The sequence below is a fragment of the Pyrus communis genome, chromosome 3, assembly GCF_963583255.1.
Source record: "Pyrus communis chromosome 3, drPyrComm1.1, whole genome shotgun sequence".
NCBI classification, from domain to species: Eukaryota; Viridiplantae; Streptophyta; class Magnoliopsida; order Rosales; family Rosaceae; genus Pyrus; species Pyrus communis.
The window spans coordinates 1,868,995-1,940,228 of record NC_084805.1 but is presented as its reverse complement, the minus strand read 5'-3'; the positions used below and the strand labels follow the sequence as shown (position 1 = coordinate 1,940,228).

The 71,234-nt window shown below is 36.4% G+C and overlaps 9 protein-coding genes across 9 annotated transcripts; 4 read left to right on the top strand and 5 right to left on the bottom strand.

Moving 5' to 3' along the window:
• Window positions 1-13,797: 13,797 nt before the first annotated feature.
• On the bottom strand, window positions 13,798-14,295 carry LOC137727586 (uncharacterized). Its single transcript, XM_068466424.1, has one exon. The coding sequence runs from the start codon at window positions 14,293-14,295 to the stop codon at window positions 13,798-13,800; it is 498 nt and encodes a 165-aa protein (XP_068322525.1).
• A 3,922-nt stretch (window positions 14,296-18,217) lies between these two features.
• On the bottom strand, window positions 18,218-18,715 carry LOC137727585 (uncharacterized). Its single transcript, XM_068466423.1, has one exon. The coding sequence runs from the start codon at window positions 18,713-18,715 to the stop codon at window positions 18,218-18,220; it is 498 nt and encodes a 165-aa protein (XP_068322524.1).
• A 4,411-nt stretch (window positions 18,716-23,126) lies between these two features.
• Window positions 23,127-23,624, top strand: LOC137727584 (uncharacterized). The gene has a single exon (XM_068466422.1). It carries the CDS (start codon window positions 23,127-23,129, stop codon window positions 23,622-23,624), a length of 498 nt encoding a protein of 165 aa, XP_068322523.1.
• A 4,037-nt stretch (window positions 23,625-27,661) lies between these two features.
• On the bottom strand, window positions 27,662-36,182 carry LOC137729152 (sterol 3-beta-glucosyltransferase UGT80B1). The gene is made up of 15 exons (XM_068467998.1): window positions 35,320-36,182; window positions 35,134-35,241; window positions 34,279-34,421; window positions 33,622-33,864; window positions 33,272-33,383; window positions 32,562-32,732; window positions 31,884-31,947; window positions 31,174-31,231; window positions 30,889-31,066; window positions 30,672-30,802; window positions 29,696-29,798; window positions 29,280-29,356; window positions 29,094-29,141; window positions 28,812-28,961; window positions 27,662-28,201 (listed from the first exon to the last, which is right to left on the bottom strand). Exons 1-15 carry the CDS (start codon window positions 35,387-35,389, stop codon window positions 28,001-28,003), a joined length of 1,857 nt encoding a protein of 618 aa, XP_068324099.1. The 5' UTR covers window positions 35,390-36,182; the 3' UTR covers window positions 27,662-28,000.
• A 2,709-nt stretch (window positions 36,183-38,891) lies between these two features.
• Window positions 38,892-40,699, bottom strand: LOC137727475 (UPF0496 protein At1g20180-like). The gene is made up of 2 exons (XM_068466330.1): window positions 40,398-40,699; window positions 38,892-39,955 (listed from the first exon to the last, which is right to left on the bottom strand). The coding sequence occupies exons 1-2, from the start codon at window positions 40,435-40,437 to the stop codon at window positions 38,898-38,900; spliced, it is 1,098 nt and encodes a 365-aa protein (XP_068322431.1). The 5' UTR covers window positions 40,438-40,699; the 3' UTR covers window positions 38,892-38,897.
• A 3,546-nt stretch (window positions 40,700-44,245) lies between these two features.
• On the top strand, window positions 44,246-48,841 carry LOC137728680 (G-box-binding factor 4-like). The gene is made up of 4 exons (XM_068467413.1): window positions 44,246-45,183; window positions 45,287-45,358; window positions 46,751-46,780; window positions 48,192-48,841. Exons 1-4 carry the CDS (start codon window positions 44,446-44,448, stop codon window positions 48,270-48,272), a joined length of 921 nt encoding a protein of 306 aa, XP_068323514.1. The 5' UTR covers window positions 44,246-44,445; the 3' UTR covers window positions 48,273-48,841.
• A 4,764-nt stretch (window positions 48,842-53,605) lies between these two features.
• Window positions 53,606-55,219, top strand: LOC137727264 (uncharacterized). Its single transcript, XM_068466113.1, has 4 exons — window positions 53,606-53,836; window positions 53,927-54,042; window positions 54,207-54,629; window positions 55,096-55,219. The coding sequence occupies exons 1-4, from the start codon at window positions 53,707-53,709 to the stop codon at window positions 55,162-55,164; spliced, it is 738 nt and encodes a 245-aa protein (XP_068322214.1). The 5' UTR covers window positions 53,606-53,706; the 3' UTR covers window positions 55,165-55,219.
• Window positions 55,220-57,031: 1,812 nt separating this feature from the next.
• On the top strand, window positions 57,032-58,525 carry LOC137727581 (inactive protein RESTRICTED TEV MOVEMENT 2-like). The gene is made up of 2 exons (XM_068466421.1): window positions 57,032-57,179; window positions 57,264-58,525. Exons 1-2 carry the CDS (start codon window positions 57,032-57,034, stop codon window positions 58,523-58,525), a joined length of 1,410 nt encoding a protein of 469 aa, XP_068322522.1.
• A 3,699-nt stretch (window positions 58,526-62,224) lies between these two features.
• LOC137728899 (protein BYPASS1-LIKE-like) lies at window positions 62,225-63,868 on the bottom strand. The gene has a single exon (XM_068467691.1). It carries the CDS (start codon window positions 63,734-63,736, stop codon window positions 62,537-62,539), a length of 1,200 nt encoding a protein of 399 aa, XP_068323792.1. The 5' UTR covers window positions 63,737-63,868; the 3' UTR covers window positions 62,225-62,536.
• Window positions 63,869-71,234: the final 7,366 nt, after the last annotated feature.

Here is a 71,234-nt window from a genome sequence, read left to right as displayed (position 1 = left end):
TGAGTACACTACATAAGACTACTCCTGAGTTTGACAAAACTCCCCATGAATTTGATAAAGTCCCCGTGTTCGAAAAAAATCTTATAGCCCTTAAGCTTCATAATTGGGCTCATATCATGTTTTTTGATAACAAAACATTTGAGAGCTTTTAAGCGGAAGAAAATGTAGGATGCGGGAAACCCACACGAATCTTATATATAAAACCAATCGTCCAATGAATAGTGTTTTTTGGTGTGACAAGCTTCACCAAAGAAAAGGGGACAAAAATGGCTCTCATACAAAAAACTTCAAAAGCAACCCAAAATAATGCATCAAATGTCATAGATGTATTTTCGTCATTTAAATATTTTTTTAATAATAAATTTTTTTGTGTTTATTTTATTTTATTTTATTTATATAATTAGTACCTCGAAATAGATTGGTAATAATGTGATTCAATCACTTGTTCATTAAATATTATTTTCTTTATTTTTAAATTCGTTCAAAACATCTTAAAAGGTATGTAATGCCTTTTATAAAAAAGATTTTTCGCATGTAGATAATAATGTGATTAAATTAGTTGTCAAATGATTGGTTTTTTTTTTTTTTTTTGAACAAACGATATTATCTACAATAAGCTTGTGATTCAATCAGTTGTTTATTAAATATTATTTTCGCTATTCTTAATGTAAATTCAATAGAGACCGATTTTATTATGTGGATTCAGCTCCTTTAATTTGTTTATGAGGAGTTTCTTCTAGCATGATCTAAGATTATTCATTTACTTCAAATATTTGATTTTTCTTTTGTCAATTTATACATATAAATACATTTAAAATATGTAAATCGTGCAAAAATATGGATAATTGGGAGAATTTGCACCTTTTAAACTTGATATAGGTTATTGTAATAGGACATCTGGCACAAAACTGCATGTGTACTTGTTTATCATTCTTCTTAAACATTATCTTTCAGCAGATTTTACTCTGGTTTTCTACAACATTGTGAATACAAGATAATGTTAAATTGTGTTAACCTGAAAAGGTGTGTTATTACACCTCCTAACGAATGAGATAGTGCCGCGTCCGTTTGCAGTGGACCTTGACAAGACTAATTTTTTTATTTTTTTTAGTATTTGATTATGAATTTAAGAGAAAATTCACTTTTTTTCTCTTTTCAATATTGACACAAACACATGGAAAAATTACAAAGCGAAATATCGTTTTGACCCGTAAATTAGTAAACACAATGAACTTGTGCACGTATTGGAGAGGATGAACGTTATATTTTTGTAATAATATTTTTTTGGTTCCGAAAAAATTACCATTCCATATATTTTTTGGTCTAAAAATGTTACCATTGGCAATTTGGCATTGCATATATCTAGCTGGTTGCACCCTGAGAGAAGTACGAAACCCCTTTGAAATGAAAGTTGCAAATTACACTTGAAATCTCAAACTCAACCCCAATCTAAATGAACTAACAAGAACCCTTAAAAAAAAAAATTGCAATTAAACTTTTAAATCCCAAATACGATGTGACTAAAGAACCTAGGGGGTGGGCATAAAAACCAGAAAACTGTGAAACCGAACCGAACCCAACCGAGTGAAAAAAATCGTAAAAAACCATGTTGACCAAAAACGGTCAACCTTTGACTGAGAACCAGACTGAACCGCTTTGAACCGATTCTGGTTCGGTTTTGGGTTTTGGAAAACTGGTTCAAACCAAACCGAACCGTGAGGATATATTTATATGGGTTTTATTGCATATTAGGCCCAATCTTATTTACCCACTGTTTTGCCAAGTCCAAGTCTATCTTATTTTTCTTAAGCCCAAATCATTTCTATCACACTTATCTCATTCATTCAAAAGCCCAATCCATACAATTACATAAAATACCCTAGCTCTCAATCTCCATTTCTCATTATTGCTCCACACTCAAGGTCAACCGCACATTCCTCTCTCAGACTCTCACCTTCAACCTTTTCTCTCTCATTCATCAATTCTCGAATTTACACCCAGCCCTCGTCTTCTTGTCCTCTTCTTCCCATTTCTTTCATTGCCGACTCCACACCCACACTCTCTCCTTCTCATTGATTTTTGGTTGAAAAAATGGGTTTGATCTTGAAAGGAAGGATTTGTAAGAAATCGAATTGAAACCAGTGAAACCGAACCAAAACCGTTACACGCTGAACTACACAGTTTTAATGATTATTTTAGGTAGAACCGAACCACACCGGAACCCTCAAGAATAGCCAGTTCGGTTCCAGTTTGAGAGAGAAACTGAATCAAACCGGACTGTGCCCACCCCTAAAAGAACCTTCGACTTCCCCAATTTGCCCTTTCACTCTTCCCATTCTGCCCCTCTTGTTCATGTGGTTTTGTTCCTCTGTCTATTTGCCCTTTCCCCTTTTCGTTGTTCCCTTTTTGCCCTGTTGCTGCACAATGGTCACCTTATGGCTTGTCTCAACAATGTCGGTGATTCTTTGGAATTTCAAATCGACCTTGGAAGCGTCTGCAAGTTTGCATATCTTTGCGTTGATGGTTACTGCGGCTGGCGCTAAAAGAAGCATTCCAGTGGTGCTACTTGCCAAGATCGATGGCTAGTTGTAGGTTTTCCTTGGTCTGTACAAAGGTATGAGTCCAGAGCTTGAGGCACTCGATGTTTCTGGCAAGATCCTCCTTGGTTTTCTGAACTGCTTCCTGGGATCCTTTCACCAAATGCAGATCAGAGAGAGACTGAAATCTGTGTGCGCCACCACGCATCACCATCTTCGTAGCTGCCATTGTCAAGGTTAGAGAAAGAGGGGGCAGAGAGCAAAGAGAAAAAAGAGGGGAGAGAGAGAGTGTGTGTGTGTGTGTGTGTGTGGAGAAAAAGAGAGAGGAGAGGTCTGGGTTGGGTTTCTTGAGAGAGAATTTTGGACTTAATCTTTGTAGTGGGTGGCCGCGGCTTATATAGTCGTGTGTTCCAAAGGGGATTGGAGAGAAATAATGAGTCGGTTACCTTAGGTTGTTATTTCTGTTATTTTCTTGCAACCGAAACATTTTTGTTAAAGATTAATAAATTTGTTGCAATTACACTTTTAAATCCCAAATATGCTGTGACGATATACTTAAGGTTACTATAGCTGATTATTGTTACAATAATGGTTTGGATCCACTATTACTTGTTTTACTAAAGGAGGTGGTAGAACAAATTCTACCCATTTTTTTGAATATGAAGTTGGTATCAATTTATGTCAACATTCATTCATAAATTGTTCTGTGGCAGAACAGGAAACTATGAGTTCTTTGCAATCTAAAGTCAGCAAACATGTGGGGTATTAAGTCACAAGAAAATGGTTCTTGCTGTTTCGCACAGTGACCCCACCAGAGTAAGCAGCCCCGTATGCCTAATTATGCACTCTTCCTACGCTACTCATCACTGAAACGATTTTATGCTAATGATTAATCATACTCTTTGAGTGACACCAAGCAAAAGAGTCTGCTAGTATGTATCTTGATGGTTTGGTCTCTGACATTTGTTGATTTACGAATAATGAGGATATGTTTCCACAACATTTTGTGAAACTTCCTGCTGTAAAAGAGTTGAAAAAAAAAAAAAGTTGCAGAATTTACTGCTGATCATGCGCGCTATGGCATTCTTCAGTTTTATAGCTTGCTTCAAAGGCAAGTATGGCTCTAATGATTCTGATACCGCAAAACCCCTCTAAATGCATTAAACGAGAGTGAATCCATCTGTTTGAGGCTTTGGATGCTTTTGAAGATTTAGCTGCCTTTGTATGTTGAACAATAAACTGCCAAATAGTCCCAGAAAGAAGGGGTTCTAGGACATGGCCCTTCTTTCGAAGTACTTTCCTGATTTGAGAAGGAACATAAGGAGAAATTTTTTATTATCATCAGAACACGAGTGGTACCCCACATTACATCTCTAATTTTGCATCTTATCTTTGTTTCAAGTCTCTACTTTTTAACATGTTTCAATCAATTCTCCACTCTTTTTTATTTTTTATTTTTTATTTACAAGAAGTGATGGATTTATATGGCATTAAACATAACAAATCAATACAGATGTGCCAATTGGATACATTATTCTAGTGACCAAAAAATTGTTTGTGAACAAGCCCAAACAAACAACTTCAGTAAAACACCTAAAATAGTTACCACGTGTATAAAAAATACGTACACCACCCACACAAGTATGTCACAAAGATGATAGATGCAACAAATTCATATCGGCGACTACACCCGATCACTGACGAAAAGCAAGGACACACAAAGTCATCGCGGCAGAATAAGACCAACTAAAGTCATCGTTGGTAGATGAGACCACATATTTCATAACTCAAGGTCGAATACCACATCTAGCCATTGCTATTGCTCACTAAGCGAGACAACAAACTACCCTATGCCAAGTAAGGACTCATCAGTCAACTCATCAAATTATAGGGTTACAAAATTGCCCCTAATGACGAAAACGTTGACTTCCGTTGATTTTCACTCTATGACATGTAATAATTGTTCTTTTAATTTATTCACGTTGCACTTGTAGCTACGAACGCGTGAGTGCAAGCAGAATTGGATTCGGAACTAAAACGAAGTTCAAAATACCACATTTAGTTCATTTGTCCGTCAAAAAATTTATCGTTTCCAATTTGCCATAGTAGCCCCTCATGCAAAAGTTTTTTAGTCCCTTCAAGAATACCTTTTCAAGTACAAGAATAGCCTAAAGCAATTTTATCATTGAGTAACTCACGCATACCACCTTTAATAGTTTCCACTTAAAACATTTGCCCAAAGACCGGTTTCTCCCTGCATCAATCTCCAAAAGTTCATAACAAGAAGAGCCAAATACAAAACTCTAATGTTTTTCAAGCCAACCGCACCGAGAGACTTCGGAAGACAAACTTTTGTCCATTTAACCAAGTAATTTTAATTTAAGATTGAGTGGAGCACTAGACAAATTTCTTTTTTCACCTGTCAAGTTGATCACAAATGATAACCAGTAATTTCATTGTCTGCATGGCGTAAACTACATACCATCCAATCTTGCAAGGAGTTTCTTTGTCTTCAGTTTTGAACATGCAGAGTAGTTAGACATCTGAATTATCAATCTTTATTATTATCGCAACAAACACATGGATTACACTAAAAGCTAGTGAATTATACACTTGCAAACGGCTTATCCAAACACAAAGATAAGACATGAGTTTATTATTATTGCTATAAACACATGGATTACAGCGATATTCAAAAACCAAAAACAAGGAAAAAAGTAGTGATGAGATTCAATGCCACTTTCACGGGGAATACGATTGCATTAGCGCATGCAACAAGCCTTTTAAACCCATAGGTGATCCAAATGGGACGAGTGAAGTCTCGTGAGGGTTTCCAGAGACGTTACCCACAAACATCATGCATAGTGATCATCAACATTTAACTTGGGAGACGGAGTAGATATCCACCCCTCCAGCGTCAGGTGTTTTTTGGCTGAGGCGTAATTCAAATCTATTTTCAATGAACGGCCTGATTAAGAGGTCGCTTTGCAAGTGACGTAATCGGCAGCGCGTGATTAGGTTGTTGTTGTTAGGTGGTCCGACAGGCTCGACTTTGAACAATGTGCAAGCCCAATTGTCTTTGGTTTCGTTTCGGTCAGTAGCCGCGGCCAGGACCAATAGCCTGTTTTGGTCCACCCTTCTCAAGTAGTTGCCGTTATAGGAGCATTTGATATGCACGTAATTCTTGTCGGCGTAGTCCTCATTGTTTGGCTTCTCGGTGGTGAACTTTATGAACCGACTGTTTTCACTGTCCTCAGAAAACTGGACAATCTCATTGAGGTCGCTTTCTGCATCAAGTTGATAGCGCAAATATTTGTTGTTGATATCTGCTTTGAGCAGAAAGGGGCTTGGTAGTACAGGTGGAGCCATGATGTATAGTGTGGTTGGGATTGGGATGATCTCTCTTTTTCTTCTCTCTTGATGATTTAATTTGCTTGTTGTGAATGTGTTGCTCAGTTCAAACCTGCTATCCTATTTATAAGAAAATTAGCACAAGCTAGCTCAAGCTATGGTCTTTAATTAATATTAATTTCCTCACTCAGTTTCCCGTCTCTTTCATTGATATGAATATCGCTGATCTCATTGGTGTGACGCAAGATTTGTTAAAATAGCTGATCGGATTGATTTCTTTGTATGACTCTTCCGCCAATTCTGAAACATGTAGATGTGATTCCCATTATAAAATAATATATAAAATCCAAAACTCATATGAAATAAATAAAGACTTTTTATAGCACATAAAATAAGACTTTCTAACTTGTACAAGATTATAGTTACAAGATCGAATATATTGATGGGTGCGCATTTTCCATGAACATGTTTTCTTAATTTGAGCGACTGCCAGCTTTCATAAAGTACAATGGCTACGGGTAAAATGTCTCTGTGGTTATGATACATAGTAAAAGCATATCGCAAAGTCAGAACGGTCATTTTTCATGAAGTAAATATATATTTGTCGGTGTAGAGTCACTATGAAATTTTGTTTTGTAGCATGTGAGTTTCTATTATGATGGGACATATGACAAAAACTTCTATCTTGTTTAAAACAATGCATAAATTTTCGATTTTTTTATCACATTTCAGAACTATCAAAGGTTCACTCAATGGTTGTAAGCGCCACAGAGAAAAATGGTTAAGTAAATGTTACTAGAATTAAATAAAACTGCTTTCATACCATTTTACGAATAAGAAATTTTATAGAATATAGAATAAGTATTTTTTTAATAAAAAATTGGGATGTTATATTACACTAAAATATTAGTGGTAGACTTTGGATATGATCATACAAAAAGACTTCTACCATGTGGACAGATTTTTGTAGTCGCCAGGTAATTAAAAGTTTTGTAACAGGTAAATGATCGCTTGGTTTCATAAGACCTACATTTAGATGATTTGGTTGTTAAAGACTAATGTAACTTTATGTTGATATTTCTTGAGGGTGAAACACTTTTGAGAAACGTTTTGGGCCTCATTACAATTTTTTCACTTATTTTTTAGGTTTCGGTTTAAATATTTTACTATAAATACATTTGTGACTTAATAACTGGTAAAACCACTTCCATATGTATTATAATGATTTTCTTAGTGTCACGAAAAAATATTTTACGAAACTGCAAGATTTGCATTTTTTTTTTCCACAAAAAACGTGAATTAACTCATAGGTCTCTTTCGGTTTTGTAAATTTGTATAAAAATCTTCATTAAGTCCATTTGTTTTCACATTCGCCTTACTGTGAGGTACATAAAATTAATGTATAACTTTCCATCGATATTCCTGAGTATATACCCTTGTTAAGGCAAAGATTTGGGCCTCACTACAGTATTTTTCATTTATGCTTTAGGTGTCGGCTTTCACAAAGCACATGGCTCTAGGTGTGGATTCTTTTTTAACAATTAAAAGTTTTGTAACAAGTAATTGACTTGGTTTTATAAGACCTACATCTAGATGACTTTGTTTTTTAAACAAATATAAGACTTTATGTTGATATTTTTGACGGTGAAACACCGATTGACAAACGTCTTGGGCCGCATTACAATTTTTTTCATTTATTTTTTAGGTTTCAGCTTAAATATACTACTATAAGTACATATGTGGCTCAGTAATTGGTAAAACCATTTCCAACCATCTTGCAAATAGTTTCTTAATGTCATGGAAAATATTTTACAAAAATGAAACATCTATATTTTTCACAAAAAAATGAGGGTTAACACTCAAGGTTTTTTTATTGATTTTGCAAATTCATATGAAAATCATCATTAAGTCCATTTGTTTTCACATTCAGCTTATCGTGAGGCACTTCAAATTAATGTATAGCTTTCCGTCAATATTCTTGAGTATAGACCCTTGCTAAGGCAAATATTTGGGGATCCCTACAATAAATTTTTTTGATTTAATTTTAGGTTTGGGTTTAAATATACCATTCAAACTAAATTTGTGGCTCTTTCCAAATGCTTTATAAATATTCTCTTAATGTTAACGAAAAATATTTTGGGAAGATAAAATATTTGCATTTCTCACAAAAACATGGGTGCTCACTGTTTTAATCAGTTTTGAAATTTTATACAAAAATCATCATTAAATCAATTAGTTTTCACCTTTGCCTTACCACCATATTTCTAAAATTAATATAAGACTTTCAGCTTTTGTTCATTAGTGAGAATCTTATCAAGAAAGAGTAGCCATAAGAAACTCTTAACTTTGGAGGAATATGAAGTTTCTAGATGAGATTCCATCACCAATTAGGAAAACCACTAGAATTAATGGCCAACATGTAATATCCTACATCGCCCAGGGGAGTGATCCTTATATGTATATTCCCGTCCCTACCTAGCACGAGGCCTTTTGGGAGCTCACTGGCTTCGGGTTCCATGGGAACTCCGAAATTAAGGGAGTAGTGCGCGAGAGCACTTCTATGATGGGTGACCCACTGGGAAGTTCTCGTATGAGTCCATTTAACCAAGTAATTTTATTTTTAGATTGAGTGGAGCACTAGACGAAATGCTTATTTAACCTACCAAGTTGGTCACAAATGATAACCAGTAATTTCATTGTCTGCATGGCGTAAACTGCATACCAACCAATCCTACAACACTAGTAGAAAAAACCGCTTGCACGACGAACAATATTTCATCGCACAAGACGTACTTGAGCGATGGAAAAAACTTTTCGTCGCGCAAAATAGACATAATAGAAAAAAAAATTTACGCGACAAAAATATTCGTCGCATAAGAATACTTAGCGCGACGAATACTTGTTGTCATCACGTAAAGTCAGGAAGAAAACGCGGGGTAATTTTTTTTGGTGCGAAAAACTTGCACGACGAAAAGGGGACATTTGCACAACCAAGGATTCGTCGCACAAGTTCCTGTCAGTTTTGGTCATTCACTACAGGTGAATCATATGAATCAATACCACATTTAATATAGATGTTAGCACGACAAATCCTTCGTCGCGCAAAGGCCCTAACCTTCATATAAATATGCATGTCTGCTGTCCTTATTCTTCACAATTTTGTTCGTGCTGTGATGGAGGATAAAAACAAGGATGAGAAGGTGCACAATGCCAACCCACATGATTTGAGGGAACATTTTGAGTTCGCGCAAACAATTGTTGTAGCCATGGGGAATAATTGTCCCACTGCTGAGTGGCGTTCTTGGAAAGATGTGCCCATAAATGTGAAGAAAGTTGTGATGGATGAACTTTTAGTAAGTATATTGTTGATGGATCAATAATTAAGTTTGTGAAATTGTTAGTTATATGTTGGAATTAATTATTTGCATATATGTGTAACAGTGTAAGTATACTCTTGATGATGATACAAATGAACAGTTGATGAAGTTGATGGATGATGCGTTCGAGGAAGGTTACAATCGATGGCATTATAAAGTCTTACGGAATGGACCAGAACCATCGAAATAGTAGTTTTAAATTTATGCTTTGTGTGGCAATATTTAAATTTAAGGTTTTTTTTTTTTTTTTACAAGTTATGTATTTGGACTTAATTAGGTCTTAATTCCTGTTTGGTTTTTTTTTTATTTTTTATTGAGGCCTAATGTAAGCACCCTATCCTCGGTTTGTATATGTTTTCAATCTTCAACGAATATCGTACTTATGCTCAAAATAATTGTATGGGTTAAGGCATTAATTATTTATAGAATAAATATTTAAGGTATTAATTATATATAGAATAATATTTTAGGTATTAATTATTTATAAAATAAATATTTAAAGTATTAATTATTTTTAGAATAAATATTTAAGGTATTAAATATATTTTGAACATTTGTCGCTAAATATATTGTGCGACGCTACGTTCGTCGCTTAACATAACTTTGCGTGACGAACAACAACTGTTTGTCGCACAAAGCACGGTCAAATTGTGTTCAAACCTTCTCATTTATTGCGCATATAAGACGCGTTTTGTGCGACTAACATGGCTATTTGCGCAACAAATGGTTTTGTCGTGCAAAGGTATCCTAGTGCTATATAAACACAGTTTCAAAACCCTAGTTTTCAAATTTTTTGCGCAAAGGTATCCTAGTGCTATATAAGCTCAGTTTCAAAACCCTAGTTTTCAAATTTTTTTTTTTTCTGTTTCAAAAAGAATGGCCGATTCTGCAGAAGGTTCTGGTAAAAAGAAACTTGTAGTGCGATTAGAGAGGTATTGATGGAAGCAAGTGCCGTACTTTGAAGGTAAAAATATGGTTGAGGCGTACACCGAACTTAGGTGTGACATTGAGAATTTGGAGCGGAGGGATTGTTCTGTCGAGTTTGAATCTTGGAAAAAGGTCTATGAGGAGTTGAAGAAGTCCATGTTGATGGAGTTATCGGTAAGTTTGTAGTAAATAATGAACAATTATTTTTGTTAAAACGTAATATTTTTTTTAAATTACTAATTTATTGTTATTGGCATTAAGGTAGGTTCATTGGGATGTTGATGAAAGCAATAAGAAGCAGCAAATTTATGTGGATGGGCTTTTCAAGCAAATTTTCCTGCAGTGGAAGTTTGATGTGTTGTGGGCGAGGGAGGATTGAAGTTGAGGAGGGTTGGTTTTTTTTTTTTTTTTTTTTAAATAAGATTTTGTGGACTTTATATTTTATTTAATTAATAAATATATGTTATGTGGATGAGTATTAATATTTACATTAATTATAATTTCTATTTGGGATAGTAAATTAGTTTTGTTAATTAATTTAACGTTTAATTAGGTTTGAGTTTTTGATTTATAATAAAATCAAAATTTACAATACATACAAAATAAAACATAAAAACATAAAAATAAAAAATAAAAAAATGCATTGTGTGACGATACATGTTTTCGTTGCACAATTTGTTGAAAAGAATAAATTATAAAGTAAAGGAAATGAAATAAAAAATGGTAAACTTGCGCGACGAATGATTTTTTTTTGTCGCGGAAATGTTGCGCGATGAAAACTATGTTAGTCGCGCAAATAACATTTGTGTGATGAAGACATTGTTCGTCGCGCAAAATCATTCGTCCAAAAATGAACTTTTTAACCTAGATTCAGCCATGTGCAGAGGCAAACTGCAAAAAAAAATGCAAATTGTGCCTCTATACTCATCCCTTCGATTTTGCTGAATCCAGCATCCATCATTTCCATTTTCTCTCAATTTCATCATCTACTCCCTCCATCTTCTTCTCTAGGTTGATCAAGCTATCTTGGTGTGTCTAGTAAGCATTTTTTTTGTTTAGGGTAAATGTATTAATATAAATTCATACTAACGCCATTAATTTTGTTGTCTATGGGGATATTGTGTGTGATTAGCGCTTGGTGGAGAACGATTAAGAAGGTATTTTCTTCGTTTTATTTTTTTTAAATATCAAATTAATAAAATTATGTTGAACTTAGTTTGTTATGTTTATATTGTGTTGGGAAATTATAATTGTATTATGTTGTTAAATTTGTATATGACGTACAAATAGGTGTTGTGATGTACAAAGTTAATTGAAATTAACTTTGTACTTTTTATTTATTTTTAGTAAAACTTAGTTTCCCGTTCGAGGATTAGTTGGATTTCGCGCATGGATGCGAAAGCATGACTACGGTCCAATTAATTCTTGAATTGTCCCATTATTTGGATAGTTTGGGAATGCATAGTTATGGCGCGTAGTTTATGGTTCAAGGATTAGGTTTCGGTTGTGGAAATTTCAGTGTCATCTCTGTACGTTCTTCGAATGGCACTTTGGTATTTTATATCTACATTGTACACCTGAAGAACTGTACCGAGATGTTGCCCAAATTCATCCACATCGAAATCTAATTTGATATAGCCGTATATTACGTGACATGACTATACATTCTCGAATGGGATAGGGCCTTTACCGAAGGCATAAGGTGACACTATCATTTGTATGAAGTTGCAGTGATTGTTGTATTGTTATTGTGGTTCCAGGAATTATGGACAGGACGTGGATACAAAACCCGAATAGATGCACGGACGAATACTTGGATGGAACAGAGGATTTTATTGACTTTGCATGTACACACAACTCAAGTGCAACTAGAATCCGGTGTCCTTATAACAGGTGTAACAACACGTTAAATGAGACAATTAAAAATGTTCGATTTCATTTAGTAAGGAATGGAATAATTGAGACAAATAATACTTGGAACCATTATGGGGAACAATTAGACAATGTTTCACCTTCAAACGCCACAAGAATGGACGATGTTGAACTTATTGTGGATCCTAATGAACAAGTCGTGGATATTTTAAATGATGTTTTTCCATTTGCATCGACAAACACCAATCAGGAAGGGGAAGATGACGTGCCTACACCAATGGACATTGCATAGTTCAAACAATATGAAAAACTATTACAAAATGCCAACCAAGTGGTATACCTGGGGTGCAAGAGCTTTTTCGTTCTCATGACCATTGTGGAACTAATGCACGGAAAAAAAAAAGTACCGTATGCTGAACCAATGTTCGATTACTTTTTGGGGGTTTTCAAAAGAATGCTTCCGAAGGACAATTGTTTGCTGAAAGACCATAGACATGCACAAAAGGTGTTGAATGGTCTTGGATTGGGTTATGAAAAAATTCACGCTTGCAAAAACAATTGTATTTTATTTTACAAAGAGAATAAAGCATTAGATAAATGCCCTGTATGCAATGAGTCAAGCTTCAAAATGACATTTTAGAATAAAACGACTAAGATCCCACAAAAAGTCATGCATTATCTGCCCCTGAAACCTAGGTTGCAGCGATTGTATTTGTTGATGCATACTACCACAAACATTAGATGGCACAAGGAAAAACGGGTAGACGACGATGTGATGAGGCATCCTGCAGATGAGGAGGCATGGAAAGAGTTCGATCGAATGTTCCCCGAGTTTGCTGCTGATCCCCGGAATGTTAGATTGCGACTTGCCACTGACAGATTCAGTCTATTTAAGGTTCTAAACCAACACCACAACACTTGGTCGATTTTCGTATTCCAATATAGTTTGCCGCCTTGGAAATGCATGAAAAAATAATACATAATGATGACTCTTTTGATAACTGAGGATCCTCACAGGTCAATCGATGTTTGCTTAAGGTCGTTGGTTGATGAACTAAAAGATTTATGGACAAACGGTGTGCGCATGTAAGATAAGTCCATTGAGAAGATGTTCACTTTGCGGGTAGTAGTTATGTGGACTCTGAACCATTTTCCTACATATGCAATGATTTCTAGTGGAGCACTAAGGGTTATATGGCATGCCCTATATGCAAGGATGATGTAACATTTGGTTGGCACGCCAGAAAAGTTTGTTACCTTGATCATCGGAGATGGTTGCCATGGGACCACGAGTGGCGGAAAAAGGATAAAGAGCTCGACATCTGAATGTCGTAAACTGCATACCATCCAATCTTCTAAAGAGTTTCTTTGACTTGAGTTTTGAACATGCAGAGTAGTTAGACATCTGAATCATCAATCTTTATTATTATTGCAACAAACACACAGATTACATTAAAAGCTAGTGAATCATACACTTGCAAACGACTTATCCAAACACAAAGATAAGACATGAGTTTATTATTATTGCTATAAACACATGGATTAAAGAGAAATCCAAAAACCAAAAACAAGGAAAAAAGTAGTGATGAAAATCAATGCCATTTTCGCAGGGAACACAATTGCATTAGCGCATGCAACAAGCCTTTTAAACCCATAGGTGACCCAAATGGGACGAGTGAAGTCTCGTGAGGGTTTCCAGAGACGTAACCCACAAACATCATGCATAGTGATCATCAACATTTAACTTGGGAGACGGAGTAGATATCCACCCCTCCAGCGTCAGGTGTTTTTTGGCTGAGGCGTAATTCGAATCTGTTCTCAATGAACGGCCTGGTTAAGAGGTCGCTTTGCAAGTGGCGTAATCGGCAGCGCATGATTAGGTTGTTGTTGTCAGGTGGTCCGACAGGCTCGACTTTGAACAATGTGCAAGCCCAATTGTCTTTGGTTTCGTTTCGGTCAGTAGCCGCGACCAGGACCAATAGCCTGTTTTGGTCCACCCTTCTCAAGTAGTTGCCGTTGTAGGAGCATTTGATATGCACGTAATTCTTGTCAGCGTAGTCCTCATTGTTTGGCTTCTCGGTGGTGAACTTTATGAACCGGCTGTTTTCATTGTCTTCGGAAAACTGGACAATCTCATTGAGGTCGCTTTCTGCATCAAGTTGATATCGCAAGTATTTGTTGTTGATATCTGCTTTCAGCAGAAAGGGGCTAGGTAGTACAGGTGGAGCCATGATGTATAGTGTAGTTGGGATTGGGATGATCTCTCTTTTTTCTTCTCTCTTGATGATTTAATTTGCTTGCTGTGAATGTGTTGCTCAGTTCAAACCTGCTATCCTATTTATAAGAAATTAAGCACAAGCTAGCTCAAGTTATAGTCTTTAATTAATATTAATTTCCTCACTCAGTTTCCCGTCTCTTTCACTGATATGAATATGGCTGATCTCATTGGTGTGACGCGAGATTTGTTAAAATAGCTGATCGGATTGATTTTTTTGTATGACTCTTCTGCCAATTCTGAAACATTGATATGTGATTCCCATTATAAAATAATATATAAAATCCAAAACTCATATGAAATAAATAAAGACTTTTTATAGCACATAAATTTTCAATTTTGTTATCACATTTCAAAACTATCAAAGGTTAACTCAATGGTTGGAAGCACCAAAGATAAAAAATGGTTAAATAAAACTGCTTGCATACTATTTTACGAATAAGAAATTTTAAAGAATATAGAATAAGTATTTTTTTAATAAAAAAATTGGGCTGTGGTATTACACTAAAATATTAGTGGTAGACTTTGGATATGATCATAGAAAAAGACTTTCTATAGTAAATAAAATAAGACTTTCTAACTTGTACAAGATTATAGTTACAAGATCGAATACATTGATGGGTGCGCATTTTCCACGAACATCTTTTCTTAATTTGAGCAACTGTCAACTTTCATAGCGTACAATGGCTACAGGTAAAATGTTATGATAGATAGTAAAAGCATATCGCAAAGTTAGTGCGATCATTTTCATCAAGCAAATATATATTTGTCGGCGTAGAGTTGTTATGAAATTTTTTTTTTTTTTGTAGCATGTGAGTTTCTATTATGATGGTGCATATGACAAAAACTTCTATCTTGTTTAAAACAATGCATAAATTTTCAATATTGTTATCACATATCAGAACTATCAAAGGTTATAACTCAATGATTGTAAGCACCAAAGAGGAAAATGGATAAGTGAATGTTACTAGAATTAAATAAAACTGCTTGCATACTATTTTACGAATAAGAAAGTTTATAGAATATAGAATAAGTATTTTTTTAATTAAAAAATTGGGATGTTATACTACGCACTAAAGTATTAGTGGTAGACTTTGGATATGATCATAGAAAAAGACTTATACCATGTGGAAATATTTTTGTAGTCGCCGGGCAATTAAAAGTTTTGTAACACGTAAATGATCACTTGGTTTCATAAGACCTTCATTTAGATGACTTGGTTGTTAATGACTAATGTAAGACTTTCTGTTGATATCTCTTGAGGGTGAAACAGCTTTTGAGAAACGTTTTGAGCCTCATTACAACTTTTTCATTAATTTGTTAGGTTTCGGCTTAAATATTCTACTATAAATACATTTGTGGCTTAATAACTGGTAAAACCACTTCCATATGTATTATAATGATTTTCTTAATGTTGAGAAAAAATATTTTACGAAACTGAAAGATTTGCATTTTTTTTTTTTTTTCACAAAAAACGTGAGTTAACTCACGGTTCTTTGTCTGTTTTGTAAATTTGTATAAAAACCTTCAGTAAGTCCATTTATTTTCACATTTGCCTTACAATGAGGTACATAATATTAATGTATAACTTTCCATCAATATTCCTGAGTATAGACCCTTGTTAAGGCAAAGATTTGGGCCTCACCACAATATTTTTCATTTATGTTTTAGGTTTCGGCTTTCACAAAGCACACGACTGTAGGCGTGGAGTCTTTGTTAACAATTGTAAGGGTTGTGATTTTCACACACCCTAAACTACTTTTCCCACATCCCTTCATATTTTTTAATAATTAATTGGTATCCTACTATTTAATCTTCCATATATACCCCTCCCTATTTAATATTACCATCAAAAGGTAGGAAGGGTATATATAGAAGATTAAATAGTAGAATACCAATTAAGTATTAAAAAATAGAAAGGGGTGTGGGAAAAGTAGTTAAGGGTGTGTGAAAATCACAACCCTAAAAGTTTTGTAACAAGTAATTGACTTGGTTTTATAAGACCGACGTCTAGATTACTTGGTTTTTAAAACAAATATAAGACTTTCTGTTGATATTTTTTAAGGGTGAAACACCGTTTGAGAAACGTCTTGGACCTCATAAAAAAAATCACTTATTTTTTAGGTTTCGGCTTAAATATACTACTATAGGTACATTTGTGGCTCAATAAATGATAAAATCATTTCCAAACATCTTGTAAACAGTTTCTTAATGTCATGGAAAATATTTTATGAAAATGAAACATTTGTATTTTCCAAAAAAAATAAGGGTTAACACTCATAGTTTTTTTATTAATTTTGCAAATTCCTATGACAATCATCATTAAGTCCATTTGTTTTCACATTCGCTGTATCGTGAGGTACTTAAAATTAATTTATAGCTTTCCATCGATATTCTTGAGTATATAGACCCTCGCTAAGGCAAATATTTGGGCTCCCTACAATTAATTTTTTTTCATTTAATTTTATGTTTCGGTTTGAATGTACTGTTCAAACTAAACTTGTGACTCTTTTCAAATGCTTTATAAATATTCTCTTCATGCTAACGAAAATTTTTTTGGGAAGATAAAATATTTGCATTTCTCACAAAAACGTGGGTGCTCACTGTTTTTAGTCGGTTTTGAAATTTTGTACAAAAATCATCATTAAATCAATTAGTTTTCACCTTTGCCTTCCCACTATATTTCTAAAATTAATGTAAGACTTTCAACTTTTGTTCATTAGTGAGAATCTTATCACGAGAGAGCAACCATAAGAAACTCATAACTTTGGACGAATATGAAGTTTCCAATTGAGATTCCATCGCCAATTAGGAAAACCTCTAGAATTAATGACCAACATATAAGCATATTTAACAGAAAAATTACCATCAATTATTCCTGTCCATATACACTTAGCAGCCAAATCGTCAAAAGCAATCGGAATGCTAAGCATTTGTTCAACCACCACCTTTAGTAAAACAAGTAATAGTGGATCCAAACCATTGTTGTAACAATAATTAGCTACAGTAGTCTTAAGCATAACGTCGGAGAGCGGACAAGTAGCATGATGAAGCAAAATACCACATTTAGTTCATTTGTCCGTCAAAAAATTTATCGTTTCCAAGTCGCCATAGTAGCTCCTCATGCAAAAGTCTTTTAGTCCCTTCAAGAATACCTTTTCAAGTACAAGAATAGCCTAAAGCAATTTTATCATTTAGTAACTCACCCATATCACCTTTAATAGTTTGCACTTAAAACTTTTGCCCAAAGACCAGTTTCTCCCTGCATCAATCTCCAAAAGTTCTTAACAAGAAGAGCCAAATACAAAACTCTAATGTTTTTCAAGCCAACCGCACCAAGAGACTTCAGAAGACAAACTTGGGTCCATTTAACCAAGTAATTTCATTTTTAGATTGAGTGGAGCAATAAACGAAATTCTTATTTAACCTGTCAAGTTGATCACTAATGCTAACCGGTAATTTCCTTGTCTGCATGCCGTAAACTGCATACCATCCAATCTTGCAAGGACTTTCTTTGACTTGAGTTTTGAACATGCAAAGTAGTTAGATATCTGAATTATCAATCTTTATTATTATTGCACCAAACACACGGATTACACTAAAAGCTAGTGAATCATACACTTGCAAACAACTTATCCAAACGCAAAGATAAGACATGAGTTTATTATTATTTCTATAAACACATGGATTACAGGAAATTCAAAAACCAAAAACAAGGAAAAAAGTAGTGATGAAAATCAATGCCACTTTCGCAGGGAGCACGATTGCATTAGCGCATGCAACAAGCCTTTTAAACCCATAGGTGACCCAAATGGGACGAGTGAAGTCTCGTGAGGGTTTCCAGAGACGTTACCCACAAACATCATGGATAGTGATCATCAACATTTAACTTGGGAGACGGAGTAGATATCCACCCCTCCAGCGTCAGGTGTTTTTTGGCTGAGGCGTAATTCAAATCTGTTTTCAATGAATGGCCTGGTTAAGAGGTCACTTTGCAAGTGGCGTAATCGGCAGCGCGTGATTAGGTTGTTGTTGTCAGGTGGCCCGACAGGCTCGATTTTGAACAATGTGCAAGCCCAATTGTCTTTGGTTTCATTTCGGTCAGTAGCCGCGGCCAGGACCAATAGCCTGTTTTGGTCCACCCTTCTCAAGTAGTTGCCGTTATAGGAGCATTTGATATGCACGTAATTCTTGTCAGCGTAGTCCTCATTGTTTGGCTTCTCGGTGGTGAACTTTATGAACCGGCTGTTTTCATTGTCCTCAGAAAACTGGACAATCTCATTGAGGTCGCTTTCTGCATCAAGTTGATAGCGCAAGTATTTGTTGTTGATATCTGCTTTCAGAAGAAAGGGGCTTGGTAGTACAGGTGGAGCCATGATGTATAGTGTCGTTGGGATTGGGATGATCTCTCTTTTTTCTTCTCTCTTGATGATTTAATTTGCTTGTTGTGAATGTGTTGCTCAGTTCAAACCTGCTATCCTATTTATAAGAAATTAAGCACAAGCTAGCTCAAGTTATGGCCTTTAATTAATATTAATTTCCTCACTCAGTTTCCCGTCTCTTTCATTGATATGAACATGGCTGATCTCATTGGTGTGACGAAAGATTTGTTAAAATAGCTGATCGGATTGATTTCTTTGTATGACTCTTCTGCCAATTCTGAAACATGTGATTCCCATTATAAAATAATATATAAAATTCAAAACTCATAGGCAATAAATAAAGAATTTTTATAGCACATAAAATAAGACTTTCTAATTTGTACAAGATTATAGTTACAAGATCGAATACATTGATGGGTGTGCATTTTCCACGAACATCTTTTCTTAATTTGAGCTACTGTCAATTTTCATAAAGTACAATGGCTATAGGTAAAATGTCACTGTGGTTATGATAAATAGTAAAAGCATTTTCATCAAATAAATATATATTTGTCGATGTAGAGTCGCTATGAAATTTTGTTTTGTAGCATGTGAGTTTCTATTATGATGGGGCATATGACAAAAACTTCTATTTTTTTTAAAACGATGCATAAATTTTCAATTTTGTTATCACATTTCAGAACCATCAAAGGTTATAACTCAATGGTTGTAAGCACCAAAGAGAAAAATGGTTAAATGAATGTTACTAGAATTAAATAAAACTGCTTGCATACTATTTTACGAATAAGAAATTCTATAGAATATAGAATAAGTATTTTTTTAATAAAAAATTTGGGATGTTATATTACACTAAAATATTAGTGGTAGACTTTGGATATGATCATAGAAAAAGACTTATACCATGTGGAAAGTTTTTGTAGTCGCCAGGTAATTAAATGTTTTGCAACACGCAAATGATCACTTGGTTTCATAAGACCTACATTTAGATGACTTAGTTGTTAAAGACTGATGTAAGAGTTTATGTTGATATTTCTTGAGGGTGAAACACCTTTTGAGAACCGTTTTGGGTCTCATTATAACTTTTTAACTTATTTTTCAGGTTTCGACTTAAATATTCTACTATAAATACATTTAGCTTAATAACTGGTAAAACCACTTCCATATGTATTATAATGATTTTCTTAAGGTCATGAAAAAATATTTTACGAAACTGAAAGATTTGCATTTGTTTTTCACAAAAAAAATGCAAGCTAACTCATAGTTCTTTGTCGGTTTTGTAAATTTTTATAAAAATCTTCCTTAAGTCCATTTGTTTTCACATTCACCTTACCGTGAGGTACATAAAATTAATGTATAACTTTCCATTGATATGCCCGGGTATAGACCCTTGTTAAGGCAAAGATTTGGGCCTCACTACAATATTTTTCATTTATGTTTTAGATTTTGGCTTTCACAAAGCACATGGTTGTAGGCGTGGTGTCTTTGTTAACAATTAAAAGTTTTGTAACAAGTAATTGACTTGGTTTTATTAGACCTACATATAGTTGACTTGGTTTTTAAAACAAATATAAGATTTTCTGTTGATGTTTTTTGAGGGTGAAACATTGTTTGAGAAACGTCTTGGACCTCATTACAATTTTTTTTCACTTATTTTTTAGGTTTCGGCTTAAATATACTAATATAAGTACATCAGTGGCTCAGTAATTAGTAAAACCATTTCCAAACGTTTTGTAAATAGTTTCTTAATGTCATGGAAACTATTTTATGAAAATGAAACATTTGTATTTTTCACAAAAAATGAGGGTGTTAAACTCACGGTTTTTCATTGATTTTGCAAATTCGTATGAAAATCATCATTAAATCCATTTGTTTTCACATTCGCCTTATCGTGAGGTACTTAAAATTAATGTATAGTTTTCCGTCGATATTCTTGAGTATAGACCCTCGCTAAGGCAAATATTTGGGGCTCTCTGCAATTAATTTTTTTCATTTAATTTTAGGTTTTAAATATACCATTCAAACTAAATTTGTGGCTCAATAATTGATAGAAACCTTTCCAAATGCTTTATGAATATTCTCTTAATGCTAACGAAGAATATTTTGGGAAGATTAAATATTTGCATTTCTCACAAAAACGTAGATGCTCACTGTTTTTAGTCAGTTTTGAAATTTTGTACAAAAATCATCATTAAATCAATTAGTTTTCACCATTGCCTCACCACTATATTTCTAAAATTAATGTAAGACCTTAGCTTCTGTTCATTAGTGAGAATCTTATCAAGAGAGAGCAGCTATAAGAAAGTCTTAACTTTGGAGGAATATGAAGTTTCCAAATGAGATTCCATCGCCAATTAGGAAAACCACTAGAATTAATAGCCAACATATAAGCAGATTTAACAGAAAAATTACCATCATTTATTCTAGTCCAAATACACTTAGCAGCCAAAGCATCAAAACCAATAGGAATGCTAAGAATTTGTTCAACCACCACCTTTAGTAAAACAAGTAATAGTGGATCCAAACCATTGTGGTAACAATAATTAGCTACAGTAGCCTTAACCATATCGTCAAAGAGTGGGCAAGCAGCATGATGAAGCAAAATACCATATTTTATTTCATTTGTCCGTCAAAAAATTTATCGTTTCCAATTCACCATAGCAGCCCCTCATGCAAAAGTTTTTAAGTCCCTTCAAGAATACCTTTTCAAGTACAAGAATAGCCAAAGCAATTTTATCATTAAGTAACTCACCCAAATCACCTTTAATAGTTTCCACTTAAAACGTCTTATATTTGTTTTAAAAACCAAGTCGTCTAGATGTAGGTCTTATAAAACCAAGTCAATTATTTGTTACAAAACTTTTAATTGTTAACAAATACTCCATGCCTATAGCCATATGCTGTCATGTTACAAATATTTTTAATCAAAACTTCACATCTACAGCCATGTGCTTTGTGAAAGCCGAAACCTAAGACATAAATGAAAAAAAAATTGTAGTGAGGCCCAAATCTTTGCCTTAACAAGGGTCTATACTCAAGAATATCGACAGAAAGTTACATTAATTTTAAGTACCTTGTGAAAACAAATAGATTTAATGAAGATATTTATAAGAATTTACAAAACCAACAAAAAATCGTGAGTTAACCCACGTTTTTTGTGGAAATGCAAATCTTTGATTTTCGTAAAATATTTTCTGTGACATTAAGAAAATCTTTAAAATACATTTGGAAGTGGTTTTACCAGTTGTTAAGCCACAAATGTATTTATAGTAGAATATTTAAGCTGAAACATAAAAAATAAGTGGAAAAAATTGTAATGAGGCCCAAAACATTTCTCAAATGGTGTTTCACCCTCAAGAAATATCAACTGAAAGTCTTACATTAATAATAACAACCAAGTCATCTAGATGTACATAGGTCTTATGAAACCAAGTCGGTTACATGTTGCAAAACTTTTAATTATCTGGCAATTAGTCTTTCCACATGGTATAAATTTTTTTGACATTTTACAAAGTCTTTTTCTATGATCATATCTAAAGTCTACAACAAATATTTTAGTGTAATATACCATCCCAAATTTTTTTATTAAAAAAATACTTATTCTATATTCTATAAAATTTCTTATTCGTAAAATACTATGCAAGCAGTTTTATTTAATTGTAATAACATTCACTTAACCATTTTTCTCTTTGGTGCTTACAACCATTGAGTTAACCTTTGATATTCTGAAATGTTATAACAAAATTGAAAATTTATGCTTTGTTTTAAACAAGAAATAAGTTTTTGTCATATGCCCCATCATTGGACCTACAACAATTTGCTTGATCAAAAATGACCGCACAGATTTTGCCATATGCTTTTACTATTTATCATAACTAGAGTGACATTTTACCTGTAGCCATTGTAATTTATGAAAGTTGACAATCGCACAAATTAATAGCACAGAAAAGATGATGAAGGAAAATGCGCACCCATCAATGTATATTCGATCTTGTGACTATAATCTTGAATAAGTTAGAAAGTCTTATTTTATATATATGCTATAAAATGTCTCTATTTATTTTATATGAGTTTTGGATTTTGTTTATTTATTTTATAATAGGAATTATATGTACAAGTTTCAGAATTGGCAGAAGAGTTGTACAAATAAATCAATCCGATCAGCTATTTTAACAAATCTTGCGTCACACCAATGAGATCAGCCATGTTCATATCAATGAAAGAGATGGGAAACTGATTGAAGAAATTTATATTAATTAAAGACCATAACTTGAGCTAGCATGTGCTTAATTTCTTATAAATAGAATTGCAGGTTTGAACGGAGCAACACATTCACAGAAAGCAAATTAAACCATCAAGAGAGAAGAAAAAAAGAGAGATCATCCCAATCCCAACTACACTATACAACATGGCTCCACCAGTACTACCAAGCCCCTTTCTGCTGAAAGCAGATACCAACAACAAGTATTTGCGCTATCAACTTGATGCAGAAAGCGACCTTAATGAGATTGTCCAGTTTTCCGAGGACAATGAAAACAGCAGGTTCATAAAGTTCACCACCGAGAAGCCAAACAATGAGGACTACGCCGACAAGAATTACGTGCATATCAAATGTTCCTACAACGGCAATTACTTGAGAAGGGTGGACCAAAACAGGCTATTGGTCCTGGCCGCAGCTGCTGACCGAAACGAAACCAAAGACAATTGGGCTTGCACATTGTTCAAGGTCGAGCCTGTCGGACCACCTGACGGCAACAACCTAATCACGCACTGCCGATTACGTCACTTGCAAAGCGACCTCTTAACCAGGCCATTCATTGAAAACAGATTCGAATTACGCCTCAACCAAAAAACACCTGATGCTGGAGGGGTGGATATCTACTCAGTCTCCCAAGTCAAATGTTGATGATCACTATGCATGATGTTTGTGGGTAACGTCTCTGGAAACCCTCACGAGACTTCACTCGTCCTATTTGGGTCACCTATGGGTTTAAAAGGCTTGTTGCATGTGCGAATGCAATCGTGTTCTCTGCGAAAGTGGCATTGGTTTTCATCACTACTTTTTTCGTTATTTTTTGGTTTTGAAATTCGCTATAATCTGTGTGTTTATAGCAATAATAATAAACTCATGTCTTATCTTTGTGTTTGGATAAGTCATCTACAAGTGTATGATTCACTAGCTTTTAGTGTAATCCGTTTGTTTGTTGCAATAATAATAAAGATTGGTAATTCAGATGTCTAACTACTCTGCATGATCAAAACTCAACTCAATTAGAATTTTTTGCTTTGCTTTGCCTGAAAGTGGGGAGCATAATGGATAGCAATGAAGTACCCGAGATATCTTTTCTATATATCTAAACCATAAGTTTGGAATTAGGGCTCGTTAGATACAACCAAACACAAGGTCTAAAAAATTCAAATTTCAGTTAATCACTTTTTCAGAGGGACTCAGAGTTCGTGATGGGAATTGACGAAGGAGCTCGCAAGGGGGGAGTATTTGTTTTTTGTAGCAAACGGTAAAAACGGCGGTGAAAAACTTGGGAAAATTGTCCTTTGAATGCCCTTTTTTGCAGCGAACAGCAAGTAAACCTTATCTTTATAAATTCCTCCTTCCTGCATTTCTTCGAAGTCACACTAGTGTGTACAGACATGATTATAAGCACCATCTACGCTATTGATCAAATCATATTGTATTATTTTGTATATTTTCCATAAATAGAAGTCAACTCCCCTTATTGAATAATGAGTAGTGAGATCATCAAGCAGAGGAAGACGGACTTCTCTATGTTTATTAAAAAATTATTATTATTATTATTATTATTATTATTAGTGAGATCATCAAGCAGAGGAAGATGGATTTGGCACACATGGTCTATGTTTATTAAAACATTATTATTATTATTACTATTATTATTATTATTAAGGGGATGGGTGGGGGAAATATAAATACTGGAAAATCATAACGCATCTTGTTATTATTAAGAGGATGGGTGGGGGAGATATCAAATACTAGAAATACAAAGTAGTAGTTACGCATCTCTACGACAAGTGGTTTGGGGTAAACTTAATCCACAACGTTGACAAATGGAAGATTATAGTTTTCATCGATGGTGTCAAGAAGTTTGCTGCTGAAATTTCAGCAGGAGGTCATGCTTACACCCAATTCCGAATGGACACGTGTCCAAGTTTTGATTTTTTTAATCAAAACTTGGACATGTGTCCATCCGGAAATTGATGTAAGCAGGAATTCCTGCTGAAATGTTCAGCAGGGAAGTTAATTCCTTAAGTAGCTAAGTGTGTTGTTACAGTGTATCTACCAGTCTATATAATCGGAGTACATCTGCTGAAATGTTCAGCAGGGAAGTTAATTCCTTAAGTAGCTAAGTGTGTTGTTACAGTGTATCTACCAGTCTATATAATCGGAGTACAAGGCTGTGGTTTTACTAGAACTCGTCGTATAACTCTTTCGCCCCCTTCTATTTCGATTAAAGTAAGACTACCAGTGCAAATGATACAGGATTTAGTAGAACTTCCATAATCCAACAAACGTTAAATCCTATTGATCAACCTACCTAAGCAAGATGTACAAAACGCTGAGATTCTATGGCAACCAAAATTGCTAAATAATCTCAAGGTTCGGCAGAGTTGTTGGACTCCTGTTTAAACCATTTGATCCAAAATATGTAAATGAACTATGTTAGATCAAAGGGGTGGCCACGGTTCGGTTCGGTCTGGTTTCACTTTCAAATCAGAACCGATTCAGTAGAGTTTCGCTTAAATTTATTACTAAAATCATACGCTTTGGTTTACGTCCTTTCCAGTTCGGTTCATGCCGGTTTACGATTCTAACAAATATAGGGTAAATTATAAAAATATATCTCAACTATTGTGTCAACCACAGTTTCATACCCGCATCTTTAAAACATTTTAATGTCATACCTTATCTTCGAATTTGTTGCAATTTCATACCTTATGTCAGTTTGTCTATCAATTCATCTGTTAAATGTTAATGTGGCTTGAGGTATGACCCACTTTCTATTAAAAAATTTAAATACAATTATTTAAATATTTTTATTTAAAAAAAAAAATTTGTGGGACCCACCCACCTTCTTCCTATCCCACCCTTCCTCCCTTCACTCCAAAACCAAAACCCCACCGTGACTCTCCCTCGCCCTCATCCTCCCCACTCGATCGTCTTCTCCACCCAACCATCTACACTCTGATCAAGCCATTCCCCTCCATGCCCGTCCTCCCCCTACGCGCCCCCCTCCGCTGCCGCACCTGCCGCTTCGTCCTCAACCCCTTCTCCACCGTCAATTACGCCACCAAGATCTGGATTTGCTCTTTCTGCTTCACCCGCAACCACTTCCCTCCCCACTACACCTCCATCTCAGACGAGAACCTCCCCGCCGAGCTCTTCCCCCAATACATCACCACCGAGTACGACTCATCCATCAAAAAACCCACCTCAGCTCCGGTCTTTATTTTCAACATCGACACATGATCGAGGAGGAGCTCTCGTTTCTCAAGTCCGCTCTGTCTCAGGCTCTCGGTCTCCATCCCCATATTTGGAGATAAAGAAGTAGGCGAGTGATGGGGGATGGCGGAAGGGATGATGGGGGATTTTTGGGTCAGGTTGCTTAGAAGAAGAAGATGAAGAAGAAGGGAGGGGATCTTTGGGGAAAGGGGATTTTTGGGAGAAGGGGGTGGGTGATGGGGGCTCTAGTTTTGGTGGTGAAGGAAGGTTGGGGGTGGGGAAGAAGGGGGTTCTGGTTTTGGAGTGAAGGGAGGAAGGGTGGGGGGAGATGGGTGGGATAGGAAGAAGGTGGATGGATCCCACATTATATTTATCAAAATATTTAAATAATTGTATTTTAATTTTTTTAATAAAAAGTAGGCCTCGCCTCAAGCCACGTCAGCATTTAATAGAAGAATTGACAGACAAACTGACAGAAGGTATGACATTGCAACAAATTCGAAAATAAGGTATGACATTGAAATGTTTTAAAGATGGGGTATAAAACTGTGGTTGAGTTAAGGTAGTTTTTTATAATTTACCAACAAATATATATAATCTTCTACTTCCAATACCAAACACATTTCAACTACAAATTCAAGCAAATTATCTAGTTAAGTGTAACTAAGTATTAGATTAAACAGACAACAAAATTTAAAAAGTCGTCTAAGTTACCACATTAATAATAATGTTTTTGTTTTAATATGATAGCACAACTTGATCAAATTCCAATTACTCACTGGCGAATCTGTGTCCTCTCATCCCTTAAAACCAACAAGAATTGCTGATTACAACTTACAACGCAACAGCCAAACGAAGTTCTCTCTTATACTGGCCCACCATCCACTACATACTTAAGATTAGGCCGTAATCAATCAATAAGTATAAAAAATAATATCAAAATTATTATTTATATTAAAGCGGTTCAATCCGGTTCCATCCATTCTTAGTATTCCCAGGCTGGAACCGGTTTTGAGATGGTCCGGTTCAATTTTTGTCCCGGTTTTGAATTTTTTTGTCAACACAGTTCTTTACAATTTTGTTTTTTTTTTTTTTTATCACAGTTCGACGATTTTTATACCCACCCCTAAATCAAAGCAGAGTTCAAAAACAAGCAAATATTAGATTGTATCTCTTTGTACCATCAATCACATTTTCTAATCTCGTACAGGATTCTTCAAATCCGTAAACAGGTTTTACTATCGAAAATTTAAAAAGCTCGAGAAATAGAATCAAGAAAGGTCCCCAGAACCGCACGGAAGCACATACAAACACACACACACACAAGGTAATAATTGGCATGCCAGCTTGAGGAATCTGGTAATTGCCTGAGATGTGAAAATAAATGTCCCCTAATAACACAGTAAGCCGAAACTCGGCCATATCCCATAAGAGAGTGTTTGCAAACCAAGATTGGGTACAGCATCAAAAGGACAAAACAACTATATTTCTCAGGTCAATGAGAATTGATACGACACAAACTGAAGCAAATTATAGAAAAATTTGATATAAATAATTGAGTTGGTTCAGCATGGTTATACTCTCGCTTCGTCAGTTTTACTAACTGAAACGAAATTTGACTTATTGTAATACTCTAACACAAGCTGTGAAAACCCCACATTAGCTTGTAAACAATTTATCAATCAAACCCACACAGGGAAACCATGAATGAAATGAATGGAGCGCTAAATTAAATTATATGAGAATATAAAAAAAATTAAAAAGAAAAACGTATCTGTACAACAGCACACGACACAGCAAGAATCCTACACACCACACGGCAGGCAGCACCACTTCTCAAGTTGAAGAAATAACCACACCATAGGGTTTGGAGGCTCATCTTCCTCTGAAGATGCAGGTTGCAATGGTAACTCAGGAGGTAACTGCCGGTGAAATGCATTAACTGCAGCTGCAACACCGTCTTCATTCTCTATCAACTTTGCTATTTCTAGCACGCGAGATTTAACCTAAGATGGTTCAAATCCTGGTTAGAACGAATGCATGATGTGCTATGTTGCTGCACTACTTTCACAGTAACCACATGGCTGGTAGTATAAAGATGAAAGCTTAACCATTTATAGGGAAATTGAATAAAAATGAAAATTGAAGTGAAGGATCAGAACAAAATATTGCAATCGTTTACCAAAACATAAAAACATGAAACTTTAATCATATCATATTTGATTTCATTTTTAAATGTACTTCCCACTGAGCAATGAGGAATAGCGTTGATGAACAATTGAAGGATTTGAAATATTTGTTTAGTATCAGAATCTCTACTTGCTTGTGTTCGTTTTAATGAATAATTGAAATATTGTAATTATTTTTTCTTTTGCGAACATTCTAATACTTGTACATGGCAGTTGTTAGTGTATTTGATTCAATAAGAACTAAGAAGGAAGAGATACTAAGGATGAAGAGCAATCCTTAAGTTGTCGCAACTTCGAACAAATTCGTAGAATGATCTCTACAAGGCACCACGCCCACCAATTTCTTCATTCAGACGACAAGCAAATAATTTTCAAAACGAGATATATTTTGTTGATTAAATAAGGCATGAATACAAAGCAGTAATACCTCTGCCTCCAGCATAACTCTAATAGCATTTGACAGGCTCTCAACACTGAGCTGAGAAATAGGTATTGGTGCTGGCCCCAAGCCTTTCTCATGTATCCTATCACCCCAGAAGAACTGATCGCCGAAGAATGGCACTATGGTTGTTGGACACTGTATATCGTAAAATATAGATAATATCCAGCAAAAAATAAAAAAAACCAAAACAATGGTAAAAGATAATGCATCCATTCTCCCAGAAATAAATGATTTTAAAACGACGACACTGACTGAAAAGAACATTACCCCAGCTCTCAATCCCGTAGCTGTGGTACCAGCACCACCATGATGAACCTGCATATTTGTGATAGTACAGCTTTCAAAAACATGCAGTAAAAATCAATATCTGCAATTGATATCGTTGTACGGGTTACATGAGTAGTAATTAGTTAAAAAGGAACCAAAAGGTGAAACCATAAAATACAACATTACCACTGCTGAACATTGAGGAAATAGCCAATCGTGAGGGCAGTCCTCCAAGAGAAAAACATTTTCAGATGCTTCTGTAACTGAAACACAACATGCAAACCAAATTAGAAGAAAAGATATCAGATACGCTTTCATTAATTTAAAGCAAGCGACCAGAACAGATTTTCTTGTTCCCGCTTTTTGGTTTAAATACCCTTATAATGAAACATGTAATGGTAGTCAACAGAAGTTCAAAACACATAAAGGACAAAGTTAACGAGGGAGAGAGAGAGAGAGAATCATAACATGGTGCTATGCCATCAGAAACATGAATTGACAAACCAAAACACGTAATACTTGAAAAAGAAGTTAAACCAGACTGGAATTTCCAAGAACTTATTAAAGCATGAAACTTAATTTTAGAAAGAATAGACACTTACCATTACCCAGGTCCCCCCAACCTCTATCAATTATTCCTCTCTGTCCTGTATCTTTCAATGCCTCCAATATAATATCAGTAGTTTTCTTGGGATCATCGAGTGGCTTAAAAAGAAACAGGCAAACTTTTAGGTTCTAATATTGTCAAAACATGACGAAAACATGAATTTTTTTTCAGCCACAAATGTGAATTATGACAGAAATAAAGATAAAAATCAAAGTATTAAAACAACTTGAGAAATAAGTAAACAGCCACAATTACGCGTATCAAGCAATGTAAGTGATTGGTATTATTATCAAGGTACTCAAAGAGCCCTCTAAACTTCTCTAGGAGAAGTTGCATATATTACTACACGAGATAATCATCAATTTTCAAGGAACAATGCTAATCTGCACAAAAGTTATATGAACTTTCCTAATGTTCAAACCAAAGTATTGAAGGTAGTCCCACCAATCCTTCCAGATTCGACTAAGCTTGAAATACATTATCAGCCTACTTCCTTATGGCTTAATCTGTGGGGGCTAGTGACTGTCTAACTCTATCAGCATGTTATCTATAAGTCTAAATTACAAGCCTTTTTTACTTTTTAAAAACAAAAAGAACACAAGACATGCACCAGCTGATAATCCCAGAACTCTCCTAGCCTTATACAGAAATTGAAACGTGAAATATTTGTAACACTAAATACATTATATAAGTTAATAATAAGTTATTCTCTATCAATGTAAGACTTTAACAACGTAAAAGACTACCAATTTCTGGCCTTGGTTATTCGCAAATACTAGATTTTACATCAACTCAGAAGATAGAGTACACATTAGTAAGGCCACAAAAAGAGAATATAATAATTGATTTAGAGGAAACACAGGGTTACTCATCTAGTTGAATAGATATTTGAAGGAACCTGTTTTGCTAATTGTCATACTATTTGAAGAGAAAAATGACAAGAAAAGAAACTAATAGAAGAAAATATATACCATGCTTCCAAAGCCGATATATATAGGTTTAGGCCCTTTCTGAATCCATTCAACAAACTCATCTTGAGGTTGATATTTCGACCCAAGGTTTAAGAAACAATAACCAACAACATCCACAAGAGATCCCCAATCTGCATATATCATACCACGTCAAAACCTTCCAACAAATATACCACTGTGACTGGCAGAAGAGCATAATAAATATCGAATTACTTACCACTTGGCTTTGGCACAACATGAGGACTCCACATATAGCCTGTAGGCAAATGAGATATTGATCCGTGGTATGTGCTGAAGTATGCAATAGGAGGAAGCTTCAACTTCTTTTTTCTGAAGTCATTAATATATCCCCGAATGCCCCACCATATCAACAAATCCACAACAATGTATGAAAGCTGGATGTGGCAAAGAGAAATGGAATTAGATTTGCCATCAATTAATCCAGTGGTCCAACCATATGACAATAAAATAAATAGAAGTAAATACCAAAAAAAGAGCATACCCAATAACCAGCACTTTGAGGTACACGAGCCAGCGGGTGAGGAAATTCATAAGTAGGCCTGTCTATAGAAAGATAAGTAAGATGGCATAACACAGAAGAGAGTTCCCCGCAAAATAAACCAGCATTCAAGACATAACATACTACTAGAAAACAAAAATAAGAACACAACGTTTCCTTTAAGCTTCCTTAAATAGATTTCATTTTGTAATTTTATTCATGTCAACTTGAAACACCAATGTAATCCATGTGACCAAGAAAGTTTTCCTACCTTTTCTACTTCCAAATGGTATATATAAATTAATTATACTTGCACACGCTTGACACTTGCTAAGATCGATCTAATGAAGAAACTTAAGAAGGTAATCCATAATCCTAAATATATCTTATTGGTGAAGACTAAAAGACTCCAAATCGGAGCTTTCTAATCCCATCTTTAAAAGTGTTTTAATACAGGACCTAACTAGTAGGATCACAGCCTGAGTTGCCTCCTTAGAATCGTACTAGAATTGAACTGTATAATATTATTATATATACTGGGAAACATTTTAGAAACTCTAGCATGTTTCCAGACTGTCAATTTGAAAAACTCTTCAAGTGGATTCCTGTTTGAATGAGTGGTCCATATTGAATGTCTAACTTAACAAGAGCGTCTGCCAAGAGGACAATTACTCTATCAAAATAACGCAAGAAAATAAGTGGTCAAAACTTACGTCCATGGCATTGTGAAGAAAATATGAAGGGGTACTCCAAGAGCTTCTGCAACATGAGCATGTCCTGCAAACCAAACCACATGATAAAGGAAGTTGCTTACGATTGAACTATATCTTTTTACTTAATAGAAGAAGAAAAGATGTAGAATAAGTTTATTACTCACACTTTATATTTTCACACAACCATAGAGACAGATCTAGAACCATAGGGACAGATCTAGAACCATAGAGACAGATCTAATTACTACAAAGGTCCAATAAATAAGGGTCTAAGCCTTTTGCTAACTAAATATTTCAGCGCATGGCTTCCGAGTTCCGACCACTATAGTCATCAGTCCAAGATCAATATTCTAATTTCGTGCCCAATGGGACCCTATCATCACAAGAAGGGACGGTCTATATAAAGGTCTAATTAATCTTGATTGAACCAGCAAGCTCCAATAACAAAAGATGATGTAAGACGCAAGAAGTCTGAAATGAAGTGTTAACATATACACATAGGACATAACATTCAGAGAAAACAAACAGGGCCAACTCATAAGCTAACAACGCCACTTTCTAACTTAATTGGCAATAATACTTCATCATAAACTCTTATGTCAAATGTAATACATACTGACTTACCAGAAACATAATTCAATTGAAGTGACATTAAATATTTCACTTGTGATAACTCACCATAAGCAGGAGGGTTTGCAATAATTGCCTGTGCCTTAAATGGTACACCGGTTTCTATGTCTGGTTCTGTGCATGCTGGAAGAAGAGATTCAATAATTGCCTTCAGTTGCTTTCTTTGTATTGATATTTCCGCTGGCCCGGATGGAATGAGACCTTTATTTCTGGCCATATCTAAAATTAAAAGGCACTAAATTTCAGTTACAATAAAGCAATTGAGGGGACAATTTGGGAACATTAAACATATTTAGAGTAACTAGCGACGTAAATAAGAGCTCCAAGCATTGGAAAATCTTGAATTTTGGCTAAAGAGTAAAGAATAGTAGTAATTTTAAATTTTTAAGGTGGTCAATAATCTAATAACTCAGCTTTCACAATTACAATTCAGCTTTCATAAGAAAATTATGCAGAGAGGAAGAGTGAGTTGTGTGCGCTCACACGTGCGTGAGAGAGAGAGAGAGAGAGAGAAGTTCCCAAGTTGTTCAGATTAAGGTTCAGCTGCAAGAAAGAGAAAGTAAACAGCAGAGAGAGCATACAACAACAAAGCCTTATCCCACTAAGTGGGGTCGGCTATATGAACCACATATTAACTCACACCATATCTGACAAAATAGACAGACATAGGAAGTGATCTACCAACAAGATCGCTAACAAAAATGAAATAAATTGCTATATATCATTAAAAAAAGTACTTCCAATATAGGACCTCTTACATCCTGCCAAAACACGAGGATCGCCACCCAACGGATAAAAGTCTACACCAGCCGACTTCACAAAAGAACTGAAGTTAGCATGAGTTGCCAACCTAACATGATGGCCAAACTCCTGCAAGAAAAGATCAAACCATCTACAACCATTAAAACATGCAGGAAATATATAGACAATAAGGTACATCATTTTTCAAACAAGGGATACAGGAATATGTCAATGATGTTTAAAATTTAATATGCCTAGCAGCCTAGCATCATAGCATGGCCTACGTCTACAGGTAAGAGTTATAACAATTAGTGCCCAACAACGGTAAATTATTCAAAACAAAGTCATCTTGTTATGTTGGACATGCCTGAAATCTCTTTGCCATGGCCAGGAAAGGCTGTACATCTCCTCTTGTTCCAACCACAAGTATGCAAATTTTCAACCTTGGAATTGACTTGATGGTATTGGAAGGCATCTCATCAAGATTGATGGGCACATCTTCGACAGAGTGGAGCTCTAACAACTCAGAGGCAACAGGTGCACTTTTTTCTAAATCAACTTCTACTGTTCCATCATTTTGTATCTTGACCATCTCAACAATTAGTTTTTTCTGAAAATCAAAACCAGAGAAACAATGATCAACTAAAAGGAGAATGTATAAGAGTAAATAAAACCATCTGCATTCCAAATTTTGTTAATAAAGAATTGGGGGGAGGGGGAGTGGAGTGGAGGATAACTAGCAACCTCAGTGGTTAGAGCCGTTAATTATAACTCAATTTATGTCACGGTCATCAGGTACTGAAAAAAATATAAGATACTGTAAGACAGGGACTGTCATACACTCATGCTTTTCAAATAAAATTAGTGGACAACATTTGGCATCCATCTATTCAGCATGAAGTTGCAGCTTCATGAAAGAAACTAGTCCAACAAACATGTTTCTAGTTCTGATAGATGGACAAATTAAAAGTTGCAAGCAAACACGGGTATGAGAACAAGCAACCACGCATATGATAGTATCTACCTTTTCACGCTCTGACAGTCTATCCAGCTTTAAGTCATGCCTTCCCTTCTTCTCCGTCATGGATCTAGAGAATCTAATCTCATGCTCCTCAATCAGCAAACCTTTGGGAGTGCCAATAGGTGCTGTGATTGAATGGTCCAAACCTTCATGAACATACGTGTACATATCAGTGAGCAAATAGATAAACACTAAAACAAAAGAAACAGAAATACATAGGATCCCAGTATGCCGTTAAAGTACAGTAACATCTGGGGTCAGCATGATCACATCATTGTACTAATTAGATTATTGGTTTGGATCATGATCGCATCATCCTATGATTCACTGAAAAATTTAGTAAAAGGATTGGCCACAAGAACAACAATAGTGTGACATAATCATAGGTATTTTCACAATTTCGATAACATATATTTTAAGAACTATTCTACTACTTAAATCACTTTTTTTCATTTCTTTTCAGCATCGCTCTAGAACTTCAGTCTGGTCATCTAAATTCCAAATTCCAAGACATATTTACACCTAAGGAACTTCACTAAGTAATGGCTGATTGCTAAACTAAGAGCACAACTAACATCCCGGCAGTATACAGAAATCCTACACTTGAATTTTAAGCTAAACCACGAAACTCATTTCCGCATTGTATAGACAATAATGCGTAACAAATTTTGGTTCATTGAGTTTCTCGGTTAAATAGTAAGTAATTCCCGGTTGTCAAGAAACAATTAGATTCGAATAGTTCACCCTAAAGAGAAAGAACCTGGTCAACTCTCTTCAAGGAAAAGCTTCATTTTTAGTCCCTCAATGCGTAACAAACAACAAAAGCAACTATAACTCAGACTGCGTGGGAGCACTAACCTCTCCGAGGTGAAGAACCAACATTGAATTCTTTTTCCTGAAAAATCTCTAAAACCGAAGAGGACCGTGCAGAATTTGTCTTCTTCTTCCTCTCTCCCTGAAAAGAACCTGCAACCAATTGTTAAATTGAATACTTGTTATCCATTTCCAATCATAAATTTCGACAACTTTGCAGAAAATACTTACTCTGTCCTTGGCTGCTGACACCTTCCTCTTCCAAATGTTTCAATGGATGGTCAACCCCATTGCTCCCCATTTCGCCTAATGCACGGGGTTGCGCGACAAAAACCGACCAAACCCCAACTCAGACAACCTTAATCTCAGCTCCTCATATCCATATTCTTAAATTCACTAAAACATGAATCTGAAAAAAGCCGTGAATTGAAGCCACCAACTAAACCCAACTGCAAGAACTTACAATTCAATTCCCACAATCCAATTATTCTACTTAAGGATGTGAAGAAACACAAACACAAACAAAAACAAAATCCCACCAAAACAAAAAACCTCAAACCCTTAAACAAATCACTTCCCAATATCCAGAACCTCAAAATACAAGACACAGAATCGCTGAAACAAGCAAAAAAAAAAAAAAAAGAACACAACCTACAAGTTCAAAACACTTCAAGAACAAAACCCAAAAGTCGAAATTATCCAAACTTAGCTGTTCCACGCACAGATCATCGACAGCTCGACTGCTAACTGTATTTTGACCAAAAGACAGCAACCACGACTACCAGTCAGTCAAAGCGTAGACCATTTGGTGTGCGAAAGTTTAAACCGCCTTTGAAGTTCAAAAGCAATACCAAAACTGAAGAAAACGTGCTTTTTCGCGGATTTAAGCTGAAAGCATAGGATCCAATGAAAGCAGAAAGCAATTATTTGGGTACTAAGAGATTCTGATTGCGCAATAAAATATGGCGCTTCAACTGAAACGTCCTATAAAAAATTGCTAGAATACAGGGAAGGAAGTTGAAGAAAAATTTGGAGTCTTTGAATTGAGAGGTTGGGTTGTTAAGGAAGGGGGACTAAAGGAAACTTCTCTCTGTCTGGATTTGAATGGAACTTGGACATATAATATGAGACAGTGTTGTACTTCAGACTGACTACTGGTCAAATTCTTGGTGCTTCAGATACCCATCTAATTTTTACTTCCCATCTAGCACTTGAATGAAATCTGATTTTTCAGTTTTACCCTCATATGATTTTTATCCTTCCTCCCATTGCAAAAATGGGTTTTCGAGTCCTTGATTAATTTTTGGTGCTTCTCTTGTGATCTTTTTAGATGAGAACATATAAGTTGCATTTGTATAGTATTGACAAAATATTTTGAGTAGTGCATTTGACACGCTTATTTTTACTATCATATTTTTTTTTAATTTTTAGCTGGTAAATTAAATGAATTGAAAAATATCAATGACAAAAAATTAACAAATATATGTGAAGGTAAAAATAGTTACGTGAATAAAAACTTTCCAAAATTTTAATGGATTCAAAATTTCAGGGGTAATGTGAGAAAGTTAGAACCTCGTGACCCATTTTATAAATTATCTTAAACTTGAAGAGTATAAAATATAATTAGTCCTATATATATTTAGATAATTGTTCCAAAAATCTAATTTTACGCTTTAAATTTTCTATATTTAAAAAACAAAAATTTTAAATACGTATTAAATTTTTAAAATGCCAATAATATCGCCCTATATTTATCACATACCTCTTAATCATTATTTTACCTTTTCCCTTTAAAAGGAAAGGTAAGCACTTCATTTTAAAATAAAAAATAAAAAAATCTACAAAAGGCAAGAACTTTATTGATTAAAAGTTTTCTTTAGAAGAAAAGTTATCGACTAATAAGAATAGGTTAAAAGTTATTTGGTACTACGGTATCGTATTATTTCTCTTTATTTGTACGTAAAAGATCTTAAGTTAACATGATAAGAAATTGAAATATATCACACAATGAACTTCTCATAATAATTTGATATTAAACTCGTCATTCACTTATCCACTTTTTATTTCTCCCCGCATAAAAACACTAATTGAAGAACTTTTAAGTTTGAACTGAACAAGGATAAGAGAACACTGAGGTTTGATGTAATTTGAGAGAGACAAAACAAATGCTACCAAAAGATAATATTAGAAATTAAATTCATGAAAATGACCAATCGAGAAGGTGTGACAGAGTGAATATTGCTTAACCAACCATCGCAATGCCCATTCATCATAGTATTTAATGATTATACATGTTAGATAATGTAACCATTACATTGGATCAATTTCACAACCTTACCATTGATTGAAACATATAGAAATGGGTTGGCATATATTGTTTTGTCTATTGACATCTACTCTTTATTTTTACCAGAGGCGTCATGAATATTAGGTCCTATCAATACGTCGTTTTTAGAGAAATAAATTAGTAAATCATTATTAATCACACTGATATGGTGTCTTACTTAAATCTTATCACTTGCAACTTATCATGAGTGAAACATTATCACAAAAATCTCAACAAAAATAAAATTACATAGAAACCGAGTTTTTCATTACTGCATAAAACAGAATACAAAAAGTTTGTGGGAGCAAGAACGGGCACTGTAAAAAACCTCCAAGAATGAAGGAAGAATAGTGACTCACCATCTCGTTTACTAATTACAATCAATTATCATTCTCCAAATCACTTTCTAAGAAGGGAGATAACCAAAGTGATCCACCTCCATTCATGTATTAGAACCTCCACTGCTAGTCCATACTTCGCTAATTCATGGGCCACCATTTTGTCTTCGCATCATGAGCCACCGTGTTACCTTCGCGTCGTTGCCACCGACATAAAAAAGACTGAACCTACTCTTTAAATCGTCAATCTCCTCTAAAATATGGTCATCCCTATCGAGACAAACACCAGTTGCATTAATCAAGTCCACAACCCCTTTAGCATCAAGTTTCAATATAATAGCATGAAACCGAGCGTCACATGCAAATACCAATCCTTCCTTTGCTGCCATCAATTCTGTTGTCGAAGAATCGAAACAACCATGAATCCGTTTCGTGCAACCTGCATGAACGCTCCATCTTCATCTCGTATAACAGCCTCAACATGCACCTCTATTTAAACCTTTCAAAGAGATTGCTCCATCAACATTGAGTTTGAATAACCCATTGGGGGATGAAGCCATCTCAACTCCTCTGAAGAACGTCCCTGCATGCCTTGATGCATTGATTTTATTCACGCTGTATAGGCGGTACTTGCAAATTTCTATTCAATTTTAGACTTTTTATTTGACTGTTATTTCAACTTTGTGCATAGAAAAAGTACCTTGGCAAATAAAAATATCAAAAAATAAAATATAAATTTGTAAGTCGAGCCTAGCACGCCTGATTAAAAATCTATTAGGTACGAGTAGCGCATATGATTAAAAAATTCTCACAAATTTTGACAATGTTAATCAACCAATTAAACGATTTCTAATTTGGTTAATTTTTTTTAAAGTTCATCATTAACAGGTGATCTAGAAATTAGATGATTTCAATCATCAAGAAGGTTCGAATGAAAAAAGTAACTGAAATCTGTTTTTTAAACGCCAATTATAGGAGAACAAAACAAGGAATGAATACACAACATAACAAACATTTTTCTTTCCTTGTAAATCTTATAGGTTCTTGGTCATCATACAAATTGTGTATAGTCGTATATTTTACAGAATATGAAATATTATACTGTACAAGGCCTTTTTAAATGGCTACCCTCCTAAACTTCTAATTCAATTTTCTACACAAGATTTTGTCATCTCCTTGATCACCAAAGCTCTAGCTCTATTGATTGTTACAAGACACAAATACAAATGCTCTCGAAGCTCTTCCACTTGCTTCCTGAATCCAACATCAGTTTTCTTAAGCTCCTTCACAACTTGCAACGAAAACTTATCCTCTCTCCTCTCCAAGCAGAACCGGATCATCGCCTTGTTGTGTTCAACCTCATCATGAAGCCTTGCCACAAGTCGGCTCATCGTGTCAAAATCCCTATTCAAAACATAAGTCCCTTTGGCTGCCACATCAAGTTGTTCTCCAACTTTGGTAAGAATCCTACTTCTCAAAAATGGAATGCTACTCAGTGTTTTCTTGAAGCTCTTAAATGGGAAGCTGATGAGAGCTGGCCCCATGAGCAAGGCAGTGAGAGTATGTGCTACTAAAACAACAGCGGTTATAGCAATCAAACTACAAGCTGCTGTTATGCAAATCCCAGTCGCCTTTTTGAAACATTTAATGAGCTTAATCTTCCGCGACACCTTTTTCCTCATCGACTTTAGGTGGTGCAAAACCGACGAGTACTTTTCATGAATGAGCTCAAAGTCATGGTTATTAGGGTTTGAAAAAGGGTTAATGTTGTTTTGAAGTATGAGCAAGTTTAGCTCCGAAATAATGGATTTGATTTTGTCCGGTGAGTAGTCTTCAAATTTATCAAGTTCTTGTTGAACAAAGTGGTAACTGGATTGGACATGGTTGATGCTTTTTAAGAGGTGGCTGCATATTTTTGAGGCTTCAGCACTTATGTCAAAGAAGTTGAGCATAAGGCCTTTCAACTTAGGTACCTTCGAAAGAATTGCCGATTCAAGGATATCTGGAATGGCTTCTTGACCAGGTTCTAGGAGGACTTCTGTCAGTTTGTGATCATGATTGTAATTCAATGGAGACGATGATGGCTCGTTTACAAGCAACTGAGCTTTGTTGAAGAAGTCTGCATAGGATTTCGTTCTAAATGCACTTAGGTACTCCTCGTTTAGATTGAAGCTTTTACGAACTTGCCTTCTCACTTCTTTCCCTGAAAACGATAATCCAAAATTGGTAATCCATATATATGAAGATCATCTTATGCTTGCGAAATATAGAAAGTGCTACCAAACTATCATGCGGTGTATTTCTCAAAAGAGATTTATCATGACAAGTGTAGCAATAATTGAGAATGATAATAACAAGAGAACCCTAGAAAGATCACTTTCCTCTTTCTGCTAAAACTTCAAGTTGATGTCTTATTTCTTTCCCGACATATATAGATACAAGATAGGTACATATTATTCTCAAAACAATTGGTAACCAGTTAGTTTTCACATGCAAAAAATCCAACAGGCAACATGGCAAACCACATGCTATGGAGTTCTCTCTTTTAGATCTGTTAACCCAGAGCTTAGAGTAATATGGCATAGAACACAAAAAAGAAAATACACACACATATAAAGGGAAAAAAGAGATGAAGATATACATACCCTTTGCAATATTTGAAGAAGCTCTAAGTTTTGCCCACATCTTTAGGTCGATCTTTAATTTAGAAGAACAAAGTTGATGTCGATCTTATGTAGGCTACGAGGATGAGGTAGCTCCCAAATCTTAAAGGAGAGATCTATAAATGATGTCGAACTCATAACCCCACCATATAAAAACCTTGAAAGAAAGAACAATGAATGAGGTAGCTATTCAACTTTCTAGCTAGTTAGTTTGTTCATATATCTTTGCTTTAATAAAGCCTCTAAAAGTCTGTTTAAGGATTGTAGTTCACGCCGTAATCTCATACGAGAGAGAGAGAGAGAGAGAGAGAGAGAGAGAGAGAGAGAGAGAAAGAGAGAACTTCTCCAAGTTGTTTGCAAGCTTCAAATGCTACATTTGCTGAAGAGCCTTTCCCTCTTCAGGACCTTTTTTGCACCTGAAAATCCTCCTTTGGCCCCTCTTTATTGTCTTTATGTATATTTTCTTCTTACTTACAGCTATATATATATAACTTTATATGATTACTTACACCGTCTTACACCGTCTCTTTCTTAACCTAGTGGAGTATCAGGGGGGCAGCTGATCGAAGCCTACAAGCACATAACATCGCAACCCCTCGATTTGGGGCATGAAAATTACCATTGAACCCTTTAAGATTGATGAATATTCTCAGATATCTATATAGAGTTTTAGTTAACTAGATATAAACAAATTCAGGTCAGAAGGTTTACGTGCATAACTAAGAATAAAGGCACCTCTTTGATGTTTGCATGGGCTATCGCCAAACTTTAAACTCAATCGTCGATGTCTTGCTATGCTTTTTATGTTTTGAGTCATGGATGAAAATACGAGATCCCCAAATCATTAGCAATCCATCATTGTCACATTTTCGTCATCTGTAATCAATACTTTTTTATTTCGTATATAAATCCTTCTAAGAGAAATGTTAAGGAAACTTTTTAAAAAGTGGGACTTTCGAGACTCTCTACCACCTTATGTGTTTTTACACAATATTTTATGATATTTGTATGAAAATTAAAGTTAAACTGTGAAGTGTCAGAGAGGACACAGCCCCACTTTGAGAGTCTTGGCATTTATCTTCTTGTTTTAACTAAAAATTTGCACTATTTAACCACAACAAGTGGCTCAGTAGTTTCAGAAGAAAAAAAATGGATTGCCACCAGTTATTTCCCTTTGTTAAAAATTGCACTATTTAAACTAATCTTCTGACCGTTTTTATTTTAATGGAAGTATTATCTCTATTTGACTTTAGGATCAATTTAGTAAATGACCTATGTTATAGAAATTTATGGTACGTAGATGTATGTACCTAATTAATTAGTTATTGAGAAATCATAGTCCTCAAGAAACTCCTGTATATGAGAGCCACTAATTGTAAGATGGTTCGTTAATTACTCGGCAATAAATTTGGTTTCATATTCCAATTACTAATACTTGGTCTCGTACCGTGGAAGAAAACAATAAAGCCTGTTTGGTAGCCTTTTGCATACTTTGGTCGATGTTTTTGGAAGTACTTTAACATCAACTATGTTTAACCAATTTTAAAAAGATTTTTTTTTTTAAATAAAAAAAAAGACAAATTGTCGTTATAGTGTAGAAACAAGAATTGCTTGAAGTCTGCAGATGGCACTTTACAACAATGGTGAAAGGCATTCAAACCTATGCACCTTGGTGCGGGCCGGTTTGATCCCCACTAACTCTCCTTTCTCTTAATAATTAACTTCTAACCTACTAACGTTATCGTTCAACTCAAAAAAAAAAAAAAAAAAATGCTTGAAATCTATTAAGCAAGAGTCCAAGTCAAAGTGAATTCTATCACTTAGTTCCGTTTCTTATCATCCAATTCAAATGTAAATGTTGATAAGTAAGTATATATAGTTGTTTCATTATTTCCATAGGACTGTAAAGTCTGTAATATATATACGTGAAAGGAATGAATGAAAGCCATCGCTTCCACAGAAATATTTTCCCAGTAAACTTACATTTCTACAAATTCTCGAAATCTCAAAAAACCCTAGAGAGAGATATAGCATTCCTGATCCATTAATTTGAAACCAATAAAGACCCTATATCATGTGCAGCTTGTTTATCTCTTAATCTCAACTAGCAAAAAAAAAAACCCATGCATTACAGCATTGACCATTAAGCACCTGAAATGATTGAAACCCTCGCAGGAAAGAAGAGCATATTAGAAAATGGATAGTTACTGATGCCAAAAGTATTTGTCCAAACATCAAATGCCAAAAATATACGTGTAAAAAATTTGGCCGGAGGAACTTCTAGTGTGGTATAAGGGGCATAACCGATATTAAAACAAACATGGAGGGGAAAAAAGCATTGAGCTGACATAATACGAGTAGGTTGTGATTCAATTGAATGGGGGAGTTGAGGCTTCATCAAGGTAGGTCGGCAGGCAAACCTGAAATCTGTCGATTAAGGTACACGTTAGATCGAACACCGCTAACAAATATTGCTTTTGTGCCTTAAGAGATATGCATCTCATAAACACATAGGATAATGCTAGAGAAACGATATTTTCAAACCATATTTTGTAAATTACATGATGCGGTAGTTGATAATTAGTCATCTTTTTAAATTTTTTTATCATGAAGTCTTAATTTATCACCACATCATGTGGTTTACCAGATGCAATTTAATATGAAACAAGGATTACGTGGAGTCATTATTTTGATGACATCTGGTACAGCAGTTTACAGGTTAATAATGCAGAGATAAGATATATCCTAACGAAGAAGTCCATGCATGCAAGAAAGATTTCATAACGTACTCAACCTCTAAATAAGAGAGAGAGAGAGAGAGAGAGAGAGAGAGAGAGAGAGAGAGAGAGCGATGAATTAACGTGGATAGCTGAACAATATGTGATGGAGGGGATCATGCATATCTCATGCACTTCGTTTGGCATTTGTCCCCCATATATATGCTTAATTATTGCGTACAAGTTTATAACTATTAATTTCTCTTTCTTTTTTTATGTTTTCTTCCTTTGTTTTTATTGACAAAGATAGAAGCACTGCAAGCAATCCACGGGATTGCTTGCAGTGTTTCTAGCTGCAGGGTTGGATACAAGCCTCCATCAGCATTCATGGTGTTAGATACTCATTCAACGGGAGACCGAAAGTTCTCTCAAAATAAAAATACCAATTGTTGAACCAAAATCTGCGCGTTGCCAAAGCTGATGGTTCGACTCATGCACAACCTGCAAGACACAGTAAATATCGTAAAAAGGTCTAGGCAAGAGTATGGTATCAGTAAAAAACTCTTTGACGATCAAGTTAATAGATTTGATAGTCGTAAACACCAATCTGATTTGGACTCCACCAGCTTCCAACACCTTGTCAATTTAATTCCTCTTCACTTTAATTCCTTCAATTCTAATTACGAATTAGTAAACGAGCTATTAGAATACGAAGGAAAAAAAAATCATAATTGGGCCTGGGCCAAATTTGCTTCATTGACCCCTCCCAGCCCATGCCATGCTGGACGAATATGTACAATTCAACTCACCAATCTGCTCACGACACCACACAACCTTACATCACAGCCGTCCCTGCCGTCCGTGACGATAGCAATCCCTGACTGCGGCCGGGTCAACAACCATACTCCAGGCATCCGGCTAAACTCATCTACCACGCGACCCCACACATGTCCCCTACACCCGCCAGTCCGATTGCGCTATTCTGTGGGGCCTACGTAAGTCCCACTGGGACCCACGAAACCATGCAATCATAATCTCGGTACTCGGTTTGTATTAGATAATTGGTCCCACCAAAATATCCGAACCAAAAAAGGTTCTGGGATGTGAAAAACTGCTTCGCTTCGCTCGTTGAAAAGGCTTCTTCTCACCGTGCTTCGGACCGGGGCCTGATCCCAACAAAACACCGGATCAGAACCCTAAAAGTTCCAATTCTAGAGAGAGAAAGAGAGAGTGATTCTAGAGAGAGAAAGAGAGCGGACAGAGTCCGAGGGGCCTGAGAAATCAGCGACGGAAGAGATGGTGTCGTCGAAGTAATGTCGTCGTTGTCGTCGAGATCACGAAACTCGGATCTCTCCCGACGCCCTTCTTCCAATTTCTCCTCCGCTACAAAGCCCAAGCCCACCACCACCACTGCACACCCGTCTTCCTCCTCTGCGCACCCCCAATCCCTAAACAACTACCAGAACAGCAACACTAGTACGACGCCGGCCCTTCCAATCAGCTCCATGACCGTTGACGGCCTCCTCTACGACTCCAACCCCACCCCTATGACCGACGCCACCCTCTTCAACGCCCAAATTACCCTACTCGACTCCTCCGCAGAAATTAATAGCTCCACTGCGCCGCCGCCGAAGACCGTTGACGAAGTTTGGCGGGAAATTGTGTCCGGCGAATGTCGGAAGGAGTGTAAAGAGGAGGTTCCCGATGAGATGATGACTCTGGAGGACTTTTTGGCTCGGGCCGGGGCCGTGGAAGAGAACGACATTAAGGATTTTCCGCTTGCGCCGCCGCCGCCCGAGACGGAGAGATTGAGCAGCGGAGTGTTTTCCTTCGATCAGATCCCGCTCAGCCCGTTCGGGTCGATTGATAAGGTTGAAGGGTCGATAGTCGGGTTTGGAAATGGGCCGGACCCTGCTGGGAGTGGAGGAGAAGTGCGGAGACGGAAGAGGGGGCGCGCCGTTATGGAGCCGATGGATAAGGCGGCGCAGCAGAGACAGAGAAGGATGATCAAGAACCGGGAATCGGCGGCCAGGTCCAGAGAGAGAAAGCAGGTGTGGAATTGGGTTTTTGATGAAATGGTGTATGTGATATTTCTTTTGTTTGTTCTTTCATGCTTATTTGTACTTTTCTGATTGTGGGGTTTTTGGATTTTAGGCTTATCAAGTTGAATTGGAGTCATTGGCAGTCCGGTTAGAGGAGGAAAACGAGCAGCTTTTGAAAGAACAGGTAATCGAATTATGAATCTAATGTGCTTTAGACTGTAGTTGGCCGCCGAAAGTGAGAAATGCGCTTTTCCACTATGAAATGGTAGTAGAAGTTTAGTACTTTGGTAGCATTAGAGTTTGGGGCCAAAGTGAGCTGTGTTTGAGTCGCAATCAGCATTCAGTATATTTATGACAGTTTGTTACTTTGTTAAATTTTCCAACAAAACGACTTTTCCTTTCACATATCTCATTTTCTGAAGTTGCAAACGTTTTGTCAATTACAAATATGCAACTCCAAACGGTCACCAATTTGATTTGACTTGTCTGACTACTGTGTTCGTATGCTGTGATGAAATTCCACTTCTATTGCGTATAAAGCAGTATGTAGTCATACTTTAAGCAAATATAGTTCCTTTGCTTTGTTTCATCCCATTGAAGACTTCATTATCATTTGTCAGCAGTGCTGCAATTGAACAAACCTGTCAGGCTTGGCTTGATTAGTTAGTTAGCCTGATAGTTAACCCAAGCTGAAGTAATGTTTCATGACCAAGCTTCATGAATAAGAGGCTTCACTAAGGATTATAAGTTAGAATATTTTTATATAAATCTTATGAATATATGTAGATATTCATGTAGTGTATCGTATGAAACCACTGAAGTGTATACTTTAATGTTTTGTTTGCAAAGTGTAGAGATAAATGATTTAAGTACTTGACTACGTCATTTAGCATGTTCAATCCATTACAACATGAGTTCAAGTCGGGCAAATGAGTTCAATCCATTATATCGTATGAAATTTTAAACATTTTCTTAACCCAGGAGACAGATATTCAACCTTGTCTGTTTTTTAACATGTTCAAGCTTCCTTGGAAACTTAATTAGCCAGTTGCGAACAAGATTTTTGGCTTGTTTTATAAGTTTGAGCTTGTAAAAGATCAGACAAGCCAATTTGAACATTTAATAATTGGCTGGTTGGTTCAGTTGCCCCTTTTTTTGTCTGCATATTGGTTTAAAATGAGGATGGGTTTGGATTTCTTGTATTTGTGCATGATGCTTGGTTCATGAGTGTGCGTAGGAGCTAAATCATTTCCTTTTAAAGTTATCTAATTTTGGTGTTTTGGTTTTCGAGTTGATGTTAAGACCTTGCACTTTTTTGTCTGCATTTTACCTGTTTTTCTTCTGAAAGAAGGAACTTTATTAAGAACAAACTGCAAAGCCTTCACTAAGTACAACAAATAGTGCCAGAGGCCTAACCGGTCAGGCAAACAGATTCCCAAGCCCAAAAAACTGACTAACTGTAGTAATATCTAAACATGCCACCAAATTGAGAGGTGTATGTTTTACTTGCTCTCCTTGGTTGCCTTAACATTTTTTTCATATTTTATTTTGTAACAATTTTATTTTTTAATTGCAGGCTGGGCGGACTCAGGCAAGACTTAAGCAGGTATTCATTTCATTCCTGGTGCATGTAGTGAATTGATTCTGCAAGGGATTGTATTTTATTAGGAACATGGTCGTTGGCATACGGTGATCTTTTTGGATAAGAAACAACAAATTTGATGATGTGAAAAATACAATATGAGGCAGATATTATAGAAAATTACATGGAAAATTATACAACTTTTTCTCCAGTGCACCCAAATAAGTATTATCTCCATTGTTTCGTACTTATGCCTGAAGAGGTAAAGAAAACTAGATTTCTACTCTAATAACCCTTATTGTTGATTATACCTTGCAGCCATAGATGTGGCATGTTTAGAATTTAGATATGAAATTTTCTCATGTCTCCCTGGTGGAGGCGTTGGTTTATCTTGAAATATTAATGGAGTTTATATGGCCTCTCAACGCTCGACATCTGTGACTTTTGTGTATTCTGAATTTCTTGCTGAGCTATAATATAGTCTGTATATAATCATCTGTCATTCCCAAAATAAAAAACCTGACCCTTAGTTACGTTTTTTTTAATATACAGTCTAAATTCTTTACATTCTACAAGAATATCCACCCTCCTCCCAGTAAACAAACAGAAACAAAAATATTAATGATATTTGGAATCATGATAATCCAAATGCAAAGTCTTATGAATGTAGAGTGCAATTTAAGGCACCGTCTAGCAGGCAGTACATGATTCAGGCAGATATAGCATGAATGCATTGTGTAAGGTTAAACATTGTTTTGATGCATATAAATTTTTTTTTTTTAAATTAAATTATTAAAAAAAAATTTTGTTTTGATGTATATAACTCAGAACTTTTGCATACACCAATTGTTACAAATTTGTTTCATTTTATAATTTGATAACTGGCATAGACTTTGTTAACTTAGATATAAGCGTATCAATTGGAATTATGTTTAGTGTCTTATTACCTAGCAGTTTACCTTAGCCAAGCATATCTCCAACCTTTGAGGGGATGGATTTTCATGCTTGACAGAACAACATGTAAATAATATGCATGGTTGGGTCTTTGCCTACGTCCACAAGGGAAGAAAATAGGAAAGTTTCACAATGATAAATATGATTACAAATAGGAACATTTCTCTCCCAAAAGTATACGGTTGAGGTCCTCTATTTAATTTAAGTTTTGGGTTCACTGTAGACTTCCATTTATATTTGCATGTGGTAATGTAATTAGACAAGAAAACAAGTTCCTATAGACTTCCATGTACAAGGAAGAAAATAATACAGTTGCCCGTTTTGAAATTTTTGGTAATTGATGATTTTTCATTTCAGTTTGGCCCATAAGCGAGGTTAGTTGAACATTTTATCCAGAGGGATAGGATTTTGGAAGATGAGGGACGGTGGTTGTAATCGTTGTTAGCTATTATCCATTTGACCTTGTGTATATTTGTTGCAGCTAATGGAAAACATCATTCCGGTTGTGGAGAAGCGAAGACCACCCCGTGTGCTCCGGAGAGTTCGCTCATTGCAGTGGTAAGAATGTATATGCTTGATGTGTGACGTGGAAACCAAAATCGTTTCAAGACCTAGGAGGAAAAAGTATGGAAGTATTCGACTTGGAATCTGATTGTCCAAAGTGGATAATTCAACCTGATGATATTATCATTTTTAAGAGCTACCGTGGTTCGTGGTTTGTTTTTTGAGAGAGATTGCAACCCAAGTAACGAAGGTCATTACTTAATTAGGAAAAGATGGCGTCGATGAGGGAGATAGAAGTAGAGAGCCTTGTTAAGTATGTAGTTAAGAGGTGATGAAAGCCTCTTTTCCCCCGATTATTGATTTAAGGGTGAAGTAGAGGATCGGGATCCAGAATTAGCTTATTATGTTTAGATGGCTTATGACACCTTTCCGGAAATATATGAAGATTAATATTTAGTGTTATGTTTATATAAAGATGACCTTGCAATTTATAGTTTCTTGCTAGCGAATATCGATTTATATGCATGTATTTCTGTTTACGGCGAGACTCGATTTCCTTTTTAATGAACTTATTGCTGTTGTAATTCAGAATTATAGAAGTAAAATTAGAAATTGATTAGTAGTACTGATTTCGTGTTTCATCGATGTAAGTTCATTAATATCCTTGTTCGTGTTTTTGAGGAGAAACCTAGCGGAAATATCTTTGTTCATTAGTTCATCATTTTATGGCTTCCTATTCGTAGACAGACAGGAGTTATATCTACATACATCAAGATTGCCTTTTAAGTGAATCACATCCACTTGCTAGATTCTCTTGAATTCTTGAACACGCATCCGACTAATAAATTTTGCAGGGTCATGCATTGATTTGCTCCAGAATTTTCCCCGGGAAATTATATTTAAACCCATAAGCTGTTGAAAATGTTTAGTCAACCCATGGATTAGCACTAAATTTTTGGCATTATAATTCATTGCTATCATAGTGTATCATAAAAATTGGTATCTGAGTTCGAAAGGCAGAATGACACGCCCCTTGGTAAGAAAGAAAAGTGTACTTAATGCAATTGATACGGCGGTTTCAACTTGCATACAAAAAGGCACCTCGCGTGCGCAAAATCGTGTGCGGATAGGAAGATGTAAGCAAAACCTTGGTGTATATCTAAATAGAGGAAATGTTTTTCCTTTCATATCTTTTTAAGTCGATCATGTCATTGAAGATGGCTCAGTTGAAAGTGTGTAAAACTGAACCACTTAATTTGTTTCATACTTCTTAAGGCATCTTGATTTGCGCGATTCTCATCTCGTTTTGTGCGCCTCGTTTTTCTTGCACAAAGCAGTCATGTTTTGCGTGCCAGAAGCCCACGCCATTTTTTGTGAGCGGAGGCCACCTTGTTGTGCATTAGACCTGCCTCATTCTGCGTACGTCGAGCCTGTTTAACACCAACAATTTTTGTTAAAAATACAAACTTTTTATTTTTGCGAAAAATTTTCCATGAGCATTAAGCCCAAAACATAGGAAAAAAAGGGGTTCTACCCTCAAGAATCTCAATGGAAAGTCTTACCTTAATTTTCAAAATTTCACAGTGAGACGAAGGTGAAAATAAATAGATTGAACGATGATTTATGTATGAATTTGCAAAACCAATTAAAAATTGTGACTGTTAATCCATGTTTTTTTTGTGAAAGTGCAAATTTTTTATTTTCGCGAAATATTTTCCGTGAGCATTAAAGAAAACTTTATAAGGCATTTGGAAACGGTTTTAGTGTTTATTGAGCAACAAATGTATTATTAAGCCAAAAACTAAAAGAATAAGTGAAAAATATGGTAGTGAGGCCCAAAACATTGTCAAAAAAGGGCCTCCACCCTCAAAAATACCAATGGAAAGTCTTACATTAATTTCAAAACTTCACGGTGAGGTGAAGATGAAAATAAATAGATTAAACAATAGTTTAAGTATGAATTTGAGCATTAAAGAAAACTTTATAAGACATTTGGAATTACAAGTGTTTAAAATGAATTATAATAGATTTTTCACAGAAAAATATATTTTGAAGAATATGAATTTGAAAGTTTATTGTTATAGTGAGGTGAAGGTGAAAATAAATAAATTGAACAATAGTTTAAGTATGAATTTGAGCATTAAAGAAAACTTTATAAGACATTTGGAAGTGATTTTACAATTTATTGAGCAACAAATGTATATTTAGTAGAATATTTAAGCCAAAAACTAAAAAATAAGTGAAAAATACAATAGTGAGACCCAAAACATTATCAAATGGGGTCCCACCCTTAAGAATATCAATAGAAAGTCTTACCTTAATTTTCAAAATTTCATGGTAAGGCGAAGGTGAAAATAAATAGATATAACGATTTAAGTACATATGGGAGAGAATCAGTACCGTGGTATTGTATTTCCCTATTCCAAATTATTTACTTTATTTTAGTAACCACTATTAAATTCAAATATCTTTAAATTTAAGTTTTAAATCGTTAATTACAAGTGTTTAAAATGAATTATAATAGATTTTTCACAGAAAAATATATTTTGAAGAATATGAATTTGAAAGTTTATTGTTATAGTAAGAGAAATATAAAAAAAAATTAATAAAAATAAATAAATAGAAAAGAAAAAATTTGAAAATGGAGGATCGGTATGATTAGAGCGACTAATACGGGTCTAATCACTAGATTTATAGCGACTTATAAGAGGTAAGTTCACTACCTTTTTAGCGACGGTTTCCCGTTAAAATCGGTAAAAAGGTACCGATTGTATCATTTTCTATTTTATTTATTTATTTTCTGTTTTTCTTTCCATTGATTTTTTTTCTTCCTATCTTACTTTATTTAGATTCAATTACCTTTAGATATGCCTTTGATTTCGATTGCGCCCACGAGTTTGTAACGTCGAGTATTCTTAGAATACCCTAAATGAATGTGTCATTCGCATCACAACATGACGGTCAATCAAAGTTAATATTCTTGTCTCTAAAAATATTTTGATCATTTCACATTTTTAATATTAAAATATCGTAAATCAAGTACGAGTCCTAATAATTTATCTTTTAACTTGTATGTATTTCTCTCTTTTATCCCTTCAAAGTGCTTTTTACTCTAGTGTCTGTCTTTTAGTTCCCTGCCAAGTGCTTTTGTTATCTTTCTGTTTTCGGCGTATATATAAAGTAGGAGTTGGCCCACAGACCTCATCGACAAATACAAATCAAATTTAAGGTTGCTTTTGCTGCATATGATGCCGGCCATGTTTGCTCTCTGCTCTCTGCCTCCACGCCACTTCCCTTCTTTCTATGCACTTGCACTTGCACTTGCATTATATGTGACCAACATTTTTCATGCATGGATGATGAATGCTGTGAGATCATGATATTTGCAAATTTGGTTTCAACAATACCTTTTTCTTCGTATCTACGAAGGGAGGAAGTAAAAAATCAAAGCAGGTGAAGCAATAATGATTGAAGAGACAAATTGGCTCCCAATTATCCCATTGAAACACACATTTTTTCTTTAAAGCCAAATACACCACTTTATTGCAATGTCGAAGAACAAACAAGAACACTACAGACCTAAGTAGTTTCTCCTGATACCAAAATATAAATTTCATCAAGGCTATAGGGGGTGTTTGATAAAATTTTGAGTTCAACAAACCCATAAAGTTCCTTATAACTGGTAAGGAGAAGTTGCTTTCCATTTGTCTTTGCAACATCGAAAAACATGGCAGCAAGCAATATGTTTACCAAAAAGGATCAAATATTAAAAGAAAAGAAAGAGCTTTTAAGATTTTATTCCCTTAAAATTATTTTATGTATCAAAGTATGAGCTAATTACATTATTTATGGATTGAGTAAAAAAGAAATTAAAAGAAAAATCCTAAAAGAAAGTGATTTGCAGTCCTCCACCTCCCAAGACATTAATTTATTTGGATTGAAAAAATACAGACTGCAGGTTCATAATCAAAGAGCTAATCATTTTAGAATAATAATCTCCATCATTAACCATCAGAGCCACCCAAAAGACCCCTTCTCTTTCTCACTCTTTTTTTTTTTTTAATCCTCTCTTTTTCTTTTTCTTTAAATATTTATTCTTTAAAAGGGCTTTTTATACCAACAAAATGATTCAGCCTTTTACTGTGAGACCATATTTATGTCTGTCATCCATTCAGACTCTTCATATGGAAAAAGCAAACCACTACCGACATTTTACCGGTCTCCATGCTTGCACTTACACTCCTCTTTTAACATTTTTAAAAACACACTTCCTTTGTCTATGCCTGAGAAATTTTTAAATGTGTCAGAAATATAACTTGATATAAGTGTTATTAGGGCTAGAAATTTATCCTGAAAATCCTAAACCAAACTAAAAAAATCTCAATCTCATACCAACAAATTTTCGAATTGATAATACCGAAATTTTTGGGATCTATACTGAACCGATCCCAAACCTTTTGGTACAGAAATCAAGATTACATATTCAATGGTTTGGAAATCCCGAACCGAACTAAAAAAAATATATATATATATATATTTTTTTTTTGGTTGATGCATGTTGAATGTTGAATTTAAGTAGTTTAATAGTAGACTATATTAGAGATAGAAGTATAAAATTTAAGTAGTTTAGAACTTTGGAACATCCGTTTCACTTGTTACGAATGAAATGGTCTTTTGATTGGTATGAAATTTCAAATTGGTATGAGGTAAAAGTTTAAATTTCAATTGATATGAAATTGGAAAAAAATAATAATAATAATAATTAGGCCAAAGGCCCAAATTATAGCTCATAGCCCAAAAATATTTCAACCCATAAGCTCAAAACCGAAAATCCAATCCCGAAATATTGAAAATATTTCGCGAATCCCGAAAATTGGGAATACCGAAATTTCAGTTCGGGATTGGTCTTCAAATTCTCATCCTGAAAATTTTTGGTTTGGAATTCGGAATGCCATTTTCGGTTTGGGATTCCATACCGAATCACCCGTATGTGTTATAATACAAATAATTGGAAATTCTTTTTTGCAAGTATCTAATTAGTTGTATTATGACACTTGGTATACAAAGCCGTGTTGCCAGCACATGAAAAATCTTTCCAATGGCTCAAAGAATGAATCTACTCCCTAATATTATGACATTTTTTATTAATGATAAAGTGACATGTGAGAAAGTTAGAAAACGTGGTCTCAAATTATTGGTCCAAAATAGCATGGTCGAAATAGCTAAAAATAAAGCAATTTACATGAAACAAGTTCACTGTCACGATATTATCCCGATTCAATAATATATTATCATACAAATATATACTTATAACTACTATTATATTATTGTTTCCAAACACCGTAGTATAAGTGAAGCCGTTTTATATAAGTGATTAGACACAGAGATAGATAAAGGGCAAGCGTACAAAGGACTGGAAAACCTGTGTCTAATCTAAATAAACCATCTTTATACTTTGTGTGCGACAAAAAAATTCAAAAGAGAAGCTCTCCATGAAGTTCTCCATGCTCATCTTGGTGTGCTTGCTCTCTTTACTCTTCCAGCATTCTCACTCCACCACAATACTAGTTGATGGAGTTTCAGAGTGGAAAAACCCAACTGTTCATGTGGGAGACTCCGTCAGTAAGTACTTTGCATTTGTCATAAACTAAACAAATTCAGCAACTTTATTTTCTTTGGTTTTGATTCAATATTTTCTTGAGCATTTTTCAGTTTTCAAGCACAAGTATCAGTACAACCTCTACATTTTCCAGAACCAAAGAGCCTTCGATCTCTGCAATTTCATTCAAGCCACTCTTCTCAGCAAACCTGACTCCACCTCCTTCACGGTATCTCTCTCTGTCTCTCTCTAAAATGGCTCTGTTTTTCTGTGTGTTCGAACCTGGGTTTTCAGTATATTAGCTTCAAAACAAGTAATTTTCATCTGGGTAAGTCGTGATTTTCTCAAAGATCTGAGTTTTCTGAATGAAAATTTTCTTGTAACATTGCAAAGTGGCACCCATCACGCACTGGTTTCTTCTACTTTGCCTTCAACAATGGCTCTCTGCTCAAAACATGCCAAAACACTCAAAAGCTGGCCATAACGGTCTCCTCCTCCTCCGCACCGCCGCCGCAGAGTTCCGGTTCAAGTTCAAGAATCTCTCCGCAGCTTCCTCCAACCGTGGCCCCAACACCGAAATCCGGTGGTGGTGGAGTAGTTTCACCATCTCCAGTATTCCCATGGCCATTCCATCCTCGCCAAGTGGCAGTAGCTCCCAGCCCACAACCAAGCGTAAGCTCTTCAGTAACAGATAAAGGAGGCGGCGGCGGCGGCGGAATCCCATTCATTAACAGTAATCCTGCTGTTCCTTTGCCTACTGGTGAAGTGGATTCAACTACAATACGCCCTATACCAACCTCTGGCCACCAGAGACAGGTAACCATTTCCTTTGTTGATTATTTTAGTTTTTGGTTACATGCTCAAACATTCAATTTGCATCAAGTAGTTGGTTATTACTTATTACTTCTTCATCAACTGAAGCATTAAAATGTGTTCATTTCTTCAAAAAAAAAAAAAAAAAAAATTAATAAAATGAACCTCGGCATGCAATTGGTGGATTGCTTTGATGAGTGGTTCATTTTTTAATCCATTGTGTTCCGAATTCAAACTCTTCATCTTTTTTTTTAGTGTAGGTTAGAATAATTTTGTTTGTGTAAAAAAAAAATAAAATTAGCACATATGAAAATAGTGATTAGTAAAGCATGGCTACAAAGCATATGTTATTATTAATATACATGAAAATTGTATATGAGTATCAGTGTATGTAAATTTTTTTCTACTTTATGTTACTTTTGAATATTGATGGGATGTTGATTGGTTTCTTTTGGATTGTGGGTTGCAGGTGCTGGTGGGGTTATTTGCTGCTCAAATGGAATTGGCTCTGTTTTGTGTGGTTTTACTGGTGCTGTAGAGAGAGAGAGAGAGAGAGAGAGAGAGAGAGAGAGAGAGAGAGAGAGAGAGAGAGGGAGGGAGGGAGGGAGGGAGAGGGGGAGAGAGAGAGAGAGATGTTATGTAGTTTGTCAAATATAAATTGGATTTCTGAGGTAGGTAGGTTAATCTTCATCAGAGTATTGTAATTTGTAACGGTGGTTTGATGATTATCCACCATGTAGTGTAGTGTAATGATGCTCTTAGATTAAGGTCCCTACTTTGGAAATCATTGCCATTTTTTGCTCCTTGAATTTTTGCATGCAATCAGTTGCTAATTTCTCTCTCTCTTTCTTTTTTTCCTCCACTTTTTATCCTGCTCCTTTCCACTTTTAATTTTGGAGGAATTTTAAATTTCAAAAGTCACAAGGCCAATGACCTATTTGACACTTTGACTAAAGTTATCCCACCTCAATTGAGTTTGAGGAGGTACATGCATGTGGACTTTGGATCCCTCCACCACCACAAAGACAAAGGCACAACTGATTAAATGAAAGGTGTTTTACACCATTTGGGTAACTCCTATGACCTGTGATCCATTTGTCCAAATAAATTTCAAGGAAAAGTTACCATCTGAACCACCCTTTGTGGATCTGTGGCTGGATGAGTGGAGGTGGTGGACATATAGTTAAAATCTGCATATTAATTACACAACATGAAACATGAAAGAATTCGGAAAATGGAAAAAGTTGAGGTTCCACTGTAGTGATTGGCTTAGAAGTTAGAAGAGTCTCTCCTAACAGACAAATCATAGTTTGAACAATGTGTATAAATTTTTGTTTTGTGATTATAACGAATTATTATACATATTTATAAGAATGTGATTTGCAAACAAGAAGAGAGCCACAGTGTCCACCAAAATAATCTTCACAGATGATTATGCTGCAGGCCGAAGTGAAATATACATATGCAATGATGAACCCTTTTCTGGTGGACTTTCCTCTTGTTCAAGAATGAACAAAATGAGTTGTGAACTTCAGTCCTTTTCTTTCCTCGGGCACTAAAATCCATTTGAACAGATTATAATGGTGTTCAATCATTTTTACTCGAGTACTTTCCCTTTTTATCAAGAAGGGAGGGAGGGTTCGAACTTGATAACTTTTCCACTCAAATATTGTCTAACATGAATACTAGGTCAGTTGGCCAAAGCAGTGGTCTCGTCCATTTGTTTGAATCCATGTAGTCTAACAGGAAAATCTTGGTATTGGTGAGACCATGCCATCTCACTTTACGATATTCAGGCCAACACCCACCCCCTTCCTAGTTCCACTCATCCTTCCTTCGTGATCTTGTTCAATGAGTCTTAATAGAACAACCGCGTGTTTGGAGCGCCGAACTAAAGGACTCCTTTTGTGAGTAGACAAAATATCGTCTTGTAAAAAACTAAATAAATTTGATATCATTCAAGCTCAAATGTAGCCTTGAATTGCAAGTGGATTATTATGTTGGTTGAGGTCTTCGTTTTTAACCCATTGCATCCCGGGTTCAACCCTCCCTCTCTTTGTCTAACTTGGTCTCAAAATTTTCTGGCTCAGATAACGAATATGAACACGCATTGCTTTGAACTTGATTGAAGGCCTTAATTAAGTAACTCAAAGGGACAGTTGCATGTTTTTGGTGTAAAAAACAGACGTTAGCTTTCCCGCCAAGGCAAACAAAAATATCATGAAGGCAAAGGATTTAAACTGTTGCAGCAGCCCTTATTAAGAAGCAATGAATATGTGCTTACTTGTTCATATGCTCACCTAACATGCCCCTCAATTCAATAGCCACATTCTTCTACCCCTTCTTATGAAAAAAAAAAAAAAAATTGAGTTTCCGAAATTGATTTCTAACACGAAAAACCGCCAATGGATCTAGAATTAGGACTCAAGATCGCCCACAGCGTAGACGATCATGTTTCGTCTACCAACTTTTGGATTGCCAAGGACAAATCCGGTCCTATTTTCGTGTCTAAGGAAACCGAAACCATGTTCATCCTCACTGCCCATCTCAATGGTCGGTATCTTTTCATTTTATCTTTATGTGCGCGCTCGCTTAGTATTCACATGTGTTTTTATTTAAGAAAATAATTTTTTGCAGGTTATAGAAGAGAGCGTGTATATATCGACATAAACGAAGATGGGACTCAGATTGGAATCAGTGGGGAAAAGCCAGTTCAAGAGAAGGTTATGTCAGGATGGATAATGTACAAGAAAGAGGTGGAGATGAGGGGTTTCCGAAAAGTCTTTCAAATTCCGGATGGAGTGGTTTTGGATCGAATCAAGGCCAAGTTTAATGTACACGAATCAACTCTCACGATCGTCATGCCAAAATCGGTGAAAGGAATTCGTGGGGTTGAGATCGAGGAAGTGAAAGAAGATGAAGTGGATATAGGGAGACAGCAGCTCACAAAACCTCCTGCGGCTGGAGAAGTCCCTGAAAAAGATGGTTTTAGGGGGAAAATGGAGGAACAATTTGGTGAGCCTGAGAAAAAGAAAGTAGGAGAAAATTGTCGAACTTATGCGAAAGGGGTTGATGAAGAGGGCTCCAAGAAAGAAATTGTAGCTGATGGAGTTATCGAAAAGGATGCGAGCAGAGGCGTAGTGCAGGAAGAAGCTAAAGATTCAAAGACTCAAAGTATGCAACACCAAACAAAATCTGTTTCGGAACACAGTGAAGAGCTAAAAGTTGCAAAGGTTAAAGAAGCTGATGGAGTTGAGAAAGAGAAAGTTGGAAGAAGGGAACTCGGAAGAGACCAAATTGTAGCGGACAAGGTTCCAAGGATCAGTGGGGATGCTGAAGAGCCAATGAATGTGGATAAAACCACTGAAGTAACTCATGAAGTTACTCGGTCACCACAAGAAACTCAGGCAATTGCTAAGCATGAAACAGCTAAAGAAAACTCTACTGCAGAGCCCGAATTAGAAACGCCAAAGGCGGGGATCGAGGAACACGTTAGAAGTAGACCAGAGAGCGGCGAATCATCAAAACTTGCACAAGACAGAAGAGCAACACAAGAAGAAGCACAAGTTGGACACGAAAAGAATACGGATGGAGTTAGTAAAGAAGGCGATATTGTTCAGCGGCTACCAAAGCAAGAATCCATCGAAAAAGGTCACGAAAACGAAATCAAAGAAGTATCAAAGAATGAAGAACAAAATCAAGAGAAGGAAGAGGATGAATCTTCCGAAACGGAGGAACAAAGTGATGTGGCTGATGAGGAATCAAGTGAGGATATGGGGAAGAAGGATGGTTTGGAAAAGTCTAATCTGCTGTGCTCTCCTTTTATCATTGCAGGTTCAGCCCTTATTGTGTCCCTGCTGGTGCTAGCAATCAACAGGATTAGAACCAGAAAAACATAGCTTCTAATGTGTGTGTATAGTTAAGAGACCTCCGACCCTCACTTCCTCTGTTATAATTGACATTCAATTTTTCACTTATTTTGGTTTATAAATTTGGATGAAGATTGGGAAATCAAATTTATGGGGAAGAGGCAAAGATCTTTTGTGTACGTTTATGCTATAAAGTCTTTGTTGAGAAAGTTCGATATTCATTGATTCATAAAATCAAAACATTTAACTCATTATTAAAAATTAACTTTTTCAATCCTTTCGATACCACTTTAACTTGTAAGAACCTTTGTGTGAGAAATGGTCCAAACCATTTAATAAAGGAAATATGGTTATAGTATACGTTATATACATTAAGTACACATTGAATATAAAGTGAGAAAACCATATTACTTGTACAAATTATGGATGGAAGACAATTACAAAACTTGAAGAAAACTGACAACAACTGCTACCATGATAGGTGGAGCAGTTGCGTCCTATAAGTCAGGTTTTGATCCCCTTTCTCTGGTAAGTTACAAGGTTCTCATAATGTGAATGCTCACCCTATCGAGAGTAAGAGTTCCATTCCGTTTCCAAGAGAAAGGAAGGTCCAAATCTCATCTCAGTCATCTCGTCTACGACAGCAAGTAAGTGCATCCCTAGTTTCTGCATAATGATGATTTAATGAATATTATGACTAGTATAAATGCATGCGTGTATATTAGTTTGTAGTTTATAATGCAGGGTTGATCCTGATCTCTGAATGAAGTGTATAATTAAGATCAACATAACTTTTAAAGACATTTTCAAATTATACGGTCTAGTAATATTTATTTTCACTTATAAGTAGAAGGTCTTAGGATCGATTTTTGTGGATGACAAGTTGCCAACCAAACTATTATGGTCCGTCAATTGTGAACCCTAGCGCAAATATATTGTTGTTGTAATTAGATAAAGTCATTTGTCTTTTTATTTTATTTTATTTATAAACGATAAGATAATCTACTTTACATTACGTAAAGAGAAATTCGAACACAGGACTTCCGTTACAAAGACAAATGATTTTAACCAACTGAGCTACAAGCCACTTACTAAATAAAATCATTCGTCAAGTAGCCACACAATAAACCAACCATAATAAGTTTCAAGTTTCCAATCATATTACTCGTCGACTTAAATATGAGATTTGAATTTTGAGTAGATTGAAGATGAACTTAGTGAGAGATTTTTCTGTGTAACCAGCACACGAGGTATTACACCACATGTTACTATACAAATAGTGGGATATGTGTGTTAAAAAGTTAATAACTTAAAAAATAAAATTTCTTACCATTTATATAAAAATACGTAATGTACCTTTCGTATTCCCGTCATAATAAAAAATTTATCGATCTTAGTTGCTAACAATTAAAGGCAAAAGAGCTAGCTATTGGTATTTATGGCTCAACAGCTAGGAAGGAACCCAAGTAGGATGCATTCCCATAACTCCAACCCAATCTCCAATCTGCACCATAAATTCATGGGACCTGGCTTATTTGCCCTCTCAGTTCTTATACATTCTTATCCTTTTCTATTTTTTACGATCACGGTTAAATCACGTTAATATTTTATAAAGATAATAAAACAAAAATAATAATGATATAAAATATTAACATAACTTAATCGTAACAACACAAATAAAAACGGATGAAAATGTATGAGAACTGGAATGGCAAGAAGCTAGGTGCAAATTCATAAACCCACCTTCCTAATACATGCCTCATCAACTCCATCAATCAATACAACCAACACAACAGACAAAAACTTACTTTTAGCATTTAAACCCCACATTTAACAACAGCTCATTGATAGCTCCTTTTCTTACAAATTCTTAATTTAGAAAATTAAGGTTAAGTCATTTTTCGCACAAAATCGATTGCATTGATGTTCTAAAATTATACAATTGACCTCATTTAGGGAGATAAAATTTTGATGTTGTTAGGATCAACTCAAAAGACTTAACACAAAATTAGTCGCACTGGCGTTCTAAGACTGTTGTTTTTGTAGGGTCCACTGCCTTCCTTTGGCAGCCTCTCGTTTCGACGAGGTAGGTACGCAAGAGAAGAGGCTAAACTGCTCTCAGCAGTCGTCGTGATGTTTACAGTCTACCAACTGCATTATTATTCCTCCCCCTTCGAATTCAGGATAAGTCGGTGACAGGATGACCCAAAACCTATTTTTCTAAACAATAGCTAGAGGAAATCTTCACAAGACCAAATGAGGGGGGGGGGGGGGGGGGGGCAACCGCAAGGAGAGGAGGCTGGCGATCAACCTCTCGGGGGCATGGGGCCGGCATCACCCCTGTATTCCAAGCGGCTCAATTCGATGCACAAGATTGGTTATGTGTATCTAGTGCAAGTCAAAATATGTTCTGTCGCCCACTCATGCGTGAGCGAATCTTGGCCGTTGATCCATTAACGGTTAGGAAAAGCTCTCGCGTGTACAGGCGACTGATAACATACTGTCCGAGTTATCAGTAGTAGCACCTGCTATCTTTATGAACCGCTACAGGATGGGACCGATTCAATGTGTTAAAGCAGGCAATTAGCTAGACCACACTCTGTACTTAACATCCTTAGGTGGAGATCAAATCGAACCCTGTACACCAAGTAACATCAGTAGGAAAACTAGTCTTTTGGACCGACCACTTTCGAAACAATGGAGAGACAGATAAGGCAAGCTTTACGGAGAGGAACACGGTAAGAACAGAAACAATGAAAGAGAGAACAGTAAACTTCAAAACAGAGGACTCAGTTGAGACGAAATAAACTTCAGCGATAATGTGAACAGATGTTGCTAATGAAACAAGGTCGAGAAACTTTGGATACATACTTTCTTTCCATTAGAGGGAAACAAAATGAGGTCGAAGCAATCAGGTAACATCTTCTTGGGCAAGAGCTGGAACTCAACCAAGAGAATTGACAAAATCAAACCTTACGCAAGGATCAGAACGGATGAACTTTACAGGCGTCTTCGCACAACCAAATCACAGTCAAAATCCTGCAATAAGAGTGGGAAAATATGCATAAATAACCCAACACCAATCAATCTCAGGTTCACCAGAAATAGTCAGAAATACATAAAAGCCTAACCTTACTGCGTATGGAAGTCAGCAGAATCGACATCAGCCGTTTTCATCTGGAGTAACTTGGAGTTTCGTTCTGTGCTTGAAGCTGCATATTCAAATATTGCAAGCAGAAAATTCCAACAACAATCGAACAGCAGATTTGCTTTATTTCTTCTGTCTATTCACCATGCATTAACAAATCAAAATATAATTAGTTATCATTAATCCGATGATGAAGAAAAACAAAAGACCGTTTGTCCTCATAGAAAACTGCAGCAAAGAGACTAAATTCAGAATCTTCAGTTGATTTGGTGCTACCCGCTGTATAATTTTCTGGACAAAAGCGAGATCGAGTCATTTTCCAACATTTAGGTGGAAAATGAGACACACACTCAACCCAAATAAACTAGAATCCAAATGGTTTCGTAGGCGTAGCCAAGCTAGCCAGGGCAGCATATTGCCCCCTTATGTTTGAATTCTCTTCCCCGTAGTTCAGATTAGATTAGAATACGGCTCAAACCTCTCTCTCCGACACACAAACAAATTCGAATTCCCCAATTGGTATCTCATAATCGGTAATTAGCAGAGAACAAAAGAAAGATTACGTAACAACTGAACAAAAATGAGAAGGAGCAGCAGCCAGAAGCATGCTCAGAAATTCCATTATACAAAGGTAAATTAAATCAGCAACAGCACAAATTAAAGGGGAAAGTTAAAAAAAACAAGATGGACCTCCATGGAAGTTGGTCCATTTGCATAAACCCTAATTTCTATACACAATATATATGGTGATTTGCTGATCCATTCAGTGATGATTAAATACAAAGAAAGAAAGAAAAAAAAAGTCATATCTCCTCCTTACCCAATTTTTATTGGCGCCAAAATTGATCTCATCGTCTTCTTCTTCTTCTTCAATTGGCAATTGATTTCGATGATCATTCGGGGTTATTGGTTCTTCCGTACGAGTCCATCCCCTCCGTTCGGCTTTTTACAATTCCATGGAACACCTCCCTCACCTGCCGCTCCAGAGGATCCAACCCCTCCTTTATCCCCTCGCAGAGACTCGACAGTTCCTGCACTCTCTCCCTCACCTCCTTCTCCTTCGCCTCCGCAAGCGGGAAGTGCGCGGAGTCTGCCAGATCGCCGATCACCCGCGAGCACCTTTCGATCTGATGAATCTCCTTCAACAATGCGCGGGCATTTCTCCGGTCCCGCCGCTTCGACTCGTCCATAATCCGGTCGTGCAGAGACAGCATTGACCCCGCCCACACGAAGCTTCTCGGCACGTTGAAATGCACCTGCAGTCCCCTGTCCTGGCAGGGGATCGCCGCAACCAGGGCCCACATTACGAACAGCAAAACCGAATTGATTGTGAAAACCGCCGGGGCGAGCCCGCTGGAGGCCACAATTTCATTGGGCCTCGGGGCGTATAGATTGTTCCCGATTGCCTGCAGCTGCCTCGCGGCCGACCACGACCGCGAGACGCTCCAGGATAGAGATCGGAAGTGGCCGAGCGACCGGTGCTGCTGCTGGTGATGATCCTTTGTGTTGTTGTTTCGGCCGAAGGAGCGGTTCCGGTGGGCTATGGTGTTGTTGGAGGAGTCCTTGTCGTCAAGCATTGCGATGGCCAGGTCAACGAGAGCCTTCTTCGCGCGGCGAAATTGGCCCTCGCCCAGTGTCCTGTCGCGGTCAAGCGCGACGAGGACGATGTCAAGCACCTTGAGCCACTGGCGCATCTCCTCGATTCCGTCGCGGATGGCGTTGCAGACGTCTAGGGCTTTGACGCTGCGCTCGAAGTAGTCGGAGATGTAGCGGTCAACGGTGGGTTTGGAGATGTGGGTTTTGGTGGAGGAGAGGATGAGGAGGGTTTTGAACTCCTGGTGTATGTGGAGGAAGGAGTCGAGGAGGTCTCGGAGCCATGGGAGGGAGAGGAGGTCGTGGGGGGAGGAGGAGAGTTGGAGGAAGCAATCGGCGACGTGGGTTTGGAAGGAATCGAGGTTCAACCCACCACTACCACCGCCACCGCCACCTGAAAGGCCGTGGGTTTCCATTGAATTCAACTGATCGCGTCTGAGGCTGAAGATTGACCGTCCGAATTGGTTGGAACCAGCTGACGAGTATTCCGTCGCTGGCATTTCTCACACAATCCAATCCAAATTCAAATCATTTGATAAGATTATAAACGACTAGAGAGAGAAGGAGGAGTGTGTTGGGAGGGGGGAGAGAGAGGTGAGAGAGTACGAGGGACAGAAGGGAGAGAGAGAGTCTGCGTTTTATGGAGGGGATGGGGATGAGATTAGAGTTACCATAATTAGAAAAAATTAACCACTCTCTTAATTACTTTACTTTGTACTAATTAACTTTTCTTGTTTGCTCCAAACGCTTTTTAAACATATTTTATTAACCTTTTAATTTATTTAAGATTTAATTGCGGATATCCGAGAGAACAAGTTGCATCTGGGCCGTTGATTTTGGGGTTAGAGGGGGGTTTTGTTACAGTTCGCCGACGGTGGGGGCGTGGTGCCACGTGGGGGACGAGGACGGACTCGTTCAGCGGAAGGGGTGTACACGTGGACGGTACAGCTGGGTCTTTGTTGGCGCGTAAATTGGAGAGGCGAGGGAGGGGACGGATGGATTTAACCTGCTGACCTGGTCCTTCTAGAAAGTTGAGGGTGAAGCGAGGGCGGGGCCGAGGGATGAGCGGGCCCCAAAGGAGAAGATAACGGGATGACGTCTGTCATTTTAATTTAGCAAAATTGACGGAGCTGCCCCTGGTTCGTAGAAGAAAACGTCTACTCCAGTCTACATGTTGCTCACTGCCCTTGATTCTATTTTCTTTTAACCTTCAATTTGAGTTTTGAGTTTTTCAACCAAAATAAAACACGAGTTTAGATTTCTCTTCTATTATCCGAAATGCACGAGTTTAGGATACACATGTTCGTTTCTTTGAGATAGTAACTTCTACAAGTTGTTTAGATTTCTCTTCTTTTATACGAAAAACATGAGTTTATGATACACATGTTCATTTTTTTGAGATGGTAACTCCCACAAGTTGTTTGTTTGAGGATGGGGGAAAGTGAATTAAAGAGTAGGTCGTTTCTATAAAACTCAAAATTCGCTTCATATTTTCTTAGATCTGTTAATTTCTTATGTGGTTTTGATTTTGAGTGCACTAGGCTAATCCATTTCTTTTTTATTTTTTTCATTTCTTCAATTTCTTTTAAACTTAATATTTTCTGATTGTTGAATATTAACGCACAATGGAGATTTATAATCAAATTTATTGCACATGTGGCATAATCTTATTGTGTGTTGGGTCCCACATATGTTTCAGAAGACAATCCAGAAGTTTCAGCGAGAAGATAGAGTTCATAAGTCAAAGTGAAACGAATTTTAAGTTTCAAGAAGTAAAGTAGTAACTTTTGAGTTATAGAGAGCAAAGTGAGATTAAAATGGTGTTACAAGAAGCATAACTAAAAATAAGCCAAAAAAGATTACAATACCTGTATTCATACACAACTTTGTACCTCTCACGCACCCTCTATTAATACCTTATGTGAGCTAAGTAAATGATAAATTACATCAGGAAATTCAAACAAAAATACAGTTCATCGATAATCTCATTCGAGCAAAAAAAATTTAGATGGATAACATGAGAAAATTTGTACATAAGGATAATAATAACAAAGACTGAGCCTCTGGAAGACCTTGCCCCAACTTCAATGTGGTACAAGGAAAAAAGAGAGTTTGAAATTCAAGCAGGCTTTTTTGTTAAGAACATTGTTTGATTTTTTACATGTAAGGAATTATTTCTCATTATATGACGTCACAACATCATTTCATTGTATGAACTTTCATAATTCGAACCCATTCATTTCTCTTCATTGTTATCTGAAGATAAGGATAGCAATTTACCAGAATTTTTATTAGAGAATCCCTTACTTTTAGGCATCTTGATTAAGAAAACCATCACATGTGGGTTATTGTTCACAATCCCCCGAGGACGAGGTGATCACAGGATCACCTCGATGATTAAGAATGTAATTTTCCAAAGTGATGGGAAAATTATTGATGAGAGACAGAGAAAATCTATTTACTTAGTTTTGTATAATAGTTGTTCCGGACTCAACACCACCATAGCACGATATTGTCCGCTTTAGGCCCTTACCACACCCTCACAGTTTTGTTTCTAGGAACTCACACGAGAACTTCCAGTGGGTCACCCATCATGGAATTGCTCTCGCGCGCTACTCGCTTAACGTCAGAGTTCCCATGGAACCCGAAGCCAGTGAGTTCCCAAAAGGCCTCGTGCTAGGTAGAGATGGGAATATACATATAAGGCTTACAGGATCCACTCCCCTAGGCGATGTGGGATGTTACAATCCACCCCCCTTAGGGGCCCGATATCCTCGTCGGCACACCATGACCAGGGTTAGGCTCTGATACCAAATTGTCACATCCCGGCCCGAGCCTCCACCACTTCTCAGGCTTGACATCACCGTAGCACGACATTGTCCGTTTTGGGCCCCTACCACACCCTCAAGGTCTTGTTTATGGGAACTCACACGAGAACTTCCCAGTGGGTCACCCATCTTAGGATTGCTCTCACACGCTACTCGCTTAACTTCGGAGTTCCATCACTTAACTTCGGAGTTCCCATGGAACCCGAAGCCAGAGCTCCCAAAAGGCCTCGTGCTAGATAGAGATGAGAATATACATATAAGGCTTACAAGATCCACTCTCCTAGGCGATGTGGGATGTTATAGTTTAGAAGTATTTTTAAATTAGGATAATGCTGGGAATATCAAATTATTAAAATTAAATTTGCAAATCAAATAGTGTGTTGATTAATGATCGGATTATTACTCAAGTGTTGATTAATGTGCTTATTTCCTATTGATGACACATCATTTAGTTTAAAATTTTGGTCTTCCTAGCTTTACCCTTTAAATTAACTGAAATCACTTTTTGTGAAATTGATTTTGGATTTCAAAAACACTTTAAGTGTTTTTTGGAAGAAGCAACATATATGTGCTTCTTGCAAGAAGCACTTAAAAGTGTTGTTCTATGATCTACTTGAATTTTTACTAAAACACTATTAATATTTTAAAAACACTTACAAACGAACCCTTACAAACAAATATCCGATTTTTGTTTTGAAAATTATTATTAGCACTTCAAAATTTTTAATTTACCCTTCAAACTTTATACAGTTAGTGAATAATGCACTTGTGAGAATACAAAATAAAAATTTTGAAGTGTTAATAACAGTTTTTTTTTGTTTTTTTTATTACATATTGGAGATTGGAACAGATAAGATAGCATGGCACTTGAGATATTTCAATTTATTTTTCTCTTCCTACTAATTTTCTATTATTTTTCTTCCTTTGTTTGGACAATGACAGTTGAAGTCAAACCCTCTATGATTATAATTCAATCTTGTTTGCCATAACAACAAAATAACGTGCACATCAATATGGTGAAGTATTCAACAACTTCTTTTTGAAAAATGTTTTTTCTTATTACTTTTTTCATGCATGCATGGCACCCACCTTACAAACATTCAACGAATAATGAATTCCGTTCGTGTCACGCCAATATTTTAACAAACATTTTTAACAGATTTACCTGTAGAGTGCAAAGTAGGACACGAAATATTAGTGAAAGAATAATGTAGGTCGCTTTAATTTTTAGAAAACAATGTGAGATTTAACCAGAGCTTCGAAAGACACTTTAACTAATAATAACATCAATTTGCTAAGAAGCGTTGAAAGTGCCAATCAAAATAAAATACAAAACTAATTAAATATGGTAACTGAACTTTTCAAGTCTTGTGCAATTACTACTTGAAATTCTATCTACCTTTTTGTCAAATAAATAATAGGTAACTATTAGAGTGGACTTAGTTAATTCGGAATCATCTTTGTAAGTATTTGTTTGAGCAGAAAATAAAATTATTGGGCCGAGCCTAGGTTTGTTCTCGGCCCAATACCTTTCCAGAAGTATTATGGGCTGTCCAGCAGCCATAGGCGGCCCAATCAGGTCGGCCAAGTCCTATTGTGAGATGGATTGATTTGGATAAAGGCGAAGAGGTGAATCCTAATACAATAAGGGGACTTAAAGCTGAAGGCGCTGAGAATCAGGAAATGAATCTGGTTTATTTTAGAGCCTAGTTCAGGAACCTATTGGAACTAGGATTGGCCAAGTCATAATTAGATTGGGATAAGGAGTTCTCTGAATGCATCTCTGGTTCAGCCAGAAGTAGGTTCACTGCTATAAATAGAGAAGGGAGTGCATCATTCAAATGCCTTCCAATTCAACACACAAACTACCATGCGCAAACTCTTGCTCTACGCGAAACCTTTCAACAACCTTGAGATTTTTATTTTCTTTTTCCCGCCCACACATCTTCAATTTGTATAAACAACACTTTGAAGGCAATTGGCAACATCTTCAGTTTGGATAAACAGCACTAGAGTCGTAGAATCAACCGATCAAGGAGCATCTTCAGTTTAGATAAACATCACTACTTCTCGGCTGATTGATTACCTATTCAAGTCTTAGTCGACAAGGATTTTCGAGTCCTTGTTGGTAGAGATCATCTCATCAGCCTTCTCGAAAAAGTAAAGTGTTACCAGGTTACTACTTTCGGCACATTAAAAGCCAAATCTGATATTGAACTTCACAAAACTAGCAGCCTTGTCTTCAGACTCTAGAACCCGAAGGCCGAGACGTGTTCCTTCCTCGATCGCAGTCACGAGATCAAAAAGTCAGCAGCGCGCTCAACGGAACATCAACACATTTTACTCCCCGGTCGAGCTCGGCCAACGAGTTGGCACACCCCACACACAATCGAATAACATATTTAACTTATTAATTACTTGGCGTGCGCGCCACGTAGGCATGGTAGTTTTTCGGATCAACATTTTGGCATGCCCAATGGGACCCATTGCTAAAACTACGAAGTTCATAACCATTAAGACATGGTCAATAAAAAAGAAAACATGAATGGGTAAATCAGATACTAACCTTCCATCTACAGTCCAAAACCCAGATCATGATGGCTTGTCACAGGCATAGAATCCTTCTGCTGTCGTCGCACCCGAAGCCACAGGTGCGACACGCCGAGAATAAGAAGTCAGTCTCAGCAGATAGGCTCGTGATGTGGAGATCATCACCAGAGTGACAAAATGAATTTTTGTCAAAAGAATAGTAAAGGATTGTGACGAGGATGGTGGTGAAGCATCTGATCCACCAACTATTCCGAAGACGACTTGAGAAGTAATCTCGACAGTTTAAGCAAACGTTTATTCGAGAAATAAAAGGGATACTTGAAGAAGTACGTGGTTATAACGCTGTGCACACTAGATTGCTCAAGGTCCTGGTTAGCAACTCCCAGAATATTGGACACCTTGATCGATTCAGACAACCTATTCCAAAGAACAATCCAACACCAGCATTACCGGTCGAGACAAGATCTGCTCAGCTTAAAATGATTGATCTGGGAAAAAAGGGTGGATCAAGCAGCAAAGTGGACGAATTCAACCGAAGAGCAGAAACGACATCCGTCGATATGGTTGAGGTCCAAATAATGATTGATTCGGCCTTAAAAAAGGGGTCGAAGTTCCCAAAATTCATCCATCCATACCCAGCTTATGTAGAAAAGTTTGAATATCCTAAAGGTTTTAAAATCGAAAATTTCAGCCTTTTTGCTGGAGAATCGTCCTTGTCCTCGTTAGAAGATGTAGCTTGTTTCACTGCGCAATGCGAAGATGTTAATTGTGACTTTCATAAACTGCGACTATTCAACTTCTAGTTGACGGGCTCATTATTCGCATGGTACATCAACCTCCCACCTAATTCCATCCAAAGTTCGAGGAACTAGTCGAAAAATTCCATGAGTAATTATATCGGCATGGAATGAAAATGTCAGTTTCTTTATTAGCCAGGATGGCTCAGGCGTCTGACGAGTCACCAATGGATTATCTTACAAGGTTTAAATAGGCCAAAAACTGGTGCCGTGTACCTCTCCCTGAAGTCGAATCTGTTAGGCTCGCTTTGAATGGGCTAGACGTGGAATACAAAAAGAAATTTCTGGGGGCAAACTTTCGAGATATGTATGAGCTGGCTCAACACGTCGAACAATATGATTATTTGCCTTGAGAAGAAAATATCTCGAAGTCCTCATCTCGAGGGACGATCTATAAGAACCCTGCAGTCAGTTATGGATCGATCAAAGGTGAAGAACCCCAGTGTGTCAACATAGACGCAGTTGAGATAGTGATTGATAAACCTTATGTATGCAAAGCTTTGGCACACACCAACTCCAAGGATGTCAAAACTCGCTCGGCCAGTGTAGAAGCGGCCGTTAAAACATTAAAGGTCTACACCTTCGACATAACTAAAGCCGACGCCATCTTCAACCAGTTACTGATCTCGAAAATTGTCAAGCTTCAGTCGGGACATCATATTCCCAAGGCCGACGACTTAAAAGGGAAAATTTATTACAAATACCATAACTCGAACAAACATACAACGAACAATTGCGTCGTGTTTCGAGACACCATCCAAAGCTGGATCGACAACGGCAAACTCAAGTTTCCAGAAAAGAAAATGGGCGTCGACACTGACCCATTTCTTACGGCGACGATAAACATGGTAGATGCTTGTCTGCCTGAGGATAAAGGAAAATGAAAGGCCAAGTTCATCCCAATACGATTCATCCCAAAACAGAACTCTCGGCCATAAGTGAAAATCGATTTATTCTCAAACAAGCCACCCCAAGATTTAATTGGACCAGCTGTTGTCGAATCAATGTCAAGCTATAGCGCCGAGGAAACTGACAAGCTGATGATCATTTGTAATCAATGCAAAGCGAAGGTCGTTTTAGCCGAGCTGAAAGAAAAGCTGCGTCAGATAGGAATATCACAAGAAATACCCACAGCTGCGGTGACACCCCAAAAAGTGCTTGGTATAGGCCAATGCCATAAGGTTTTTAATAGGCTTAACCCTTAAGTACAAGATACCAAGCCATCTTCGGCAAGACGACGCCTTGATTTCGACACACCGTTTCATAACAAAAATTATTATGAGCGTAGCTCTGGTAGTTCAAGTTCACCTGTAAACCAGCACACCTTCAAACCCTCTGAGCCATGCGATCAGCATTGCTATACCTATAATTCTCCTAACTGTGTATACACCACATTGTCCAAATCACATAAATGTTGGCACCAAAGAATAGACTGTATGGCCCGTCGATGAGTAGCCTAGGATACCCCGGCTCCCAAGTGGCAGCTGAAGGGAATAGCCAGTAATGAAGATGAACAACAGCCTCCGACGATTATGACCGAATTGCTCCAGGGAAAACATGTAATCAGTCGTGACTTTGAAACCAGATTGAGGAATTAAAAAAGCGGATCAAACTCCTTCTTCAACTCAAAGAAATGAAAGCTTACCTCAAATACTTCCGGAATGAAGCCGAGAGCAATGTTTGAGCCCAGGTTACTACATTCGACACATTGAAAACCGAATTTGATATTGAACTTCACAAAACTAGCAGTCTTATCTTCAGGCTCTAGAACCCGAAGGCCGAGACGTGTTTCTTCCTCGGCTGCAGTTGCCAGATCAAGAAGT

Bases quoted from the DNA above. Each gene is read 5' to 3' on its own strand.
- LOC137727585 (XM_068466423.1), bottom strand. From the start codon at position 18,715: ATGGCTCCACCTGTACTACCAAGCCCCTTTCTTCTGAAAGCAGATATC.
- LOC137727581 (XM_068466421.1), top strand. From the start codon at position 57,032: ATGGATCTAGAATTAGGACTCAAGATCGCCCACAGCGTAGACGATCAT. The intron at 57,180-57,263 runs GTCGGTATCTTT...AATTTTTTGCAG, and splicing joins CCTCACTGCCCATCTCAATG to GTTATAGAAGAGAGCGTGTA.
- LOC137727264 (XM_068466113.1), top strand. From the start codon at position 53,707: ATGAAGTTCTCCATGCTCATCTTGGTGTGCTTGCTCTCTTTACTCTTC. The intron at 53,837-53,926 runs GTAAGTACTTTG...AGCATTTTTCAG, and splicing joins TCATGTGGGAGACTCCGTCA to TTTTCAAGCACAAGTATCAG. The intron at 54,630-55,095 runs GTAACCATTTCC...TGTGGGTTGCAG, and splicing joins CCTCTGGCCACCAGAGACAG to GTGCTGGTGGGGTTATTTGC.
- LOC137728899 (XM_068467691.1), bottom strand. From the start codon at position 63,736: ATGCCAGCGACGGAATACTCGTCAGCTGGTTCCAACCAATTCGGACGG.
- LOC137727586 (XM_068466424.1), bottom strand. From the start codon at position 14,295: ATGGCTCCACCTGTACTACCTAGCCCCTTTCTGCTGAAAGCAGATATC.
- LOC137727584 (XM_068466422.1), top strand. From the start codon at position 23,127: ATGGCTCCACCAGTACTACCAAGCCCCTTTCTGCTGAAAGCAGATACC.
- LOC137727475 (XM_068466330.1), bottom strand. From the start codon at position 40,437: ATGTGGGCAAAACTTAGAGCTTCTTCAAATATTGCAAAGG. The intron at 39,956-40,397 runs GTATGTATATCT...TATCGTTTTCAG, and splicing joins TTCTTCAAATATTGCAAAGG to GGAAAGAAGTGAGAAGGCAA.
- LOC137728680 (XM_068467413.1), top strand. From the start codon at position 44,446: ATGTCGTCGTTGTCGTCGAGATCACGAAACTCGGATCTCTCCCGACGC. The intron at 45,359-46,750 runs GTAATCGAATTA...TTTTAATTGCAG, and splicing joins AGCAGCTTTTGAAAGAACAG to GCTGGGCGGACTCAGGCAAG. The intron at 46,781-48,191 runs GTATTCATTTCA...TATTTGTTGCAG, and splicing joins CTCAGGCAAGACTTAAGCAG to CTAATGGAAAACATCATTCC.
- LOC137729152 (XM_068467998.1), bottom strand. From the start codon at position 35,389: ATGGGGAGCAATGGGGTTGACCATCCATTGAAACATTTGGAAGAGGAA. The intron at 31,067-31,173 runs GTATGCTCTTTT...TGCCACATCCAG, and splicing joins CTCAAAGTGCTGGTTATTGG to CTTTCATACATTGTTGTGGA. The intron at 28,962-29,093 runs GTAATGTTCTTT...TACGATATACAG, and splicing joins CTACGGGATTGAGAGCTGGG to TGTCCAACAACCATAGTGCC.